The 66,866-nt window shown below is 48.6% G+C and overlaps 2 protein-coding genes and 1 pseudogene across 2 annotated transcripts in view; all 3 read right to left on the bottom strand.

Annotated features, from left to right (window-relative positions):
* Positions 1-10,392: 10,392 nt before the first annotated feature.
* On the bottom strand, positions 10,393-51,749 carry LOC121836818 (protein argonaute-2-like). Its single transcript, XM_042292048.1, has 14 exons — positions 51,570-51,749; positions 45,547-45,871; positions 43,680-43,979; positions 39,843-39,979; positions 39,253-39,475; positions 36,770-36,853; positions 32,830-32,893; positions 31,567-31,638; positions 30,771-30,818; positions 29,165-29,606; positions 27,637-27,887; positions 25,621-26,052; positions 18,118-18,317; positions 10,393-16,759 (listed from the first exon to the last, which is right to left on the bottom strand). Exons 1-14 carry the CDS (start codon positions 51,586-51,588, stop codon positions 16,651-16,653), a joined length of 2,706 nt encoding a protein of 901 aa, XP_042147982.1. The 5' UTR covers positions 51,589-51,749; the 3' UTR covers positions 10,393-16,650.
* LOC121836819 lies at positions 22,728-23,450 on the bottom strand (annotated as a pseudogene).
* Positions 51,750-64,654: 12,905 nt separating the features above from the next.
* LOC121836817 (protein ABHD13-like) overlaps positions 64,655-66,866 on the bottom strand; it is a 26,862-nt gene continuing 24,650 nt past the window's right edge. Inside the window, exon 7 of the mRNA XM_042292047.1 lies at positions 64,655-64,922. Coding sequence (XP_042147981.1) covers positions 64,836-64,922 — 87 coding nt within the window. The 3' untranslated portion in view covers positions 64,655-64,835. The remainder of the gene's footprint in view (positions 64,923-66,866) is intronic.

The raw sequence follows: 66,866 nt of genomic DNA, 5'->3' as shown, positions 1-66,866 counted from the left end.
GGGGGGTGCGCCTATGACAAAATCCTGCATAAGGGGGAGGGGGGAAGAGGAGGGTCCCAGCAAAATGAAAGATTTCGGGGGGGGGGGGGGGGGGAGGGGGGGGCCGGGGCCCCCCCCCCCCTCCCCCCCCTTCCTCACGTTTTTAGGGCGCAGCTCTTAGGCGTCCGTTTCCGGCTTGAGCGGCTTCGCCGTCGGCGTAACCGCGCGGTGCATTATGGGTAATATTTTCCGAAGAAACCCGAGGTCCTCCCGAAGGAACCCGAGGTCTTTCGGGAGGACCTCGGGTCCCTTCGGGAGGACCTCGGGAGGACCTCGGGTTTCTTCGGTAGGACCTCGGGAGGACCTCGGGTTCCTTCGGGAGGACCTCGGGTTCCTTCGGGAGTTTCATGCAACCTGTTGCATGTAGCTGGCATGCAACCTGGGTTGCATGCAACCTGTTGCATGCAGCTGGAATGTAACCTGGGTTGCATGCAACCTGTTGCACGCAATCCAGGTTGCATGAAACCTGGTGACGTTATAGGCATCCACATCGTCATCGTCAATGATGACGTCGTCGGCATCCGCATCGTCATCGTCATCATCACTGATGACGTCATCAGTGACGTCACTTACGTCACTGGCATCCGAATCGTCATCGTCACCATCACTGATGACATCATCAGTGACGTCACTGATGACGTCATCGGATCGTCATCGTCAAGGTCACATGACCCCCCCGAGATCACGTGACCCCTCCGAGGTCACATGACCCCCCTTGAGTACCCTTCCCTCCTCCTCCTCAAGAGCTGCGCTCTAATTCGGCGTTACAGGGAGCTGTAAACGGCTTCCATTTTTTTTTCTAATTTTTTTTTTTTACGAGTGTTTGGAAATGGGCAAGTCAGAATCCGCAAGAACATGGTATTATAATGTTTTAAATTAGAAAACTAAAATTTTTGCCAGGTCTGTGTCGTAGTCAATGACCGTTGGAGGCTTTCTGAGCATCCAGTGGCTGTAGTCGGTCGCATTGTCTCCCAAATATACCATAAAACATTATACAAAAAAGCGAGTTATTTTACTTTGTGAAGGTGGTTAGCCAGTGAAGCTACATGTAGAGCACCACCTCACGATTCACCAAGAGACACAAAAAAAAAAGCACTTCACGAAATCCCCGCAGGGGGCACTATACCTTAGATGCTTGGTGATTGGCGTCACCACGCAACCCAGCCACGTGGGCCGCCATAGCCACATGTGCAGCACCTGCTTCAGTAGGTGCTTGGTGACTGGCGTCACTACGAACCCCGAGCCATGTGGGTTCGCCCATCCCCGCCTGGCTGTGCGGGGCTTAACCCGTATCCGGGGAAAAGGGGATCCTGGCGGTTGGCTGAGCCAGGGATACGCCCGCATCCTTCGGAGCCCCCCGCGCGAGACAGTATATACCACTTCGACCCCTGCTTCCCGTAGACGGGTGTCCTGGCTTGACTCGACCAGGATGATTCAGTCAGTCTGCCATTCTTCTCTTTTTTCTTCTTACTTTACCTTCTTTGGCGGCAAGGGCTAACCCTGAGTGGCGAAGATATACTAACCAAACCAAAGCTCACCTGATTTTTTTTTTTTTTTTTTGCTACCAGGACGAAACATAGCCTGGGATAAAGCGTGGACGCGATAGACATTGCACCATTTTTAGGAGAACTGGTACCCCATCCCGTGCAAAGGTGTCGACAGATAAGCAATAACGGGCGGAGAAGCAACGATTTGGTACGAAAATTTAGGTCACCGAAATTGAGTGGAGCTGATAAAATCAAGCACCCTTGTGCTACGTCGAAGAAACTTTGTGAATCGAAGTTGTTGTGAATCGAAACTTTGTGACCGAAGAAGCGAAGTCACCCTTCGGTGACCTCGCTTTTTCATTGTGCCTATGTGACACTAAACGCGCACATAGAGGTTAGGCAGAATGTCTCTTCATTACTAATGCATATATAGGTTTTTGTAGCGTAAGCTACACTGGCCGAGGTTGAGCAGTTTTGCGTGAGAGCCGTGCTGTGCATGCGCGAGGAGCAGTGACGGAACGGGCAGAACTGGTATGGCGCCTAGGTCAGTCCCCGATGCACGCGCCGCGCGCATGCACCCGCTCGAGACCATGGCTCGCGATGTCCGGTTGTTTTGGGCGGCAGCTTGGTTGCTTGATACATAACACGGCGCACAGCTGGCCAAACCAACAACGGGCATCTGGCACGCCCCAGCAAAGGATTAATTTGGACCACTTGGGGATCTTTTGACGTGCAACCGAAAGCTCGCTTACAGGGCGCCTCCTCCACAATAAGAGGAGCAGAGCTTAACTCATCGGATCCCGAAGCAGTCACGTAATGCGTATACACGAACACAACTCTCCCACGTCACGCCGCGGTGGTGGCGCGCCGGACGCACTTCCGGTCTGGGGCGGTGGGCAGAAGTTGCCGTGCCAGACATGCATTCCTGTGTTCCTTTGGAAGATACGAGAAGAAAAAAACCTGCCTTCTCGTCAAAACGCTGCGATGGGGGCTTTACCAAGAGAGTCTGGAAAGGTTTGAAGATCAGTTTTCATGTGTTTTCGCCCCCTCCGTTCGTCTGAGAACGTGGATAGTAGCCGTGAAAAGGGCAAACCAGACGCTGTCGAACTACGGTTGCGTGTGCGGGCCACACTTTGGGGTCGCCAGATGTATTTGCTTTGTTTCAACATGAACAAGAGAAAGCCCCCAAGTTGTCCACCCACGGGTTCGGTGCGTCTTCAAATTCACACGGCCGCCTGATCGTTCGAACTTTCGTCTGCTCTTTCAAAGTTGTCTGCTTTTTGTCGTCTGCTCGTTCAAACAAAAGCGGCCCGTAAACCAAACTTGGACCCGGTGATTGCAATAAGAAGGAATTGCAGGCCTCAAAACACTTAAGTAGGCTCGGTGTAAACAGTATAGATACAAGATGTTAATTATTGGTACCGGTGGCCATCACCGACTTGTTACGCTTGGTCTGTTCCCGCTTCCGATTTTCAGTATCGACGTCGATCATCGCCGCTACCTTCTACACTTTTGCAGCACGAGCGACGTCGCGACCGAAAATAGCTACAAGAATCTCATCATGGTTTTGGCGTCCATTCTGCAGCGTTCATGCGAATGAATCGCCGCACGTCAAATTATTTACGGAAAGTTTAGCGGCGTAACGAGCCTTGATAATTTCGCTCAGGCGATTAAAGTGGTAAGACATTGCGATGAGGACGTAGAATCGACAACTCCAACGCGAAAAAGAGTATGCAGACTCACACAGACGCCGACAACGTGACATTCGAATGGTTTGTTGACGCGGGACGCGGTGCTTCTTGTCCGTACTCCATTGCGCATGCGTTCGAACTGTCGTCTGCTCTTTCAAACTTAGCTGCTTTTTGTCGTCAGCTCGTTCAAACGACAGCGGCCCATAAACCAAACGTTGACCCGGTAATTGCGATAAGAGCTAGATGCAGGCCTCAAAACACTTTTGAAGGTTGATTGGGGTAAGTCGGCTAAGTGTAAACAGATACAAGAAGTTGTTGATCATTGTTACCAATGGCCATCACCGACTTGTAAAGCCCGATTCTACTTGCGGTTTTCAGTATCGATGTCCACCATCTCAGCTACAGTCCACGCTTTTGCAGTCCGAGCGACGTCGCGACGGAAAATAGCGAGCAGAATCTCATCGTGGGAGTCGGGCTTTAGCGCCCATTCTGCGGCGTCCACGTGAAATGAATCGCCGCACGTCACATTATTCACGCAAAGTTTTGCCTCCATAGTTTTGCTGAAGCCGCTCAAGTAGTCAAACATTGTTAGGAGGACGTAGAATCAACAATTCCAACGCGAAAAAGAGCACGGGGACTCCCACCGACGCCGACAACAACGCAATTCAATGGTTTGTTTATGGGCGACGGCGGGCTTTTTGCCCACCATCATGCGCGGCGCCGGTGGCGTCCGCTAGGGGCGCTCCGGTTTGTTTGTAAAAGCTGGTGGGACAAAGCAAAAGCTGGTGGGACAAAGAAGTGAAGCAAGCGATACAAAAACGTCAGGAAGCCTCTAGAGAACACAGGTATCCCAAGCGTAGTGGGGAGTCCGAAACGGAAGTAAAAAGAAAGTGGGACAATTTTATAACATGTCGCCGAGAGGCATTCAGTTTGATCAATGCGAAAATTCAGAGAAAGGGTGAGGAATGGATGAGTAATGTAAGTAAGAAAGATAGAAACGCTGCCAAGAAGTTTTGGGAGCACTTGAACTCACTCGGTGAAACGACGCAAGCTAGACAGAGGTTCATACTCTCGCATCAGGGAGATTAATTAGAGGGAGATGATGCGATACAATATATAGGAGCAGTGAGGAAGGAGAAATTTCGGGAACGGGTACATGTGGAAGATAGGAGAACCGAAAGAAGTAGCACTTCAGTTTGTGACATCGCGGATTTTGGACAAAGAGAATGGGAAAAGGCGGAACGAAGAGTCCCTAGTGGCACGTCGACAGGCACAGATGGTATCCCTATCAAGCTGGTGAAAAATTTGGGTCCTAAATCTAAGGCAAAACTAAGGGAGATAGTGAGTACCATGATAACAAAAGGAAATATTCCAGATGAATGGAGGCTTAGTAGGATGAGTATGATATATAAGGGAAAGGGAGCTAAGTCTGATATTAGGAATTATCGTCCCATAACCGTGACACCTATTATTTACAGGTTGGTAATGCAGATTATAAAGAACAGACTGGAGGAATGGGTAGATTGCGAGGGCATACTGGGCGAGTTACAGAACGGGTTTCGGAAACAAAGAAGGTTGGAGGACAATTTATTTTCTCTAACACAGTGTATAGAATTAGAAATAGCGCAAAAAGAAAACAGACAGCTCTGGCTGGCATTTCTGGATATCAAGGGTGCCTATGACAATGTGAACCAAAGGAACCTGTGGGACATAATGGAGAGCTTAAACCTAGATGAAGGACTAACAGCACTATTAAGGAACATTTACAAAGATAACAAGGTGATTATAACATGGGAAGGAAAGGCGACAGGGAAAATAGAGATAAGACGAGGCCTTAGGCAGGGGTGCCCGTTATCGCCTTTGCTGTTTATGTTGTATCTGAGAGGATTGGAGGATAGACTAGAGAAGAGTGGGCTTGGGTTCAACCTTTCTTACAGTAAGCTAGGCCAAAAAAATCAGCAATCCTTACCGGGATTGATGTATGCGGATGATATCGTACTAATGGCTAACAACAGGACAGAGTTGCAGGAATTAATGAGCATCTGTGGTAGGGAAGGAGAGCAATTAGGTTTAGAATTCAGTAGCGAAAAATCAGCAGTCATGATTTTTAACGAGGATGAAGTTGAGAGGCTGAAGATACAGAATATTACAGTTGAGAGAGCTAGTAAATACAAGTATCTAGGAGTATGGATATGTGATGGTGCAGAATATCTCAGAGAGCATGAAAAGTATATAATAGGTAAGGGCAACAGAAATGCAGCTGTAATGAAAAATAGAGCACTTTGGAATTACAACAGGTATGAAGTGGTGAGAGAGATTTGGAAAGGGGTCATGGTGCCTGGCTTGACTTTTGGAAACGCAGTGCTATGCATGAAATCCGAAGTGCATGCGAGACTAGAAATAAAACAGCGCGGAGTAGGTAGACTGCTTTGGGGGCACATTGCAAAACGCCAAACCAGGGAGTACAAGGAGACATGGGATGGGCGTCATTTGAGAGCAGGGAAGCGGTGAGCAAGATAGAATTTGAGGATAGGTTGAGGCAAATGGATGGGGAGCAATGGGCACGAAAGGTTTTCAGCTATTTATACATGAGGAGTGTAGACACAAAGTGGAGACAGCGCACTAGGAAACTAAGAGGAAAGCTTTTGGGCTATAGCAAAGATACGGAAGAGCAAGTCTCAGTTAAGAAGAAAGTTAAGGCCACAGAAAGAGATCGATGGCTAGAGGGAATGCAGACAAAGACGGCTCTGGAAAGCTATAGATTAAACAAAAGAGTTATTGCCAAAGAAAGCATTTATGACAATTCTAGGGGAAGCTCATTGCTGTTTGAGGCGAGGACGGGTATTCTGCGAACCAGAACATACAGAGTGAAGTACCAGGAAATGGATACAGTGTGCACTGTTTGTGGAGAGGAGGACGAGACGGCTGAGCACTTGATACTCTACTGTAGAGGGCTTCACCCTATGCCTACCGAAGACAACATAGATTTAATAAAGTCATTGGGTTTTAGAGACAGCGAAGGGAGAGTGGATTTCAAGAGTGTAGAGATTACCAAGCAAAGATTAAGTGAATGGTGGCAGAAATCGAGAGAAAACTAGGTATTTTCCTATTCACTGATGGCAAGGGGGTTTCATAGCCTCACTTTCTTTGCACTCCGGAGTGAATATATATTTCACATTTAAATATTCTAAGCTTAAATGGTAAAACAAAATGGCTAGGTGGCGTAAGCTACCGCCCGATCTAAAGGGCTCAGCCGTATTCATCCATCCATCCATCCAAACATGAGTTGGTGTATACCGTGTGTGTGTCATTGAAGCAGCAGTAAGCATGATAATCCAAGCTAATCCTAGACAACCAGAAAAGCTAAAAATAACCAGCTGAACCTAAGCTTACGCTACGTATATCCTGGCAGAGCGGAGAACACATGTACGACGAAACCGTCCGATCCGACGTGCGGACTGCCGGAATGACCTTGGGGGGAGAGGGTTTTCGTAGCATCGGAGAGCGTAAAAACCCTCGCCTCCGACCGTCGTATTGCGCGGTCGGACGTCGGATCGGACGGTTTCGTCGTACATGTGTTTTAAGGTGCCTAGATGTTTCCGCCGCTGCGGAGCGGAAACATGTAGGCACCCTAGCCGAGCTAAGCCACTGCAATTTTTTTATTTTTTTTGGCGGGAGAGGGTGGGGGGGGGGGGGGGGGGGGGGTTGGTTGGCTTGGGGTAATATTTGATGTGAATGGCTAAGAAAATTAAATTGTTTCCGTCATTGCGCGTCATAAATGTATTTGAAACCAAGGATTATCTCAGGATGATGTGAAAGGGGAACTGAAGCAAAAATATATTATACAAACCACTCAGTTGCGAATTTTTAAGAATATTTTTGAAGGAACGTGAGTTGGGCAGATGACCACTTTAGAAAGCTGTGTGGGGTTTGGATAAGCTGGCGTTCCTTCCACCACAGCTTGTGTCTGAAGGACTAACCTACATCAGGGAAAAGTCTGCCGGTGACATCGGCGACCTGCTCTACTACTTGATTGCACTTATGTCAACGGCCCCTTCCGTGTTCCTTCTGCGGCGGCTCCCAGAGCGAATTCTTCCTTTTGCCTGACTGTGCGCGGACGACGACCGGAGCTCACCCCAGAATGGTGGAACGCGCACGACACCACTCTTCAAGATAAAGACTGGACGAACACTTGCGAAGGATGGAATATCTAGTGCCTCCATGTGCGCTTCGCATAGGGTGGTGCCAACTGCCTGTTTCCCTTTCCCACACCCTCTTCCACCGCCATTTTGTTCCTCTCATTGTTTCCCCGTGCGCCGGAAAGTGGCCTTTGTGTCCATCGGTAATCCCATCCGAGGGGGAAAATGCTAATCCTCCCTCCGTGGGTTCCACAACGCTGCTCCGAACTTCTGAGATAAGGTGCTTGTTTCCGGGAGGGCTATTAGCCCCACGGATTATCGCCGACGAACAAAATGGCTGCTGGTTTGTCGGCGAGTGGTATTACAAAGGGTGGCATCACCCTAGCAAAGCGCACATGAAGGCTCCCTAGGAATATCGGGTTCCAGAAGCTCGTCGGCCATGCTTATACAAGCGTCTGGAGGCTGATTGAATGCTTACAGCACGATCAGGCGCTCGTTGCAATGGCATTGACACAAGCCCGGAGAGGTGAGCCCCCAGTGAAGCGGGTGCGAAAAACCCCTCCGCGTCTACAAAATCGTCCGAAAAATATTTGCAAGGGGTTCCAGGTACACCCAGATCTACCAACCCAGGTGGAGGTAGTAGGGAACTGCATTCGCTTCTTACCAATCAATAAATAAACTTGTTTCCACTCTAATCAAGAAACCATGCACCTGCCAGATTTGATTTATTGTTGCATTTTAGTGTTGCGCATGCACAGGGGCGGATGTAGAGGGGGGGTCCGGATGTCCCGACTCCCCTCTTGATTTTCACATGTGTAAAATTTAGGGCGTAAAACAAGGGAGAGGGGGAAGGGGTTCCTAAACATATGGTACGCTTACCAACACCTGACCCCCCCTCAGGAAATTCCTGCATCCGCCCCTGTGCATGCACAATTTTCTCCTGATGAGCTTTTGTCCGGGTCTGTGAAAAAATGGGCGAGCTTTTGTAAGGAATTTGTGACAGATACTATGGTGGCCATACAGATACCCTCGCCCAGATCCCTACTTGGTTATCGTTTCCCGGCAGCACTGGTAGCGGAACCAGCGGAATTGTGTCAGCCAAGCCACTCTTGTTACGACACATTACGTATCCCCTTGTTGGGCTCGGTGGTAAGCGGTGCACCGCGGATTCAGAACATCCTTGCCTTTTTATGGCTTCTTGCGCTCCTACACTCCAAGAAAAAAGGTCAGAGAAAAGGGCGCGCACGGGGACTCTCGGGCAGCGTCAAACAATGCCCCGGCAATAAAATACGAATACTCCTGTTTTTGTCAGGAACAAATTGAGTCGAACCCTCCATTTCACTTTTCTACCGTCTCTCCACGCGCCGGTAGAATGGTGCCTGGATCGGGTCTTTGACTGGTGTGTTTAACGTCCTATCCCACCCATACATCAAAAGCGGTCCCGATGTTGCAACAAATGACGCGAGTGTCACGCTGTTGCCTGTCGCGATCCTGGCGGTTGGCCGTAGAAATGCTGGCGAAAAGCTCGAGCAAACGCGAGTGTCGCTGTCGTCACGGCATCCCTTTAGGCGTCCCAACTCCGGCTGCTTTAGCTTCCGTGAACTGTCACAGTGGAAAGCGACCTGCAGCAGGACAGGCATCTGCTACATACACCACACCTGGTGGGACGCCGCCAGGGTCGCGACCGGCGACAGCATGACACTTCTATGACGTCATCAGGCGGAAATCGAGGGACCACTTTTTTGGCCGCGGTAAACACACCAGTCGGAGACGCGCTCCAGGCACCATACCGGTAGCCTCCCTTTTTTTTTTTTTTTTTTTTCTTTTCTCTTGCGGCAGCCAGCACGAGACTTCTCGCGTTAACTGCGCGCGCGAAAAATCTTGGAGGCTATGGTTGCAATTTGTTGTTTTATGAAGAGGCCACCGTGCATATTGTTGGCGCTGGCTGAAGGGTTCGCAGCGTAAACTTGGCAGTCCGCCATATTTTCTATATCTCTCACACATTATCCTTTCTTTCTTGGCTCGAAAAGCCTTTCTTATAGGTATTACGCACATTTGACCTCGGAAATACCGCGAAACCTTCGCTCTTGTAAAATGCAGTTCCAGGGTCACCACATAGATGGTGCCAGCCAGGGCCGTACCCAGAAAAAAAATTTGGGGGGGGGGGGGGGGGGTTTCGGGGACAACGGCGGCCATTTTGAAAGTGTTTATTGTCTTATTTTCGCCTATGAATCATGAGCATCGGTGGCATATAATGGAGAGTTACAGCAAACCGGAGAACCGGTCCCGGTTTGGTACCTGGTAGTCGACCGGCTCCACTGCGCGTGCTCAGAGGTGGAGATTAAAATGGGCTGGCTGCCAGTGCACCGACCAGGGCCGTACCCAGAAAAAAATTTTGGGGGGAGGGGGGGGGGGTCAGAACCCCCTAACCACCCCCCCCTGGTTACGGCCCTGGTGCCAGCGTGCCAGTGTCTTTCTCGTCTTAAGAAATTTTAAGAGGTTTTAACAAGTCTCGTCTCTCTCGGTCGTACTCGGTTGCAAGAGTGTGAACGGGCCTTTAGACAGCACTTACACATGACCTCAAATGTGGGAGCCAGGGCGAATTTATGGGCCAGGGTTGGGGGGTCTCCGAGATCCGACGTCACGGGCGATGCGTTGCCCAGATCTATTCTGTTGCCCCAATAATTGCCATTTAATATAAAAGCTAAACATTTCTTCCCCAAAAAAGCTGGTGTATGTAGTTTTTTTTTTCTCCATAAAATATCCGCCCCCAGGACGCTTAGAACGGGAAAGGGGGGGGGGGGGGGGGGGGGGTGTACATGCCACTCACGACACGTTTCCGATTCCAGCTCGGGCAGGTCTTTCTGGTCTTGTTCTAGCGCTCCCTGACCCAAGCCTGCATGTGAAACGTCGGGCAGACCCAGGATCGGGGCAGGTCTAACCATGTGCAGGAGCCATCTTTTTCCGAAGAGCAGCCTCTGCACAATATTCTTCCCTACATTGCACAGACACCAGTCAAAAAGAAACAGCCGTTCGTCTGCTGAAATAATACAATATTTACTCGATAATAAATACGTGACATATGCCGAAATGGATCCTCGATGTTTGCTTTCCGACAACAAAATGGGGTATGCCGTTGGAACATGCTCAAATACACAGCACTACAAATGTGAGCGACACTATAAGACATAAAAAGGTGTGGCATTGATAAAAGTCATGCTGGCTCAATTCTATGAATAAAAACATTGTTTAAAGATCCTGGTCGTCGGGCTTGCCTCTAACGGGCCAATCAAAGTGCTGGACACGTCTGCAGTAGGAGTCAAATTCTCAGCGGCAGCAGTTTCGAAAGAACGGTACCCTCGTAGGCCTTGTGCTTAGTACAAAACCAGTAAAGCAACCAACAATGTTTTGACACGATTGAAATGCACAAAAAAAGCGCAAGTTGAATGTCCCACATGAGCAAGTGGGACCCACATCACAATGTCTCCGACTACGTGCAAACCACACTTCCAGCGGAGAAAAAAAATATCTGAGGTCTCGACACTGGGCAGGAACTCTGAGGAACCCCAGGGAGCAACAGCAAACAAACTGGAAAGCATTTGCTGGCGACAGCAAAACAGAGTACGCAAAACGCCCATGGTAGATCTTCATTGGAATGTTTCAATCCAAATAGCATTGCGCAGCGATTCAACATTGCATCGCTGCAGACCAAATTGGAAGCAGCCTCCTCAGAGTTGGCAAGCTTCCAGAGGACAGCCCTTTAGCCACAGGCTGTTACTCTGAGCAGTCGGAGAGCGGCATGATTGAACAGCACGTACGGTAGGTAGCCTTTCCCTACACTTGAGGTAAACGGCCCAGCCCGACCTGTGCCCGACCCGCTGCACATTGTCAGCCCAGACCCGGGGCTCTAGTCCGGACATTTGGCGAAAATGATGGCGAGGAATCCAGCAGCCGGGATTGGCCGGTGCTGCGCTCGACCTTGGTGCCCTCTAATCGCGGCGGTCGAATTCTTCGCAGACTTTTTTTGCTAGGTGTCCAGAATGGAGCCCCCGTCGTGCGTCGTCGGCCTGGACCGTTTGGGTTTTCAATTGAGGTGGGTGAACGTCGCCGCCACCATACTGCCGCAGTAGGCCACCCCAGCCATTGCACCGCACCACCTCTTAACCCTCGTCAAGCTCGAGGTGCCTTTGGTGGCGCATGCTGTAGTTCCCGACAGGATAGCAACGGCAGAAAGGTCTTTCGGGCATCCTGTCTCCAGCGAGAGCTTCCCACCTTCGCCGACGCTTCGGCGTGTCGCAAGCTACGAGCACGTGCAGGAGGCCCGAAAGAGACGCCCTGCAGTTTTAACCCTGCCGGTGACCACAGGACCGGGAAGTGCTTGGACCGAACGGGATTGCTACGGGAGGCTACGAAACAAGTGGCGTCGATGTGGCGACGCCGGGCTTGAACACACAGATGCTCGATGAGCGGCACTCGAGAAAACACTGGTTAGGGGCCCATAAAGAAACAGTGCGTGGCAGCCACACGTCAATACATAATTCAGAGTGGTTAAATTACGGGGTGGTGTGGCTGACATAATCACAGCTCACTTTGGGTCTCTAAAACATATAAAAACAAAACGAAAAACCTTCCAATCATCTAGGTCCTGAGGTGTAGCCTTCAAATTAACCGGCAACGTTCTCCATAGCACTCCATATACAATTCCCGAGACCGCACTTGCACTTCGAATCAACCAAAACTTCCAAATTACCGAGTCTACACTCCTCCTGCTCTTCAAAGGCCACTCGCCATTCAAAAGCATGTCGCCTTGGCAGATCTTACTTAATTTCAATCGCGACACTGGAATTCCAGACGCTCGTTGCAAAGACTAATTTCCCTTCAAAACCACAAAAATGGCGCCGATCCTAGTTTTCTTTCGTCGCAAGCGAGACACTGGCAACCGAGAACCGCGTCCCATCGCGCGGCATAAAAAGTACCATTCTATAGGCAATTTATAAGCTCTAGGCTAATGAGCACTATCGTTGCTTTAACTCGATTAGAAAATAATAACAATAATGAAGTTATACGCTCTATTCCAGAAATATTTGGCTAAAGCTCCATGAACAGCACTATTGCACTTTCCAAGACACAATGAACTCTTCTCAAGAGAAAGAAAAATCACAATGCTTTGCCGGAGTGGGCACTTCAGGGAGGACGTCCCCCCAACACCAAAGTTAAGTTTCGCTACCGCTGGGATGTACTAGGGCTTCCTTATTCACTTCACATCTTTCATTATATCCAAGATTTATCTCCAAAGACTAACAAAATTTCTCGCACACTTTTGCGACGAGCACTCGGTGCTACACCGATTCAACGCAAGGCCCAGTCAAAAGCTGCAGCAGAAACAAACGAGTAATTTGCACTTCTTGTTTACACAGTCAGAGTGAACCGTGCTCACTCCGGCCGTGTAGGCCAGGATGACTGTTCGATCTCCTCACCAGCATGTGCCAGTTATGTTTGTGCATGCGTTGTAACTGCACTTTTGTAATCTGCTCTCTTCAGTGTTTTTCGATACTGCCGCTTCTGGACTGTAATGGGCAAAGGGCTCTATGGGCAGAAATGCCTTTTCCTTCTAGAGCCCTCGGTTCGAAAAACCAATGAGGCATAAACAAAGAGAACCCGCGTGCTAGGAACAGAAGCAGGCGTCGACTAGGTCTTTTCCCAGGTGGCCTTTTCATTTTTTCAACGAAGTTGAGGACGGCTTCTAGGGTCCCCAGAAAAAAGACAAGAGCCCCCAAAATAAATGCTCTCGATGCGCGTCGGACGACACGGGGGCAACATCGTCCGGATTCAGTGCTAGAGTCACTTCAATGACCCGCCTGCGGTCATATCTGTTTTTAACCTGGATGGCCGAATTTCCCATTTCTCAAACCCTACCAGAATAGCTCCAATGAAATGCGCAGTACAGCAGGGTTCTTTCTGCGATGACGGAACCAGTTCGAGACACCTGGATCAAGGCAGAAGAACCTCTGCAATTGTTTCGCTCACAAACGAGGCTGGTACGTGCGTGCAAAATTACCAAAACCTCGTATCAAATTGAAAATGGGGTCCAAAACTACTTCGTTACACCGAGAAAAAAAAAAGATGATGATATGAGGCGTACGACGCAACAATTTCATTACACCGCAAATTTTTTGTTTTTGTTTTGAGGTATCGCACCACTACGCGGCGGGGCTTCTATGGGCAAATGCACCTTTACCGTCGTCTATGTTTTCATCTCGAAGCTGCACATGATTCCGATGGCGCACTTTTGGCAACGATACACGCTGCTGCGTGACGCTGCCGCCTCCTCTCCGATGCCTGGCAACTCGAACCATCGTATTTCTTCGAGACAACGTCAGAAATCGCGGAGAACGCGTAAAACAGTTGCACAATTCCATTCCCAACTGCACAATCGAAATGCCATCGGCATTAATTGTGACTGCATGTACCAGCTGGTTGCGAAAATGGCCACCACCCGATTCTTTCACTGAATGGCAAAACCACAAAACGGCGCCTCTTTGCGGACCGTCGTTGCAGAGGGTTCGCGATCCCACCGAGGGTAAAAGAGAGACATTCAACCTTTGGTGCTTGAGAACCGATGAAACTATTCCAGTCGCTCGTCCCTCACGTGCGCGACGTATGGCTGAAAGGGGACGAGTTAAACTTGTCCGCTTTTATACCGTAAACACAAAAAGCGAGCCAACGCAAAAATTATCAAAATATTTTCCCCCGAAAATTAAAGCCGACAGCCGGTACCCTCACAACCAGCTCGCAGTCTGCTCCCACGGTTCGAACCATTGCCGGGGGGCGGCGCGATCTACGGGTCAATTTCCGCTCGAGGGTTAAACAACGCTACGATTCCTACAGGGCTTGGCAGTTACACAAAACCGTGCATTTCGGGAAGTAATCTAACCGTAGAGGATTCCCACATCAATCCATTGACACACCCAAGGCACCGTCACATTGAGGAAACCGTTCAACAACTTTGTCCGTAAAAACGAGGGAAAGACATTTTTGGCGACTGTGCCACGTTGCGGCAACGGCAGCAAGCACCTTTGCAGACGGTCGGAGAACGCCCCCATCATACTGCGCCACAAACACGAAAGACCCACCGCAACACTTCATTTTCCTTTTGAATAATAGTAATGGCGACTTACTTCAATTCGTCTGCAGCGAGGCATCGCTGCACACAAATGGAAAGGATTGCAAATTCTCACAGCACGACATCTGCCAGCGAGTTAATGGAAAAGGCATAAACGCGGAGCATTTTCTATTAATTTCATCAGAATGCTCTGCATTAGCCGACGACACGGCGGGGTCTAAGGAGGAAATGGCCGGCATTTTCACGATTCTTCGCCAACATACAAAGTGGTTCTGTGCTATAAATCCCATTTCTAGCACACAAAAGGTCAGTGCCAAAAGCAAAGTCAGCGTAGCCAACCGGCAATGCCGATGTCGCTTACAAATTGCAAACGACAGTTCCTGGTCGGGATAAAAAAATATTTTTCAACGCCGTCTCACGCTTCATATTATTCTGCGCTGCTTTCTTTTCCTAGATGAATTCTAATAATTTTCAATGCATGCGTACACACATCATCTTATGATGCTAGCAATAAAGTGCCCACCAGACAATGTGGAAATCGTGCAAGTAATAAAAGCATTTGTCAAGTTACCTTGGCCGCACATTTGGCTCAATTTTACTGGTGTGTTCACGGTTAAATTCTTAGAACAAAAAAAAAAGACACATTACCAAACGGACTCTCTCGGAGTTTTGCGCTGTTGCATTGCCAGTACAGAATTTGCTCATTGACCAAACTCTGCAACACGTGCCGTCCAACACAACACATTCTCGTTTCCCCTGCCAAGAGTCGCACCAGAGTGACACTGCTGCCTGCGGCGTGCTGCCGTGACCGCAAAGTGACAAGGTCGTCGGGCAACAGAGAGGACGACCGACTCGACCGATCGTTAATGAACACATTGCATCGACGTTGCCGCACTTCCTCAATGCGGCAGGGCCTTTAGCAACAGTGATAAAACCTTCGTCGATAACATCTCGTTAAATAAAATCGGCACGCCACGGCCGAGGGGGATGCCGTCGACGCACCTTCCGATGAAGCGACCAAATTGGGGACGTCAGGGCGACCGGCCGGGTCATGGCGACGGGGACGGCAAAGAATCGCCGGGCACTGCAACCGGTACGTTACACTCTTCCCGACCGACCGCCATTCGTTCCCGAGCGTTTCATGGCGGTCCCGAGCAGAGGACTGACACATAAAAGGAAAGGCGGGGACAAGGCATTCCGACGGAGCTTGCATTGGGGGTTCGACGACGCGGACGGGAGCGGACGAGATACAGCACCTACTTTTTGGCCAAAGGTTCGGTGCTACACGCGCTGCCGTTTCTACGCGACGCGCACCCCCAGTCGCCGCGATCATTCCGGCGGGATCCGGGGAAACAACCTCGGTCAGCGGCAAGAACGCCTCCGAGGGGGCGGGCTCTAAGGGCGCTCGCACGGACTCGCTCTCGGACACCCCCCGCTTTCTCTCGAGCGACGTGCAACTTTCGCTCACTTCCTCCGTCGCACGCATTAAGAAAACTCTGACGCCCAACGAACGGGAATTTCCGGGGAGGAAAGCGACGCCTAGGGCATGCGCTCGGTCGTCTAGCGCTCCGAATAAATTATCCGTTCTAGACGTCCTCCTTCGAAACGTGGGGGGCAGTGAGGGGAAGAGGGGGAGGGGTCGTGTGACCGTGGTGCGAATCGGAGGCGTGGCTTAAAACAATGGCGGGCTTTGCGAGGTGTTGGGAGCCACCGGCCCTGGGTGCATTCAGACGACAAGAAGACGAACGTGGCAATGAAGCTCGGAGCCGACAAGCGGACGGGGGACACTAGAAGGACCAAATGGCGACGCACCAACAGTGGCGACATACAGTAAAAGCTGCGTGCAAGGGTGGGCGGAAGGCGGGCAGAGGGGAGGGAGGGGTCGGTTCCCGACGGCCGGCCCCTCCAAACAACATAGACGCTGCGTTCTATTCATAAAACTGGCAAAACGGCCTTTGACTAAAATGGACTCTCCCGACGGCTGCGTGTGGCCCTCTTCGAACCCGGGCATGGCAGGCAAGCCGGAAGCACCCGCAAGAAGGTGCTCGGGCGGCGTGGGAGCTGCGCCGCCGCGGCCGAAACCGGCGACCAAAGCGCACACGCTGCAGCTGCCCCTTGGCCAGCCCGGTCCGCTTTCCCCGGGCCGGCCCGGAGCTTTCCCGGGGCCGAGCTCAGGCGAAGTACATGACCTTCAGGGTCTCTGGGTGGATGGTGACGGCGCGCGCCAGCGCCACGACTGTGCGGTCGTCGCCGTTGCTCGACTGGTGGCTGCCTTCTCCACTGAAAAGAGAGACAACCACGTCAGGCGCTCCCTTTCTTGCAATGTCTGCACTCCGATACGCAAAAGGGCAAATGCTACAACCCCCGTAAGCTCTGGAGCAAGATGCATAAAAGCTCTCTGCGGGAGTTCGGTGCGAATTGCTCCGACGCACTTTAGTTGCCTCGGCAGAACTGCAATTTTACCATTTTCCAAGTCATGCTGAAACAAAATATGGTTGCTTGGTAAGAGGCACGCAACCTTCAAATAACTTGTTCTTTTTACTTTTTTTTTCTCCCCTGTGGCGCGTTACATTATTTTTCTTACGAGGCCCATTTCAAATGTCGTTAGGCCTACGTTAGTAAGTGGACCCACCAGATGTCAAGCACAGTTTCTTTTAACTGAGACTGCACGACTCGATGCAATACGTGGCAGCAATCACAGGTCGCACTGATGCAGAATCGATATATGCGGAGCAAACCTACAATCACTGGCTATCTTGACATTGACATACACACCGAGACAGCCACACAGAAACAAGATGTGCCCGTTTTCTTTTCCTTTACCATTCGTAGAGCAATTTTACGACGGTCGTTTGACCATGACTGTCAAATGACCCTTCCAGTCGCTATATATGCAGGCAAAGCATTTCCCTAAGCTGCAGTCTTAGGCTCGCATATTCGACAGAATTACGCCCAACTTATTCAACTCTTCGCCTTTGCGCTCGGCCTGTGTGGCCACAGCTACTGCCGTCTACTTTCCATTGTTGAGGGGTATTGCAACCGGCTCGATGCCCGTCCAATAAGCTTCTCTACGGCATAAAGTTTCACGGTTAGGTGTATTCCATAAAATTTATTTTCATAATCGCCTCTTGCTCGATCAAATGATAACTCTCTCCATTTACTTCTTACCACATGTCGATCATCAGTCCCAAGCTCATTAACAATGACATTTCCCTCGTCCTTCCTTCCTTGTACAGTATTAAAACGGAACCAACTCTCCGGTTTGACTGCTACCATCACTGACCTTAACTTGTTCCGAAATACTGTCACTAACCCATCTTATGAAATGATTCAATTTCTTTTTGACTGTTTGTTTGTTGTCATAATATAGCTTGTTAGTTATAGTTTTCCTCCTTTTTTTTCAACTGCTCTCCCCCTTCATAATGCCTTCGGGCACTGAAGATACACGCAATAAATAAACATTAATAAATTAGTTGCCGAGATCGCCAGGCCCGTCTCGGACGCGCGATCAGATCAGCGTCCCCGGGAGATTGCCATCGCCAAAACAACCGCTGTCGGATCGGACATGAGATTCGCTCTGGCGTCTCCTCGGCGGCCGACAGCAAGACGCCTGGAAGGTGATCCCGGGGGGTCCTCACCTGTCGTGCTCCTTCTCGACGAGGTGGTAGCGTGCCCGGAAGGCCACCAGGTGGGCGTAGTAGGCCGGGGCCGGGATGGACACTGACCGGGTGCAGCGCACATACGTGTGGCACAGCTGGTACGTCAGGCACTGCAGCTCATCCGCAGAGAACTGGTTGTCGTCCCACAGCACGTGGTAGTGCGACGGGCGGCTCGTGCCCTGCACGGGAGAGCGTGCCGCCGTCAGCCTTTCCCGCAGGGCTTGAGTCACGAGGATTATGGGCGTGTATTTGAGTCGCCATTGTTCGTTTGTACCGAACATAGATCATTCCAGTTGGCTGAGAACGAAGAGGGAAATGAAGCCATGTTTGCACAGTTTCAACGGTACAGCCCACCGGAACTGCCCAATCGTTGAGAATGGCCAGTTTGTCGTCTGCTGTTGGGCAGGAGATCGAACTATAGGGGGCGCTCTGACCCGTTCGTTTCCCCATACCTCGGTGTTTACTCAACACAAGGCCTGTGCACACAGGGTGTCTACCAAGTTGACGTTTACAAATTACCCGAGTTTTCCAGGTTTTCCCCGAATACTTTTGTGAAATTCCCCGAGTGACACAGAACTTTATTTTAGGTCAAGATGGGCTGACACCATGTCGCCAGATGCTGTCACTCTCTAAAAAGCATATTATAAAATAAAAAAAAAACATAATACAGTTGTGGAAATGGAGCGTGCTGGTTAAGTTACGGTGTTTGTGGAGAATAACATAGAGGACGAAACATAGAGAGAATAACATAGAGGACGTGTCGTCCTGTTTTCGTCCTCTATGTTATTCTCCACAAACACCCTATAATACAGTTTTAATGGTAACAAGTAACTTTTATAAGATTCAAAAACAAACAGAACGGAGTGGTTAGCAAAATTCATAGCGGATAAAATATAAAAAAAAAGGTAAACCGAGGTTTACGTTACGTTTACGCCCCTTAATGCTTCCTTAACTTTTTGCATTGACCTTCATGATGTATTAAACCATATTGTTGTAAGGTATCCGCATTCACCAATTTTTTTATTGGGAGAGTTTAATTATCTCAAAATAATTTGGACTGCTAATGGCCTGCTTATCTCTAATTTATAGAGTGAAGGAGCATTGTTTGTAAACGTTTGCACAGATTTTAATTTCTCCCTGCTTATAACTCAGCCCACTTGAACTGCAGCATCATGCGCCAGTATACTTGATCTGGTCCTGACGATTTCTCCGGATGTAGTTCACTGGTTAACATTATTACCTGGATTAAGTTATCACTACCTCGTTCATTTCACACTCAAAAAAGCTGTTAATCGTTCAATCAAAAACCCTAAATATATTAGGACCTGCAACAAGGCCAACTTTGATTGCATCAATAGAGAGCTCGAAATATTTGTGGATAGTACATGCCAGGACTTCTTGAAATGAACCACAGAAAATAGCTGGTCCCAGTTTAAGGACAAGGTGGACCATTTAGTTAATAAATACATACCCTTAACGCATCGTTCCGTGCAAGCATTGTCCTGCTGGGTTCACCATATCGTTAAAGTGCCTCTTAAATAAGAAAAAACGGCTATTCCAGAGTGCCAAACTAAGTGATTAGCAAGAACACTGGACTGCTCATCACAACATCAACTTCTTGTTTAATGATGCAATCAAAAGGCAAAGCACATTTTTTTTTTTTTCTTTCATGACACACTTTCTTCCTTACTGACAGAAAATGCCAAAATATTCTGGAATGTAATTGGTTGCTCAAAGCAGAACTCAGTATCTCCAAATGATTGAACTGGTATAGCCCTTCCTTTTGCTGAATGTTGTTCACTATTGAATCAAGTGCTCTCCAAGTCGTTCTTGCAAGTTTCCTCTGTTTGTCTTTCTGACACTGGCGTTACAAATTTCCCGCCTATGGATCCTGTTTCTATTGGCTGGGTTGGTGTAACGCACCTATTCATAAATTCAAAGCTTTCTTCCTCATCTCGTCAGGAACGGATGATATTAACTCCAAATTTTTGAAAAATATTGAAGTGTACTAATTTATTATTGTCTAATCTTTTTATTCCCAGTCACTAGGATCTTGTTTGGTACCGAGTGATCGGAACATGGGCAAGGCGGTTCCTTTATTTAAGTCTGGTGGTGTGCACTCACCACTTTAACTACCGGCCCATCTCATTAACTAGCATTCCCTGCAAAATTTTCAAACATATATTTTATTTCAACATGGTTAAATTCCTTAAAGGGAAGCTGAAACACTTCTTGAAAAAAACGAGTTAGAGGTGAATTCTGGCGTATTTTTATCCCGTGAATCTGAATATCACTTTTGTTTTCCCTGAAGATGCAACTAAAAGCGAGAAAAAGCGAAAAAACATTCGACCAGTCGTGACGTCATACTAGGATCTTCGGGCCGCCAAGCGCGTGTCGCTCGTGTGTTCAGCGCGTGCAACGCAAGCTTGCCAGGTATATTTTCCCGCACTGACACCAGTCGTGACGTCTCTTTCCGACCTTTCTGAAAATAGCAAGAGTGCGCGTGCATAGCTTTGATAGGCGCTGAAAATGCGCGAGAGCAGATATTCCGAAGGCTCCTAGTGTGACGTCACGCCCCGGGAAGGAGGGGCTTCGGCGGTACTTTAAAAATTAATTTCTGAAGCCCCCGTGCACCAAATTGAAAAATAATCTTGATATTCCTCATCCTGGGGATAGAATGAAGGCCATTGAAATGTTTTTTCTCAAATAGAGAACCGCTTCAGTTTCCCTTTAATACTAATTCATTCTTTATGTCATGCCAGCACAGATTCCACAAGTCATTCTCATGTGAGACCCAACTAATATCATTTACAAAATAACTTTTCACTGCTTTAGACAATGGATTTTACGTTGACTGCATATTCCTAGATTTGTCTAAAGCTCTCCATCTTCTTTCTCACCAACTAGTTTTTTTTTTAAGTGAAGCACACCAAACATTGATAGGCACATTATTGGTTGGATCGAACACTTTTTATTAGAGGTGTGCGAATATCAAAATATTTCGAAGCGAATCGAATCGAATAGTAAAGGTTACGAATCGAATCGAATCGAATATTTTCGAATACAAATATTTTTTATTTGATGTGAATCAACCAAGGATACTCTATCAAAAACGAACTGGGAATTCTTTTTCAGCAAACGTAATTACAAAAAGGTTAACTTTATTATGGCAATAAAAAAAATGTCACACATGTGACTGATAAAAAGACAGATAAAGTAATACTAGTAAAACACGATTTAGAGTATGAAGTTACAGAATGTTGCCATGAAGAAATGTAAGTTGTTCCACATGTTCTGGGAGCAGTGATGCTCTTTTGCTGGTCACAATTCCCCCAGACACTGAAAACAGGCGCTCGCTAGACACACTTGTGGCTGGTATGGCTAGGTACCTTCTTGCAAGTCGAGCCAACAGGGGGTATCTTGTGGCACCCTTCTCACACCACCACTTGCAAGGATCCTCTTCCCGAGCCAGGACGTCTTCATGCAAGTAGCTTGCAACCTCTTCTTCAGCTTGTGTCATTGAATGCTGCTTTTGTTTAATGAGGCTGTCGAAGTTTTGCCACAGCGCTAACCTGGACGGAACTTCAGGGGCCGCTGTCTCTGAGGGCGCCCCTGCGCTTCTTTGTGTCTCAGGGATTTTTTGCGCTTCCTCAACTCCCAGGTTCTTCAACCAGTTCCCCATCGACCTGTCCTCTTCGTAGACCACTGCCTTGAACCTTGGGTCTAGGAGCATTGCCAAGCTGGCTACTTGGTCAAATTTGTAGTCAGGAAATCTTGTCTTGAGGCACTTGGCCAGGTTAGATGAGAACGAGGAAGTTATGGTCTGCTGGCTGATGGAGCTGTTCAGGCATGCAAGGATGCAATACAAGATGGGTATTTGGGCTGACAAGGTTGGGTAGCTGTCAGCTCCAGCACTGGTCGTTGCTTCTTCTAGTGGCTTCAGAGTAGCAACGTAATCACTCATTTCCTTCCATTCTGTTCCGGTAAAGCCTTCAATTGACCCCGCTTCAGATGCAAGGTCAACGGTTACTGCTTCTCTTAACTCTAAAAGCCTGGACAGCATTGCACATTCACTATTCCACCTTGTTTCAATATCCTGAACAACATGCAGGGGGGATCTGCCTATTTTCTTTTGGTAGCAGTTGAGCCTTTCCTGAGCTTTTGGGCTGCTATGTTTATAGTGCCCAACAATGCCTCTTGCTTTTTTACAAAGTACAGAAAGTCCTGGAGTCATCTCTTTCGCGTCGCTGATGACTAGTTGTAAGGTATGAGCAAAACAAGTTCTTTCACATCAAGGAAGTGCATGAGTGGCTGCTCTGATGTTGCGAGCGTTGTCAGTCACCACGTAAAAAGGGCAAACGTCCTTTGGAATGTCCCAGTCTGTGACAAGCTTATCAAGAATTGAGGCAATTCTAGCTGATGTGTGCTTGCCTGGGAAGTGACAGGTGCTCAAGTTGTAGCGAGTGAGCTTGAACTGCGAGTCCAGGAAGTGGCAGGTCAGGCTGATGTAGCTTTCGTTCGCTCTGGACGTCCACATGTCAGAGGTGAAGGAGAGAGACTCCATGCCACTCTCGAACGCATTCTGTAGTTCAAGTCGAACCTTCTTTCTAGTGTCGTCGTACAACTTCGGCACTAACGTGCGCGACAGCGTTGTTCTCGATGGTGGCAGGTAACCTGGGACTGCCTCCTTCAATAAATCCCGGAATCCCCGGTCTTGCACAATCGTGTACGGTTGCAGGTCGAGCGCAACCATCTTGGCAATCTTCAGGTCCAAAGCCTCCCGTTTCGCTTGCGGCAGTGCCGTTTTTCTCAACACATCAGCAATGCTTGGCTGATTAGCAGGCTTGACTTTAGCAGCTGCTTGAAACTCCGCATACTGATTGGCGTGCCGTTTCAAATGGTTCACGAGAGTAGTGGTCGTGCCTGATGGGGTTCGCAGTGAGCTTTCGCAAAGGTTGCAGACAGCTTCACCCTGGCAAACTTTTCGGAAATGGGTCCATACGGGACTTCTTGTGCTGGCAGGAGGTTGTGTACTCCGCCGTGGTTGTTGAGTTCCTGACGATTCCTGTCGTGGCTCCATCAAGCTCAAGCACCAGCAGACACAGACGAGCGCAACCACGTGAACGTAAAGCATGGCACACGACACGAGGGATGAAAACGTGCGCCTCGCGGCCACCACAGCCTCCTGCAGAACTAACCTTGCGCAATATATTTTCGTGTGCAATAGTTGTGCCGAGAGAGGGCGCCACGAAGAAGCTATAAAGCTAAAGACGCAATACGGCTATTTTTCGGCCGAGGCAGCTGAGGGAGCAAGTCTCACTTTGAGCGGTGAAAACGGGTAGAAATAAAATGAATACTGGAAAACTGATTAATCAGAAAATCAAGCGGAAAATAACTCGAGTGGCATGATCCATCATGGCAACGACGGTAACAACTGTACAAATTATCCCCGAAAGTAAGCCGTAATCCATATCCAAATTCATAGCACTTTGGCCCCTTGGCCCTGTAGGCCAGTGGGCCAGTCTCTATGGGCTCTGTCGTTCAGTTGTGAGTGCTCATGAGTGAGTGGCTGTAGTCCGTGGCGTTAGAGCTCACGACGATGTACGTGCCCTTCCAAATCGTAGCCCTTTATCAAATTTATCGCAGCGATGGCTCCGTACATGTTTGCGCCCCTACCACTGGGCCATCTCCGCAATCCAGATATCGCGGCAAGCGAAGGTCAGATCGCGCTACCGCGTACATAGAATTTCCACTTCCATTGCTTCGTACAAGAAATAACACCAAAAAAAGGCACTTAGGTTGGCTTTTGGGGTTTGCCAAGTTCGAAACTATACTGCGCAGCCCAAAAACAAACTGGGAACGTGACCGCGATTTGGGACTTACCAGCGAGTTTCGAGTTATTCGCAGTTTTCGAATATTCGAAGAACTCGAATACTTCGAACAGTAAAAGTGCGAAGCGAATCGAATCGAATAGCGGGCACTATTCGTGAAGTATTCGAAGTTTCGAATATTCGCACACCCCTACTTTTTATCTAACAGAACCCAGTTCGTAACCGCTAACTATTTTGACTCCTCCCCCTGCGCGGTCGGCTCTGGTGTGCCGCAAGGCTTTGTTCTCGGCACCCTGCTTTTTCTTATCTACATAAATAATTCAAATCTACCAACTCATCCATCAAATTATTTGCTGACGACTGTGTAGCTTTTTGTGTTGTATCCTCTAGTGCCGATACCTTCATACTTCAGTCTGACTTTAACAAAATTTCTACTCGGTGCGACACACGAAAAATGTGTCTTCATACTAATAAATGCAAAGTGACGCAAATCCCTCGCCATACTAATAGTGAAAATTATTTATACCACTGTAGGGTCTGTGCTGGAACAAGTGACGTCTTACAAGTACCTAGGTGTCCATATCACAGCTAACCTCTCCACGCATGCACAGCACGGAGCACGGCTCATTATGCTAGCCACGCGAAACTGCTCAACCTCGGCCAGTGTAGCTCACGCTACAAAAATTTTAGAGCTGTATTTACAGCGCAAAACGAATTTGTAGTTGGCGCCCGTGGGAGCCGCCGCTGGTCACACGGTAGGTCTGTGCACCGCCGTTCTGCATCGCTGCCGCCGCAAAATCACGCCGCTGCCGCAAGCTGAGCATTGTGCGATGCCGTTTCAACGCGTTTCTCCACGGTGCCGTCGCCGCACAAGTTTGTCCGTCTGCTTGCGCTTTTTCAGGAGTTTCCTTTGGGCTCTAAAAGTTACTTATTAAGATTTTTGTTATACTTCAGACAAAGATGAATAAGTTACTTTTAGAGGCCATAGGAAGCTTCCGAAAGAGCGTAGGCACCACGTGATAAATAAGGGCCACTTGTCCGCGGCGCCCGCGGGCGCCAACTACAAATTCGTATAGCCCCGTAAATATAGCTCTAGAAATCTTTTTCCTTCGTTGCAAAATTGTTTTATGATATCCCCTTTCCATCTAAGCTGTTTAAAAAAAAATGTTTTCTTCCTTTGCATATGTCCTTTAAAGCTTTTATTCTACAAAACTCTTGCCCATTCCAAATTGGAGTATGCTTCTGCGTATGGGATGTAAGCCTAGACTTTCTTACAAATAACCTAGAATCAATACTAAATCGGAGTGCACGCTTTATTTTGTCTATCTACCATCATGGATCAGGTGTTTCATTAATGAAAGCTACTTTAGACCTTTCTCATCTCGCTCTACAGAGAAACATGCTAACTAGCCATTTTCATAAGATTTATCATCAAAATCATTCACTGAAAAGCGAGCTGCTTTTAGAACCGGCATAGTTGTCATCCCGTGCGGGCCAGTCATAAAGTAGGTGTCCCTCACTGTCGCACTTACATGTACTTTTTCTTCATTTATTCCTAAAACAAGCAACGAATGGAACCGCCTGCCCACCTCGATCGCCACCTTAACAGATCCACTCAATTTCAAATCTGCCATTAAAACTTTAACCCCACCTGGATGCCCGCGTGGGAGCAGAGGTAGAAGTCGAACTCGGTCGGGTGGGTGATGCCCAGGTCAACCGTGGTGCCCGCGGGGATGTTGCCGCTCTTGCCAATCTGCTCTTTCTTGTCCGAGCAGAAGAGGCGCGTGTGGTGCCGCTTCTGCACCACCACGAAGGTGATGCCCGGCTTGTAGTCCGCCTCTAGCTTCATGCAGGCCTCCCGCACCGCCAGCAGCTCGTGGTGCAGCACCTGCTGGAACTGGCCCTCCGACACGCCGTCCCGGTAGAAGATGATGCGGTTCGGCTTGAAGCGTGTCGACTTGTAGAACTGGATCAGGAGCTCCTTCACCATCGAGGCCAGGTCCTGGATGATCTCCTGCCGGTGCTGCTGCACCCGCACCGTGGCCGCGTACCGGCTCGGGTGGGCGTCCATGCTGCCCACCACCTGCGCCGACAGACCTTTTGGAAAACGGCGCCCCCGTCGCCTCCGCCGCACGCCGCGGCAATTTTGTTGTACGCCACGTGAACGGAAGAAGTTATGTATCAGTTCGGCGTTTTGGAAATTTTGAAACACGAAGAAGGCGGGACCAGAGTTGCTGTGGTCGCCGACAAAACGAGAAAGGCGGGGCACATCTTTCGAGTGCCCGGCCTCCAGCCTGCGCTTCGTGCCTACCACCGTTCTTTGGCTGTGCACACGCGCTCAAGGCTCGAGGCGACTCCGAACCATTGCCAAAGGTAGGACTCATGTCACAAGTGTTCTTTTCGTTGTCCTCCATATGTAGCTGTTGTTCCCATCATGTTAAAGGTAGAAAGCACGCGCTGGAGGTGGGACAACCAAAGGCCCTCCCTGCCGTTCTCAACTTGTCGGCAACCATAAAAGAGCTACGATCAGACTGTGGGCTTTCACACCGGGTAGCTAGGAACGTAGGGGTTCCCCGAGCTTCCAAATTTCTTGTCAGGCGTCTCTGCCCCAAGCGAAGCATCCATCCAGTTTAAAAGCTACTTCGGCCGACGTGAGCCACCCGTCGACGGGCACCTATGAGCCAAACGCTTCCTATACTCAACAACAACTTTTCTTGGCAACGCAGTGAAGAGGAGGACAGCCTGCGCACAGCTTTATTCGGCGCTCAAAATGGGGGAGGGAACGCATGCCTGTACCCTCCACTGCATTTCCAAGAAAAGTTGTCACAGAGTATAGTGTGTGCATCATTGTTTGCAATGTTCCCATAGGCTTCTGCGGTACTTCATTGCGTTAGTGCCGAGGCCGGGACGGATTCCTCGACCGTCGATCGAGACCAGAGCAAGGAAACTTGAATAGCGATGGGAGTGCATTCAATACATGAGGGAAAATGAAAAAAAAAAAAAAGACGTTTACAATTCTCTATAATGCCGAATAAGAGTGCAGCTCTTGAGGAAGAGGAGGGGAGAGTATGGGGAGGAGGGTATGGCCCTCCTCCTTCATACCTTCTCCTCCTCCCTCTCCCCCTCCCTCGTGAAGCCACACGTGAAGGTCGCACGAAAGAAAGTCATGCGAAGGTTGTGACCTTCAAATGACCTTCAAGTGACCTTTGTGACGCCACTCGTGACCCTAGTGACGCAATTATGGGAAACGTCCCATAATGCAACGTGCGGTTACGCCAACGGTGACGCCGATCAAGCTGGAAACGGGCACCTAAGAGCCGCGTTCTAAAATTGAAAGTATGTCGTGGGCGGTTCGTTCACTAAGCGAGTAATACGGTTCATGCTTGCCAAACCAATCAACCGCCTGCCTTTCAACACCTGACCTTGCTCTGCAAGTGGGAATGGGTGGGAGCACGATTACATTGCAAAAGATTGACATACGACAGATTCAATGAACGCGCACAAAGCTTACATTGCCCTAGCAGCTTAGCGCTGAACGGGGCATGATCAGAAAACGAGTGTGAATCGAGGGTTTTGTTTTGTTCGCAGTTCAGGGTGTGCAACCTCGAGGCAATATGTTCTCGTGCCTGGGACCTGCGAGGGTCGACAGTGGGGTGCCTTAACCTACCGCGGCGATGGAAGGCTTCTTGTTGTCGCCGGCCGGCGGGTGTGTGACGTCCGCACCCAGGAAGATGACCGGCTCGTTGAAGACTTTGGGCCTGATGCTAGGCACCAGGATGCTGTTGATACCGCCCAGCTTCACATTGATCTTGAGGCACAGGTTCGAGAGGGTCTGGGGAGACGTCTTGTTCACGTTCTTGGCCTGCACGCACTGCGTCGCCATCCCCAGCACCGTGTCCCCCACACGCTTCACCTCCGCTGCAAGGGACCCACAACATGCCATACGGTCAGCTCCAAGCGCTCACCACAAGCCCAAGGTCAAGCGTCAAAGAGATTGCAGACGGATGACTGCTAGATTACAATCAATTTCACAAAGATACAGTGACGTCTCGTCAATGTGGACACCTTGTTCTTTAAAAAGAGTGAGTTGTCGATAACCCAGTTCTTCCCCAAATATGTTGTCTAGATAGAGGGGCATCCATATTAGCGGTGTTCGTATTAATGAGACACAACCATACTATCCACATTATTCACTGCTGCGACTTTCAAGCTTGCACTTTCCTTTGTTCTAAAAGTATCGCAGAAGGAACACAAAACAAGGACAAATTTGTAGCATCCGAGTCGTCCAACTATGTGCATATCTGCCAACCCTGCAATGTTGAAATTCAGCCGAATAATAGGGGACAGGTCGACTGCAGCTGCAAAAGCATGCTGTTTAAAGCACTGCAGCACTAAGCTTTGCGCGTCCGTAGCCATTTCGCCGATGATGCTTCACATTGCCCCATTTCGAAAATGTCTTCCTAAATAAGGCTCCATTGTGGTGGGACATAGAGGAAAAGAAGCCCTATGTCACTTAAGACTGCCCCCCCACCTAACATGGATGTCCACGATCAGATCAATACCGCCTAGAAGACGAGGCCTGAGCATTACGACATTCTAAGTGGCTCTTCAACCTGCCCCAAGAGGCAAACACACTAAAGCTCAAAGAGAGGATGCCGCAAAGTGCAAGATGTGTGTCTCTGCACCACTTTGCGTCTTTCACTCTGCTGCTGACCCGTTTTCACAACGATAGTGGTTATCGGCAAGGTTTCACAACAGCAAGGTTTTGTAGCAGCAAGTTTTCGCACCGGCAAGGTTTTGTGTTTGTGACTGGAAAATTTCTTCGCTAAATTTGGTGGGATAACTGCTCCGCTAACTGTCATGGTGGTATGTGATGTTGTGACACTGCAACGTAATGCGACAACATGTCACATTGCACTATGATGAAAGGTGACATCATAATGCAACATTGTGATGTCATGGCACGTGACGCCACTATGTTACATGACGCCATGACATCACGGCACCATAATGTGACCATGTGATGTCGCGGCATGTGACGGCACAATGTCACGTGATGTAGTGCTGTCACATAGCATTGGATGTCACAGTAAGTGACACTATTATGTCACGCGATGACATTGTGGCATCTCGGGACGTCCCGGCAGGTGCTGCCCCAGTAGAAAGAGGAGGAAGAGCTCATGAGAAGCGAGTACCGTAGACGGGGGTCTTGCCCGGCAGCACGACCACGACCAGCTGCAGGCCCTGGAAGGTGGACTTGAGGTAGCGGAACATGGGCTCCACCTGGTCCGGGCCCGTGGCATACTTGCAGAAGCAGGGCTGCCCAATGATGGGCATGCCCGCGTCATTGCTGATCTTCTGCAGCTGCTGGGTGAAGTTGCGCAGGGCGTCCTCTCGGCACGTGCGCTGGGGCGCAAAGCAGGCGATGGCCCAGATGCGGATCTCGACCCCCGTGTGGAACTGCTTGCCCCGCATGTCCCACACCCCTTGGTTCGGGATGGCCTGCTGCTTGGTCCGCCCTCCATACTGTAGCTTTGGAGGAGGCAGAATGCGACCTCGTACCTCCATCATAGTATTACTGATGGAGAGACCAAACTCCTGCACGTAGGGGTCCGTGTTGAAGTCCGCCTTGCGAACCTGCATGAAGGTTGGGGAACGGGCCCCCCCCCAGACACAAATTAGCCCTGCGAGCCCGCCTCCCCAGCAGAATGCAGAGCGGAGTAGCCTTAATAAATAAACGACCACTACCGTTGGCTCAATTCCTGGATACTGTAACTCACTCATACCAATGTGACAGTTGGGACAGACTCAGCTCAAACAGCATCAATTGATAGGGCGAATTTATTTATGCGCAGCGACAGCAACCATTTTGAGACAAGGTAGAAGAGGGTATACATTTAAAATAATTCAAAATAAATGGTTCTGTGCTTTTAGTAAATACCAACCCTGAAAATGAACGCAATGGGCGGTTTTATAGAAATCGAAGGGAAAACTGATAAACCTTGACTTGCAGCTGTCCTGGAATGTAAAATACACTAAAAAAATTGTGTCTGGAGCTTTATTTTGTGTTGGCCTACAATGCAGCCAACATTGACTGTCCTCGAGGTTTTTATTTGTGCCAGAACCATGCACCTATTTTGTAAATTTTTTTTTTTTTTTTTATTGCAGGGATTTTTTTAGGTATTCAGGTCGTGTGTTGTTTCCTAGAGATTAGAGAATTCCTCGCCTGAGGCCCATTCTCTTTAACAAAAGCCCCAATTTTTCATCAGACAACAAAAATTGATACTGAAAAACTGAATCTGTGAGCGAAAATAATCCCCAAAGAAACAGCGCCAAATTCGGAGAAGAATGAACGACTAAAATGCTGAACCCTAATCAAAAAGGAGGAAATACACAATAACTAGGAAAGAGAGCTTGGAAAAGCAAGTCTAGTGCCGACGCAAATTTTTCATGGGCGAGTCATTCTCAAATGTTAGTGGGGAAAAAATGCTTTTATTTGTTAGTGAAATGCGCAACAAAGTTGTAACAAACTAGGACTGTAGCGACGTACAGTAATTGTGCTGCCATGTGCATGACATGTTCCACAACGGGTATTAATTGCATAAACCCGTCGCACAAAAACCATGCGTGCCACGCTGTACAACAGCTTCGGATGCATAATTCTGCAAGACGTCAGAGTGTCGGCTTCAGACAGATTACACAAACGGGCGATTCTTTTTTTGTCCATTCGGCAGAGGCAAAGTGCACGGCCTGTTACTGGCAGGCCCAGGCAAGCTTAGAAAAAAACGAGGGGGCACTCACCAGATTGTTGATCTCCCGCTCTCGATCCGGCGCAGATCGGGCCGTTGCCTGAAACAAAGGCAGTCCCGTCAGGTCCCTCCTCCGACCCCCTCGACAGGACCACCAATGAGGGAGAGGGCGGTGCCATGCCTGCTTCGCTCCGATTTCCCAAATGTCCCTAGGCAGGCTGTCCCACCTTGACCCCTTAGAGATTGACTGACCTCGGACAAAGTGCGCATTTTAAAGAAGCGATACAGCCTCGAAATTCCCATTTTTTCCGAAAAAATATATAGACATTTTTTTGAAGTTTATTTTTGGTTCATTAACTTTTGGAGCATAGTGTCAAGAAGTTTCATTTAGAAATATGCAGGGCTTATTTCACAAAAAGAGATTTTAATTACGGCCGCGACCACATGTGATGTCTTGCTAAGCGAGACCACCGCAAAATGCGGCGTTTTTTTAACTAAGCCTACTCCGCGCTCGTTCGATGCAGGCGAAACGTTTTACCTTCGCTGGAAGCTCCATTTCTAGTAGTTTTTGCGTGAAAAGCCATCTGCGTTAGATGGTCCCTGCGGCCTGGGAGAGCCCAAGCATCGAAGCAGTAAAAAAGAAAAAAATGATGTGGAACATCATATGTGTCATGTGTCCAAATTCTTTCAGAATAATGTTATTTCGAAGTCTTAAGACAAAATGAAACGGAGATGGGGCAGGATTGATGTCTCAAATACACACACATATCCATAGTTTTCTTAAGGAAAACCGTTTCCCGGCGCAAGTTACACCGACAGATTGTGGCGGCACCTGCCGTGGCACCCACCTTGATCATGGTGGACGTCTGCATGTCCGTGAGCTTCTTGATGCACCGCTGCCCAGCCACAATGTTGCACACCTGCACAGACACGAAGGGTAAGGGTTACGCCTCTCTCCAGAGCTCATGCTGCCCTTGAAAACAAGGTTGTTTATCAAGGCGGGTCTAGATGAATGTGATGCCAGCGTGATGCTCCTCTTTGTGCCGATAATAAGAGCACCACAGTACAAGAGCTCGCTCGCATGGGCCGCGAGCGTAATAGGCTCTTAACCTGTGACAAAGACTGTGCTTAATGTGACAGAGCACAAAGAAAGCAACTGCAGATTTTTGCCCATTTACTTCTAAAATTAAAAGAATGCCCGAACTAGCAATAGGGTGGAAAATAACATTCTTATACCACGAAATGGCACTGCATAACGAAAACTTGCTGTGCCTATGATTTGCGGTATCGAACGGTTTGTTACTCGTGCTTGCACAATTATCGCAATTTTTTTTAAATAAAAATTTATTGAGACATTTAAAAGACCATTCACCCCACATTTTCTACCGTTCATCTCGCCACCACGGGTGGGCATGCATTTGAGACTTCACGGTGCAATTGTTCACTCCTATGCCTCTATCACTAAGGAATAAAATGCACTTTATTAAAGGGACACTGAATTAAAAAGACTGTAGAGCCCTTCAATTTCAAGTGAAGATGGAGGACCGGCGAAGCTGTTATCTTTACGACATCTAGGACGATGCCTAGAGGACGACGTCTAGGCCGATGCCTAGGACGGCCTCTAGGACCGTCCTCAAGGTGGTCCTAGACGTCATCCTCTAGGACGACCTCAAGGACGACTTCTAAGACAACGTCTGGGACGACCTCAAGGATGACTTCTAGGATGCCGACGTTTAGAGGACAACCTCAAAGATGATGTTGTTATCATCTCTAGGCATCTTCCTCGAGGTCGACCTAGAAGTAGTTCTTGAGGTCGTCCTCGAGATTGTCTTAGGAGTCATTTTCTAGGCATTGTCCTCGAGTTCGTCCTAGAAGTTGTTTTTGGGGTCGTCCTAGACGTCGCCCTTAGGTCGTCCTAAACCTCTTCCCCAAGGTTGTCGTAGAAGTCATAAAGATAACAGCTTTGCTGGTCCTCCATCTTCATGTGAAGTGGAAGGACTCTACAATTTTTTTGCTTTGGAGCGTTTTCGGCTAAATCGGAACTTGTAAAAAGTTCTAAAGCGGCCAGTGTTTCTTTAATGCATATTGCAGAGCTGAAAAGGGGCACCCACCTCGAGGGGCAGGTAGGTGTGCTTGTGCTCCTGCCCCACTTGCAGGCAGGGAAGATGCGGGTACCTGCACAGAAATCGACACCCCATCAGAACCAAACGGGGATGCAACACCATTGGTCGCCACATGGCGGTGCTCGCATTGCGCCCAACCCGGTCACTGCGTACTGCTGAATTCTCGACATTACGAGCCAAAACTGTCACGAATTCTACGCCTCTCGTGCTGCGTGCTTGCATTGGAAGTTCCAGTTAATACAGTAAAACCTCGTTATAACAAAATGGGATATAACAAACAAATGGATATAACAAAGCAATCATAATTCCCCTTGCTTGAATAGTTGGAACAAATGGACATTGGCTATAACAAACTAATGGTTATAACAAAGTAATTACGACCGCTCCTTCAACTTCTTTATAACGAGGTTTTACTATACTGCTACATAATTTGAAGACATCTTCATTCTCGGAAAGCAGCATGTTTGCTGGCATTTGCAGTCTGTTAAGAGCCCTCCTACTTGGTGTTTGAGACGAAAAAAACTGCAGTGTTCGTTTGTGCCATTCATATGTGCAACAAGCTCGAGTCGATACCTACATACGCCAGTGTGGCGTCGTGCCCATCATTTTAGAGCGGCCAAAAGATTTGGGTTTTAATGCGTTTCTGTTGTCCGAAAGAAGCTGGCTAGTTTGTATTGCAAAGGTTCTGCTCCCATGCTCGCTTGTTCGGCGCTTCTCAGGGAGAACAGTGCTAACCGTTTGCCTTCTCTCTGTTCCAGTGTGTATGTTATGGGCTCATTGTTACCAGCTCATAGGCCTCTAAGTGAAATACTGGTTATTGGAGCCCTTCGTAGTTGTCACTAAAGGCAGCGGACCGAAGAGGGTACTGTACATAAATTTAGCACCGAGAAGAGCAGCACAATTACGACGCATTTTATTTGCAATGATTATAGTGAAAGAAAAGGTTTTGGCTATGGCACTTGGTGTTCCCCCCGTTGTTCGGCCATGGAGCCTGCATACCAAGTCAGTTCTGCATGTCGTCAACCTTGTATGTTCTTTTTACGTCACAAATAAATGGGACTAGTAACAGGACGCTGTTTATGGCATTAGACATTACCAATCCGGGCATTCACATTCAACACACGAAATGCCAGCTTCATTCTCTCTCGTGCTCCGAGGCAGCACAAAGTGGAAGGCAGATATGCACTTTGGACGGAGATTCGGTCCGTCAAGAGCACAATCAATGTTAGGCATGGACGCTCGTAGCTAGGGCCGTGCAAATAGCGGTTCGAATCGAGTAGCACTGTGTCACTCATAAGTCTCACAGCGAGGGAAAGCCACGACAAACGATTTTAACACGGAATGTGTTTTATGCGGCGTTTTCTATGAGCAAATTGCCATGAACAAGTGTCAGACCGACTGACACGCTGTGAGAGTTAGAGACGTTAAAATTATATATAAAGTTGGAGCCCCCCAGGCAGGGCTTGAAACTGGGTCAGATGCTATAGCCACTGAGCAACTAGTGCAGCAGGCACGGAAGGGTCAAGGTTTTAATTTGAACACAAAAGTGCTGGCGACAGCGGCAGGCTTTGAATGAAAAGAACAAGTAAAATAAATATTAAATAAAAAACAAATATGGTATTTTCTGGCATATAAGTTGCGGTTTTTCTCAAACATCTTTCTTGGTGCGTCCTATACAACAATGCAACTTGTATGAGTCTTTTTTTTTTTTTCTTACATTCACGGCGGAATGTTGTTTTTTATGCGACGCGCGCCATCTTTAAGGGAAACTACGGAGTTCCTTGAAAAACATGAGTTAGAAGTGAATTCTAGTGTATTTTTACCCCGTGAACCCGAATACCCGAACCATTTGCTGTGCAAGTATTGTCAAACGCGAGAAAATGCGAAAGACAGTCGCTGTCCGTGACGTCATCGACGGATCTTTTGGCTGCCCAAGGCTAGGGAAGCAGGGCTTCAGCCCCATTTTGAAATTGGTCTTATCGCTCTCCGGCGCGTCGCATTGAAACATTATTTTGATATCTGTTATTCTAAAGGCCAAATGAATGCAATTATAGCGTTCTTTCTCGAATGAAGAAGTGCCCCATCTTCCCGTTAGTAGAGCACCGTAACTATGTAGCCACGGCTGGCGTTGCCCCTTCAGGAGGCACTGCTGTCGCCGCAGTTTTCGTAACTGACCCAGAAAGCAAGACATTTTACGGTATCCTCGAATAGGCTCAATCTGGATGGGCAAGAGAGTGAGAACGAAGCTTTTTGCAGCATGTGATCAACGTTACCTGAATCAACCATGGTTCAATACTCTTTTGCTTCAGTCCAGTAACTTTGAAAGGTAAGTGGACTGCTCTACACGCATTGCAGAAAATGTTGTCGTGTTGTTTAGTTTTTGTTAGATGAGCAGTTTTTGTCTGCCATGCTCCAACCGTGTTGCTACATGTAAAAGGAAGGATTGCGGCCAGCCAATCTTATAGCGGCACCAAAAGAAGTTTGTCAAGATTTATCTGTCTGCCTGTGCGTTGATGCTCGTGTTGCGTCCGTGACTTCTCCTAGGCTAGGCCTAGTGGTCCAAAGCTTAATTCACGAGTGTCTCGAACGTCAAACTTTCGTTCGCTCAGCATGTGTACACTCGGATAAAGCCGACTACCTCTAATTTTGCACGTTTTACGCCCCTTGGCTGCAAAACACCCGAAAGTTCCGCAGACAGTGCTGTGCTTTGGGCATTTCACGCAAGTCGAAACATCAAAGTTGCTGCGCATCAAACAATAGGAGTGAATTAACTACCGATTGTGCAAAACTCCGATTTCGCTATACCGATGCGCGTAAAAAAGAAATAAATGCATCGCGTGAACCGTGCAAAGAGGTGCAACTTATGGTCCAAAAAGTATGGCAATTAAAAATAAAATAAACAAAAATGAAATAAAACCAATAAATAAGAAATAAAAGTAAAATAAAAAAATAATAAAGTAAACATAAATTAAAAAAAAAATATAGATAATAAAAACATAAACACTCAAGAGCAGTACAGTTACCGACGGAATTATCGGACTCCGAAATTACGGACTTGCTTGTTATTCCGGACATCGACGGGGAACCGTTACTTCCCCGATTGAAGTAGTACATATTAACAACTAGTTTTGCGGACAGTTTGCGGCCCGAAAGTTCAATTTTCCGGACTAAAATGCGAGCGGCGGCCGCCAAAAAGGCTGCCATTTTGAATTTTTCGCTGGCTTGACCGTGGGCTTGGCTTGATTTTGTAAGTGGATTTGAATAGGCCGAATCAGCCGCTAGGTGTCCTAGAGTACGTTTTTGTTTTGTTTTTTTGTTTTGCTTCGCATCATCATCATCGTTTTCGTTTCTTTGTTCGGTCGATTTCCTCGAACTGTGCGCGGAGCTTACGGACGAGGAAATCGTGCGCCAAGTCCTCGGACAACCTGAAGAAGACTCGGATTCTGACGACGACGATCACCACGCGCAGCCGTCGACAGCGGACATAACGAGCGCGTTAACCTTGCTGTCCAATGTGTACAGTGTTACACATTGGACAGCAAGTGTTACAGTGTTACACACGCTGGCGCAGATGCAAGCGGACGTGACCTCCCGCAGGCGGAAGATGAAACAAGGTACCCTTGATGACTCTTTCAAGTCCGCCTAGGCTCAATAAAGCCAAATTTTGTGATCCGAGGATTTTTCGGACTGCTTTATTTATCGGACGTTTTTTCGGTTCTCACGAAGTCCGCAAAATCGGTCGGCGACTGTAGTATGAGGCATCCATTGTGCAAGCTCGCGGCTGAAAGCAGATGCCCAAATAAAGTCAGAAGCAATGACAGTGCTACGCAAGCAGGATGCAGGGGGCTGCCTCAACAAAGAGGCCCCCTGTGCCATCCGAGAGCCAGTGCAGGCCAGAACGTGCCAGGACGTGCGGGGAAGCACTCACCGCAGCTTCATCTTGTACTTGTCGAGGAAGTACTTGGCCACCGTGCACTCCACCGTCTGACCATTCTCCAGCTGTAGTGGAAAACTGCGAGAAACACCACGTGCCAGGCTTACTTGTGCACCCTTCAGACCAACTTTTGCTCGGTGACCGCCGCATTCAGACTAGCAACTACAGACTCTTCTCGGCGTACTGCCAGCTCTTGTCCACCAGCCACGTGCCACAGCGGCTGATGGCCCTAAAACCGACGGCAACCCGCCGCAAGGGGTTCGTCCCTTGGATGGCCTAAGTCACTGCAGCCGAGCGCAGAGGAAGCGTGGAACGGGTGTAACCCTCCTCTGCACTTCCTCTGGTCAATGGGAGGCTCACAAAAGGGTTCCTATTCCTGACGTCACTGTAACACCGAACTCGAAATAACAGTCGCTTCTGAACCGGCGCTCGCGATAAGGTGAAAATCACTCGAAGCTCCACATGTGTCTCGCAACGTAAATAGCGCATGAATAAACTCGTTGTCTTTTTCCGGGGAAAGTGCACCCTGTAGTGTTGGTCTACGGCATGATTTGTGTCTAATTGAGTTATTCTATTCTAAGTTTTATCTATACAAATAAAACTCTTACGGTGCAGCTCTTAGGCACCCTTTTCCGTGTTGAGCGGTGTCGGCGTCAATGTAACCACGCACGTTGCATTATGGGACGTCACAGTTTCCCCACTAAATTTAGCGGGGAAACTGAATTGGTGTTGAGGTCATGTGACGACAGTTTTACAGCTAAATTTAGTGGGCAAACTGAGTGCGCAGAGTTGCATTATAGGACGTCGCAGACCTACATACCAATTCCGTTTCCCCGCTAAATTTAGCGGGGAATTGAATTGGTGTTGAGATCACGTGGCAATTTTCCAGCTAAATTTGGTAGGGAAGCTGTGGGAGGAGGGTAGGGTATGGTGGAGGAGAAGAGGGTAAGGAGGAGGAGGGGAGGGTATGGAGGAAGAGTAGGAAGGGGGGTACAAAGGAGGAAGAGGACACGGAAGAGGAGGAGGATGCAGTACCAGTATGTGAGGAGAGTGATTTACATTTGTACATAGATATATATTTCTTTCTCAAATTGTATAGCATGGTACATCGCAAAATCAAAATACCTCAAGAACTGCGCTCTAATTTCTGACTTGCAGATATTTGTGAACGTCTCATTTTTTAATAAATAAATAAAAACAAAACACTAAGCTTCACGGAAAGAAACCATGATCTACAGCCTTATTTTGTGTTGAGCCGGAACACGGGTGACCCAGCACACAGCCCTTGTCAAACTGTTTGCAAGGCTGCTACTTGCTTCGAGAACCGCAGCCCTCATCTCGTTTTCTTCTATTATCGGTACATGGACGTTTTCCGAGCATTCGTATCACGAACATGTTTGCTGGAGATTGGGGATACCCATGCCCGTACCCTGAGACCCGGATAAATGCTAATCCTTTGCCTAACAACAAAAACTGGAAGAAAAAAAAAACTACCAAAAAATCTTGTAAGGGCGCCCTCCCCCGAGAGATCGCCAATCTTGTTTTTCTGGCTAAATATCTGTAACATAAAAATTCCAAAACATTGCCCACCCCGATTCCCGTTCGACATCAAGCGAGGTCCGACGGGAATCATGCATCAACGGCGCGATCGGCATCACCGGTGTGTCCGAGAAGCGAGTTCATGGCAGGTTCCCGCGTTTTTGTCTGCGATCCGCGCGCAATGTCGGCTGGCGTAACACGCAAGTTGTTCCCGCGTGAATATTGCATCGTGAGATGCAAATCTGCTACATTCGCGATTTGTGGTATTTGTTCCCGAGTTAGTAGCGGATTCCAGTGTTTGTGTCCGCGATCTGCGCGTGATATTTATTTTTAACTGTAACACGTGCGAGTCGTTCCCGCGTGTATATTGCATCGTGAAATGCGATTCTGTTGCGTCCGCGATCTGCGAGCACGATATCAGTTTCCGTGACAAGAAAGATTGCAGCGGGTTCCCACGTCTTTATTGCACCATGAAACTTGAATCTGCTGCGTCCGCAATCTGCGGTATCCGTTCCCCTGAGATGCGAGTGCTCGGCAGGTTTCTGCGAGTTTTTCGCATCGTGAAACGCGAATCTGCTGTGTCGGCCTCTTGCGGCACCCTTTCCCGTGACACAGGAGTTTGTAGCGAATTCCCGCGTGTTTATCACATCGTGAAACGTGAATTTGCCGTGTCCGCAATCTGCGGTATCAGTTCCCACATCGTGTGGTTTGTACCGGGTGCCTCGGCGCTTATCATCAATTTTTTTATAAAGATTTGCTCTGGCATCCCCAGAGATAGCCCACCCCACGTTTTTCACCACTTATCTCTTCATTTTGGGTGGGCGTCCTTACGGGATTTTACGGTAATCTAAAAAAAGTTATAAAGATACGAGACTCTAATCCTAGCGCACCAAAACATACGGCACCCCACCAAGGAAAGAGTTCTCAAGGGTACTTACGACTGGAGCTGTGCGGGCCTACGGGTGACATTGCAGACGCGGTACTTGCGGCGCATGGTGCCGCAGTGGGTGATCTCGATCTTGAGGCCCTTGATCTCCTTGGTGAACTTGACCCGCTGGGAGTCCGTCAGGGGCTTGCGCTGCTCGTTGATGTCACGCAGCTCCAGCACCTCACACATGAACTCCGTCACGGGCTGCGCCTTGTAGAAGGCCGTGGCCGACACTGCAGCCGAGCAAATGCGTCTTCACTCACTTCGTTCTCCGGCCTTCAAAAGGAGCAACGGCAGATTGGAAAGTTCGGCCGGTTGCAACCTGAGAGATGGTCGTTGTTATGTAGCTTTCTATTACAAAATAGCTCACCTTCGTGCCAAAATAAGAGCTTGTGCTTGCCATTCTATTACTTCAAAAACATCCTATACTTGGCATGGTACCAATATCTCGCCAAATCGAAACTGCAAGTGGTGTTTGTGCATTCAAGATTACGGCCGAAGGCCAGTTGTGTGTTCTCAGACAAAATAACCCCCGACGGTCAAATTTACGTTGTTTTGGGCTCACTGGGAAAAGTCCTATACTCGAGAAAGAAGGCCCACCGTCAATGTTGAGCATCATCTTCCACTGGCTGGGGCGCACGCTCTGGTGGAAACCGAACCAGACCTCCCGTCCGCCTCCCAGCGGGTGGAAGTAGCCGTCCGGCGACGAAAAGAAGGAGCGGCCCACGGGGGTGTACCTGAGGTCGAAGGGGGGAGGGGGGGGGGGGGTCATTCTATGCCTCCTCCGAAGGTATCCAGGTGCGTTGGGTGCATCAACACCTTCTTGATGGCGAGGCCAGCGCTGGACCTTCTACTCTGCCAACCCGAGGCCAGCGCAGGACAGATTGGAAAAAAGTGCCGAGTCAGGGTTCAGCCGGTACTCGTGCCACCGCCGAATGAACAGGAGTCACGTCCGAGCTCTAACACAGCAAGGCTGTCCGATTTCTGCCTCTGGTAGACGAAGGAAGTCCAGGGGCCCTAATCTGGACACTTGGCAAAAAAGTCGGCGAGAAATCTGGCGGCCGTGATTGGCCAATGCCGCGCTTGACCTTGGCACCGGCCAATCATAACTGCAGGACTTTTTGCCGACTTTTTCGCCAAGTGTCCAGATTAGGGGAGTAGTAAGTTGGGCGAGTTGGTAAACGTTGAACATGGTTAAAATCGCGCACAAAGAGACGAGGACAAACGAGGAAGGAACACAGAACACAGACAGGCGCGCACTCACAACTCTAGTATATTAAGTGAAGAAGAGAAAGATGAAGCACTATTTTTTACAGGGACAACGTCACCAGGGGGAAACAGATCATCCGCAGTCAAATGATCGCAAGAAGGCAACTTCTTTTTCACTCAAAGCAACCGACGGCTGGCTAACGCAGCGATCGCTCAGGCTCAAGATGGTGAACGCCTCGAGCACCTCGCGCGTTTGTTTTTCTTTGAAGCGGCCAATGATTGATGTTTTTTCTAAAGATGGTGTGCACATACAGGTTTTACAGTGCACCGAAAGGTGACCTCCTACATTAGATGTTAAGGAAAGTTTATGCTCTCGTAGCCGGTCATTCAGACACCGTCCCGTCTGACCAACATAGCATCTTCCACATGAAAGAGGGATGCTATAAACAACGCCCGATGAACAGGGAACAAATGGCCGCACATGTTTCTTGTGGCACGTGTTTTTGGATAATTTTTCCGCCTTTTCACGAACCTTAGAACAAATTTGTCGCATTTTCTTAGGGGCTGATAGTACAACGGGCACACCATACCTGCTGGCCACTTGTTTTAGGTTATGCGAAATTTTGTGCAGGTATGGCATAACCACCACCCGGTTTTTTTCTACGGGGCGCCTAGTTTTTTTCCCCCCCTTTTACATTCTTTACCAGCGTTCCTATCACTTCGATTAAGACCTGATTCGGGAACCCTGAAGATTTTAGTCTATCGATCTGGCCCAAGAAACTCCGATGAATGGCATGGAAACATGACTTTTTTAGGGCTGAGGTGAGGCAAGAGATTGCAATGCCTCTCTTCACCACCTTGGAGTGCGAGGATGTGTAGTGAACAATACCTTTTTTGGAACGTGGTGAGAATGCCCAGCACAAGTGATCGGCGTTCAATGAGAGGAAAAAAGAAACAACGTAGTCTGTTTTCAGAAATGAGCAAGACAATGGGTGACGTCACCGAGTTTTTGTGGCAGAGAGTTCGGCAAAACCTGCCCAAAAAGCAAAAAGCTGCCACAGCGTCTGGGCGATTCACCAACCTTGGAGATATTGAGGTTCCCCCGAAACTTCAAAAAACCCTTGGTCTTGGCCCCAAGTTTAGCATTCAACCGGACCTACGTCCTCCAGAGCTGCTAACCATGGCAAGAAAAGTGGCGTACAGGACGAATGAAGAAATTAGACCACGTTGTGTCTCCGAATGTGTTGACACTCTTACCGCCTCGAGACGGGTCCAGTCCCCGGATCCTAGACCGCTGGTTAATTTTTTGGTGGACAATCAACAGCGTGTTTTGGAATCCGATAAAGAAGGTTTTTTTGTAATAATGCCTGTAGGCATCTATAATGAAAAAGCCTGTACAGCCGTGCAAAAGAACTTCCGACCGCTTGTAATAGACACGAAGAAGGTTAGGAAACAAGCTTTAGAACTTTGCGAGAGTTTGTCGTTGACTCAGTTGGCTGCCAACATAAAAAAAGCCGAAGGACTGCACCTGGAGGTGTTTTTCAGTGCAAAGACGCACAAGGAAGCCTGTCCTTTTCGAGCTATAGTCACTGAGAGGGGTACGTGGCAACGGCAAATGTCGGCCTTTCTCCAAAAACATCTCTCCGCTTTGCGGATTGAGGATCCCTTCTTGGTTAAGAATTCTGAAACTGTTGTTCAAACTTTAAAGACAAATGCATTTTCCAATCACAGTGCATTTAGCATAGATGTACAAGACCTTTTCTATTCCCTTCCTCATGACCCTTTACTTAGCTCAGTTAGGGCCTGCATTGAATCCCAAGACGAAATCGCTTTCCGGAACTCAAGTGGAGTGACTACAGACAGTTTTCTTGAACTACTGCAGTTTTATTTAAATTCCACATTCGTTGGATGGCAAAACGGGGTATTTTTACAAAAATCGGGGGTGTGTATTGGGTCTTGTGTCGCGCCGGTCTTAAGCGATATTTTTCTTGCGAGAATCGACCGTGCCATTGCTTTAGCTATTAAGTCCACGCCTGTCACCAACGTGTTCAGATATGTAGATGATTTTCTTTTACTGTACAAAAAGACTGCGGACCAAGATTTAGTTACTACGATTATGGACATTTTTCATACGTGCGGTTTTGGGCTCACCTTTACTTTTGAGAAACCTAACGAAGGGGCGTTGCAATTCTTAGACCTTTTCCTCTCATTGAACGCCGATCACTTGTGCTGGGCATTCTCACCACGTTCCAAAAAAGGTATTGTTCACTACACATCCTCGCACTCCAAGGTGGTGAAGAGAGGCATTGCTATCTCTTGCCTCACCTCAGCCCTAAAAAAGTCATGTTTCCATGCCATTCATCGGAGTTTCTTGGGCCAGATCGATAGACTAAAATCTTCAGGGTTCCCGAATCAGGTCTTAATCGAAGTGATAGGAACGCTGGTAAAGAATGTAAAAGGGGGGGAAAAAACTAGGCGCCCCGTAGAAAAAAACCGGGTGGTGGTTATGCCATACCTGCACAAAATTTCGCATAACCTAAAACAAGTGGCCAGCAGGTATGGTGTGCCCGTTGTACTATCAGCCCCTAAGAAAATGCGACAAATTTGTTCTAAGGTTCGTGAAAAGGCGGAAAAATTATCCAAAAACACGTGCCACAAGAAACATGTGCGGCCATTTGTTCCCTGTTCATCGGGCGTTGTTTATAGCATCCCTCTTTCATGTGGAAGATGCTATGTTGGTCAGACGGGACGGTGTCTGAATGACCGGCTACGAGAGCATAAACTTTCCTTAACATCTAATGTAGGAGGTCACCTTTCGGTGCACTGTAAAACCTGTATGTGCACACCATCTTTAGAAAAAACATCAATCATTGGCCGCTTCAAAGAAAAACAAACGCGCGAGGTGCTCGAGGCGTTCACCATCTTGAGCCTGAGCGATCGCTGCGTTAGCCAGCCGTCGGTTGCTTTGAGTGAAAAAGAAGTTGCCTTCTTGCGATCATTTGACTGCGGATGATCTGTTTCCCCCTGGTGACGTTGTCCCTGTAAAAAATAGTGCTTCATCTTTCTCTTCTTCACTTAATATACTAGAGTTGTGAGTGCGCGCCTGTCTGTGTTCTGTGTTCCTTCCTCGTTTGTCCTCGTCTCTTTGTGCGCGATTTTAACCATGTTCCAGATTAGGGCCCCAACACCGCAGCCTCGCCGCTCAGGCAAAAAGAGAGGGGGACTCACGTCATGGAGGGCAAGTGGCGCATGACCACATCCAGGGCTTGTACTGCGTCCATGGGGATGTGCCTGGAGCGCCCCTCGAGCACCTCCTCCAGGGCGTACAGGCTCACTTGGGCCACCCATTTGATGGCCACCCGAAACACCCGGTCCTTGCCTTCCCCCGGTAGGGTCACCTCCAGCTCCGCCTTGTCCTTCCCGATCGGGATGTCGTCCCGGGTGTACATGTTCTTGCGGCCGTCGAACACGGGCTTCTGCTGCCCGAAGATCTTCGAGTACGACTGCACCATCGTCTCTATGATCTCCCTGCGATTTGGGGGAAAGCCTGCCGTGAGGAACGTGCACCGGCTACGTTTCCCCTACCGCCGACAGAGCCTGTATGGAGCAGACGAAGCCTGCAAAGGACACCCCCGAGAGAACCCTCTCTGATGTTCAAAGGGGGCGTTGTCTTTCTACTGATAATCTGTGCCAGTCTTGGTGTCACCACTTTGCTGGTGACACCAAGCTGTCAAAGCTCACTAGATGCCCAACGCCTGGGCATCTGGTAAGCTTTGACCGTGCACGCACCGCCAAAGCACAGTGAAAGGCAATGAGCAAGTGCCCGAGGCTGGGTATCTTGCGCTTCTTGTATTGTCCGTGGCTAGAGAAGGTGTTACAGAAACAGACCTGCCAACCCTACAATGCTGAAAATACTACAGGGGATGCCAAAAAACACTACAATTGTGTGAAGAAATACGAAAACTGTTTTATTCTTCAAAAACTTGGTCCAGGTAAGAAAAATGCCTCAACTAGGGCACAAACACATCATACATTGCACAAAATGTCTTATTCTTTAGAAGTAGAAGGTTGCACCAACACTGAGAAAGTTGCAGCTTTTGCTTTTCTTAGGAAGTTGTTGTCGAACACATGTTTATGACACTTTCCAGACTGGCTGCATCTCACAACTAACAACTGTTCAAGAGTCTTTTTCGACATAGAGGAGCGGAACTGCGTGCGTGCCTTCTTCACTTTGCTGAAAACTCTTTAGCCTGTGCCTGGTTTAACGAAGACGTTAAAGAGCGAAGTTCTTGCTCTTTAACGTCTCCACAACGATCGCTGTGAACGGCACGTTGTGTTCGATCAAAAATGCCGTAAAAAGGCATTCTGCTCGGGTAGTGTCGTAGTCCGTTGATCGACTAAAGTACCCTCCAAGCTTCTCGTTGGTTTCAACTACTTTTGCAGAGTCCTTCTGCTTTTATTGTATTCAGATGACACAGAATGTCCCGGCTACCTGCGTGCGAAGTGTTGACATCGCAGCGACACAGACTACCAACTTCGTACCTTTCGCCCTTACGCGACGTCTTCATAAATGGAAAGTCGGGTGAATAGCTGGGAATAAACACTTGCAAGTATTTTTTTCCCGACATCTTGTACCAAAGATGGTTTTAAGGGATCATGAGCAAAAGTTCCAGTAACACAACGCACAACGTTCGCTGCAACCAACGTCGCCACAACAAAGGAGATTTCCTAAACAGTTATGGATTAAGATGGATGGATGGACGTTAGCGGCTATACCACCCCCAACGTTACAACACTGACCTCAATGACAATTGCCTCACAATGAGGAGCGGTAGCTTGCGCCTCCTAGCATACAAGTCGATGTACCAGTGTTGCCAACCCCAACTTGTAAACAGGCGAGATGCAGCTTAAACAAAAACTTTGTTTTTCCTTTTTTTACACGGGGTGCGGAAAATCATACAAATATTGTTGTTAATACGCTAACTGTAAGAAAACGCTGGAAAGCGGACACTTTACGACAAAATCGTAAAACTTGGCAGGTATGCAAGAACCCTCGGACAACGCCTGCTGTCGGTGGAGGACAGAGGGTGCCCACCTGTTGACCTTGCGTGGGCACTTGTCGGGGGTGATGGTCACGTCGTAGTGGTGCAGGTAGCCCCTGGGCATCGAGATCTGGAAGTGATTGGCCCGCAGCAGGATGGGCCGCCCCTCTGTGCCCACGTTGGGCCTCCGGGGGCACACGAACTGGGGCAGAGGAGGCAGCTCCGCCCCCAGCGGGGCCGCAGCCGCGGGAGGCAGCAGGGGCGCCACTGGAGGGGCCGGGCCCAGGGGTGCCACGGGAGGGGGCGGGGCTGGACTCGGCCGAGGGGGTGGGGCCCCTCCCCCTGGCCCCCCTCCTCCTCCGCCGGGGGGCCCAGGAGCTGCGTGGGAGAACGTCCCCGAGGTCAGAGAGGCTCTCGCCGAGAGCACCCAAGAGGACTACGCCAATGCCACCCATAGTCGCTTAACACACACAGAAAAAAGCATAAGTTTAGATTCGTGCCTCGCCGTTTGCTCTTCTGGATTTTTATTTGTTAATGTTGAGCGATAGGAGGGTTGGGACTTACCTCACCCTACCATTTCCTTTTCTAACGCCGTCACTTGAGTCTGTTACAGGTTTGGAATAGCGCAACAAGCCCCTCCCACAAAGATGTCTGCTTGCCACAATTGCTGGGTTCTTCTTCTTCAGTTTGCCCTGCTAATGTGGAACGATTGAATGGCTTTGTGGGAGTAGCTTGTCCCGCTATTGTAAACCTACAACAGACTACAGCGGATTTAAGTTATGAACCCACAGCGGACTACAGAGGATAAAAAAATTAAAGGAGCTGTGCAACAGTTTTAGGGCTTTGCTTAAATAATTTGGGAGTTGGTGTCTCATCCTTTCTGAAGTAAAGAACAAAAAAACGCTTTTGCCTACCTGTCCTAATTTTTATTTTAAAAATGGACAAAGATTGAGGTTTTCGACACCTCTCAACTCCTTCACCAATTTCCGAGTCATGTGCGCTGCGACGTCAATGAGGGTGGCGCGGGGTTCCGGTGAAGCTCTCTCTCTCTAGAGCCATCAGTGAGCAGCGAGAACTCATCCGCTCGCGACCGCGTGACCACATGCTGACGGGCGTAGTGCGAACAATATGGTGAAAGGAGGAAAGTCTCATCCGGGTTTGGCCATACCCGTCCGGCCCTGTCCCCCCTCCCTCTCTGGCTTGCTTCTGGCATCTGTTCGCGGTAGCAAATAGAGTTGACGGTTTTGTGGACCTACGATAGATGGTGCCACTAAAACTCCGTATAATAAAAGTCTTGTCGATGATACCAGGTTTTTGATGCATTTATATATATGCCGGAACGACAAGATTTATAGAAAAGTTACCTTTTATCGAGCAGGTATTCGCACAACTTGCTATCTTTTTACAAGATTCCCCATTGACGTCATGCCGCGTGTTTCTCATGGCCGCCGCTCGCAGCCGCAGGTCGGGAAATATTCCAAGTTTTGCCTCGCTATTACACGGCGGAATCGCAACATTTCGATGAAAGGAGGTGTGTTTTCTATCATTTGTGACAAGGTGAACAATATCCAAAGCACAAGATGCAAATTCTTTCAACGTTAAAATCATTGCACAGCTCCTTTAAGTGCACAGCACAATGACAAAAGAGGAAAACTTGTTTCCATATGAATACAAACTGGGTACCGGGCATTTCATTAATGAACCATTTCATTAAACGCCGATTTATCGAACACCTCTTCATCGAGTCGCTTCATGCTGTTTCATCAAATTTTGGAGCATTACAGTGATTTTTAGACAATTAGCTCTCGCTTCTGAGCGGTATTCATGCTGCTGTCGAATCACCAGGAATAGAATTAAAACCCTGGTCACTTTTTCACCAACATTTTGGTTACTGAATCATAAAACAACAAAAACTTGAGTGGGTATGCGACACCGTTTTCTGGTAAATAAGCGGCCGTCCTCCAACAAACACATTCTTCTAGAGCCAATAAATGAGCTATGCTTAGGGTATCAGCACTCTGTTCCCCGATATTGTATTAGGCACCACCATCTTGGCACTTGTGCAGAGCAGACGCAACTGCCGATCGTCATGATTCCAAAGTGCAACTTCCTCGGCATTAAGGTCCGTCCACACGCTTGCAACCGAGTATAACCGAGAGAGACAAATTGGGGGTTTTACGTGCCAAACCTACGACGGGCATCTGGCACCGAGAGAGACAAGACCTGTTGAAAACGCTTAAAATATCTTAGGACGAGAGAACACACTGGCACTATGGCGCCATCTACGCGGTAACCCTGGAACTGCATTTCACAAGAGCGAAGGTTTTGCGGGATTTCCGAGGTCAAATGTGCATAATACCTATAAGAAAGCCTCGTTTATAAAGTTGACAAAAGTTTTTCGAGCCAAGAAAGAACGGATAATATATGCGAGAGAAATAGAAAATATGCCGGACCGTCAAGTTTACACTTACAACGAGAGGACACCAGTGTGTCCTCTCGTAAGAGATATTAAAAGGTTCCAAGGCACTCGGCTCTAAAACGCCATACACACATATGCAACCGGGTAAGACCGAGAGAGACCAGACCGGTTTTTAAGCCTCTTGCCACGTCTTAGGACTGGATGCGCTGCGCAGAGCTGGTCCTAAGACGTCGAAAGAGGCTTAAAAACCGGTCTGGTCTCTCTCGGTCTTACTTGGTGGCACATGTGTGAATGGCGCTTAAGAGGTCGCAAGTGTGTGAACAGGCCTTTAGATTCGGTGTTAGGAAGGTCATGTAATATTGCTTTGCTCTGTCATGAACTGCTTAAAGGGCCCATGAAACGAATTTTGGGCTGGTATAAGTCACTTTAGATTGGGATTTCACTAATAGCACATCGTTCAGTGGGCCAGAAGAAAAAAGGTAGAAAGTCAAAAGCCCGACTTTCAGTGCGAAAATCTGAAAACACAGCGGACTATTTCGTACCTCCTCCCCTTCGTAAGCTCTCTGCCTTTTCACTGTGATACATCCGCGGCTCCCAAAGCACGTCACACGATACTGGACCTCCCTTATTCCCTTCACCCCTAAGCTGATATTGTGGTGGAAGCTACGCGCTTGCCGGACCAATCAGCCGCCTCCCTTTCATCACCTGACCTCATTCCCTGCGCATGGGTATGCGCGAGAAATCGTGATCACGTGGCAAAAGTGTGGCTGGCCCAACGAGCACGTAGCTTTCACAGCACTGTCAGCTTCAGGGTGAACGGGGTGAGGAAAGAAACTTTTGTCTGAATTCTGAGCGACGGCCTAATCTTCTAGGGGGAAAATGGCTGTGTCCGGGTATACAAACGAGATTCCGAGCAAGAGGGGAGTCCCCTCTTTTCGTCTTCTTGAACTGTTTGGTAGAATGTGCGATTTATGAGTAGAGGAGGAAAGCTGAACAGGAAAAAGTTGGAAAAGCGTTTCATGACCCCTTTAAACATGTGTGGAGGTTGAAAAAGTGGTTCCTGCGATTTCAGATAAACCTTCAGATAACTGGCAACCATGATTTTAAGCCCAAAGATGGGTGTCGTTATTCTGCAGCATATAGATTATTTAGTGCAACTACTTTGCTCCCTCCCCATTCCCCCATTTTTGTTCATGCACCAAAAGGCACTCCCTGAGAAGGGCTAAAATATTCTTCACTGCACCTTCTTCTATTTTGAATTTACCTGTTTACTATTGTTTTAATTATAACCTAGGAGAATAGCTTCCCTTCTAAGAATAGACTGAAAAGCTGGTAGGCCCGTGGTTCTGTCGATTACAATAAACAATCAGGAGCCATCTATTTTTCTGTTTCATGCGACATGGAGACGGGTCATAGCTTCGAGGGCGGCTTCATCTTGAAGCAGAATACATCTTTTCAACTGCACCCAATGATCGCAAGTTTAAGAAAATGAAGTCAGTGTTCCCATTTTTTTTATAAGCCACATTAACGGAAGTCATTATTTACTAGAAAAAAGAGAAATAGAAGAAAAAGAGGAAAGCAGGCTTCTTATTACTCATTGCGTACTCCACTAGAAAATAAATTTTATGAATTATAGCGATTATTATAACATTGCTATCTTCCCAATGCTTAAAAAATAAAAAAAATCCAAGATACAGAAAGTTTACTGCTTAAGTAGGTGGTGTTTGGTGCAATGGCGTTCGATGAAACGGTGTTCGATGAAATACTCAGATTTAACAAAAACCAGACATGCCCCACATGTCTGCTCCAGTGAAGGAAACTCCCGCTGAAGAAGCCTGTGTGTGAGAATCCTTCCTTGTGTCTGTTGTTTTTGCATCATACACTATGCTTTCTAACGATCAAGGATGACTGGCAGTTAAGGCTCTGTTATACTCTGACGTTGAGCGCAGCGAACTTAGCATAGCGCAGAACATGGACCTTTGATTGGTCGGAGAGCAGGAACTCGATATCTGCGACCAATCAATATCTGTGTGGGCTGCGCCACGCCGCGTTTGCTACACTCGACGTTAGAGTAGAACAGAGCCTTTCATCCCAAGAAGAAACCACACCAAAATCATTCAGCAAAACAGAATTGTGGAGTGAATCATAAAGTGGAGTTCAAATTGATGAAGATTACCCCCTCTTTTTAACAAAAAAATTACCGCATCTCCATGTGGTGAATGATCTTGATTGGGGCAAAGCTCTCTGGTGGTGCTGATGATACTGATTTTGTTCATAGGTAGTGCTGATGGTGCTGATTTTTTAGTTTGCTTGGCGTTTTTGACGCTTTGCCGCAGCTTCTCGCGCCCTGGTCTCCGGAGCAGCTTCCTGTCTACGTAGACGCTGAGCCGCAGCATGCCGAGCTTTTCATTCGTTTTCATCCATGCCAGAAAGAGAATGTGTGGTATGGAACGTGGTTATATACGCATTTGAGCATTTGACCGCAGCGCCCTCTCGTCTCTAAATGCTGAGCCAATGCATGCAAAGTTTAACGCAATTATATACGCATTTGACCGCAGCACCCTCTTCTGTATAGACGTTGAGCGGCTACATGCAATGTTTCATCCATGACATCCCCAGCTCTTGAGTTACTACCACATTTCAGAGCCCCCTACTCGTCCAGCAGTCGTGGCCGAGTGGTTAAGGCGATGGACCAGAAATCTATTGAGGTCTCCCCGCACAGGTTCGAATCCTGTTGACTGTGTAAACATTTTTTTCTTTTTTTAAGAAGGCAGATGGGATGGCAATCGATGTAAGCACGGACGCCGGACAAGGCTAGACCCTAAGGAGCTTCGTCCCTAAGAAGGAAACAATCAGAGACCAACGGCCCGCGTGGCCTTCGCTGGGTGTCTCTCGTATCCTGACGGCGGGTGACCCAGACCAAAAATGCCCAGACCCCGTGGACCACAGCGGCGCCGACCCCAAACAAGCACTCCCCCGACAACGGCTCAAGCCACAGCCCGTACCCGTACGATCGCGGAGAAGGACGCCCTGTGGTCAAGTCCTTGCGATTAACTGAATGGCGAGGCTGCGATTCTGGGCGGATCGCAGACCAATGGCCCGTGAAGCCGGGACAAAGCCCCGAGCCGAGGGACTCGAGCCCCGCTGGTCAGTGAGGAACACAAGGAAGACCGTCGCCTTCGGAAGGGATCTGTCCGCACGTCGGCGCCCACCACTTCGGCTAACCCACGCTTTACCATTTCGTAGTGGCGCGTACCGTAGGATTCGGCCGGGGGCGCGCGAACCCACCGCGATGATCTCATTTTTCTCATTGTACGGAGTCGGGCCACAACGCAGCCTGGCGGACACACGCTTCGCACGCGCACAATGGCACAATGAATGGGTCTCCGGGCCCTCGGGCACGCGCCACCCTGGGGTCCCCATCGCGGCAGCCCGAAGCAACGCCCGAGGAGTTTACCAGCCGCACTCAGCTGGCTCGATCATGGGATGAGTCGCTCTTCGTGAGAAGGACCCAGCTTGGGGCGATCCCCGTGCCACTAGGCCTAACGCCGTAGGATCTGCGATCTTTGACTTCGGCGAGCGTACCCGTGGTGTCGAGGACCAGCCTGGCTGATCCTTGAGCCCTTAGGAACCGAAAAGGAAACCGGGGGTACTCACGCTGGCCGACTGGGTACATCGCTCCGGTAGCCCTGTCTTCAGCACTTTGAGTTGTTGCAAAGCGCGGACGGGCAAGAGACGACACTGGGGGAGGGGGAAGGCCAGTGCGGAAAATGGATCGATGCCCTCTGCAACGTCACAAAATAGCCATAAACTATTTCACCCAAAACTAGCACCTCTACCCGGTCATTCCTATTTAACCGTTTGCAGCGTAGTAATTTATGAGACGCAACAATAAAGCACATAATAAATATTTTACTGTCTCCGACGTAGTCGACGTAGTATCTGTATCCGTGCGCTAGAGTGCGCGTACGGTAAGTAGTGCCATCTATGCGCCGTGTTTAACACTGACACCCGTATGGGCGCGAGCAGTGCGTGGTTTCGGTTTTCGTATTGCCGTTCACGTGGTTTTTTTTTACCGTGAAACTTCATCGCAAATACGGAAAGACCTACTCATGTAACCTAATCTAATTCAGTGCTATCCGTCATTGTTTTAGGGGTCCCCGGCACGGTGAATGGCCTCTTACGTAATAGCTTGCGCAACGATTCCAACCCAAACATAAACAAACATGGCCGACCGCCCGTAAATGTTGTGTGCTGTGTCCTTCCGTGGACAAAAATTGCGCATAGTATTTCGAATGTCTCACATTCCATGGATCAGTGCATGTTGCTAAACTCGCCTTTCCTCGTTTAATTTGGGTTCCTTGCCGAAAGCTGCGTGTGAAAAGTTCGACGAACCTTCTATTGAGGTTCGACTCGTGTGCGCACGCGCGACAGGCTGGCCAGTTTGGCTTCGGATTGGGTGATAATTAGGGGTGTCGCGAACTTTTGTCGAACCGGATTTTTTGGTCAAACTTTCGGGGTTCGACTCGGTCGAACCGGTTCGACGAACCTTCGAACTGTTTACCAGATTCGACCGGTTCGACTTTGTGGACAGTGTGGCCAGACCTTGATACAAGCATGTCTAGGTTTGGAGAATTTTTTTTCATGCAAAGGGTTGTTTTATTTTATTATCAGTTGCAGTTAAAACCAATTCTAATCAATGATGAAGTTAATAACTTTATTGTTTTGTACTGTATTAACTAAAATAACCAATCAGCGCTGCCCTTAATTCATGCCTTAGCCATCACCATCCAATCCGAAGCCAACTGGCCAGCCTGTCGCGCATGCGCACACGAGTCGAACCTCAATAAAAGGTTCGTCGAACATTCCACTAAAGGTTTGAAAAATTCGAACCTGGTCGAACTCGAACCTCGGCCGGTTCGCGACACCCCTAGTGATAATGGCTAAGAGATGAATTAAGTGCAGCGCTGATTGGCTATTTCAGTTAATACAGTACCAAAATTTAAGTTATTAACTTCTTCATTGCTTAGAATTAGTTTATTTTAATTGCAGCTGTTCACAATATAAAATAACCCTTTGCATAAAAAAAAATTTTTTTCCAAACCTAGACATACTTGTATTAAGGTCTGGCCACACTGTCCACAAAGTCGAACGGGTCGAATCTGATGAAAGTTCGAAGGTTTGTCGAACCGGTTCGACCCAGTCGAACCCCGAAAGTTCGACAGAAAAATCTGGTTCGACAAAAGTTTGCGACATTCCTAGTGGTAACCCGTTCATACGAGAGACACCCAAAAAAAAAATTTACAGCGTTTTTTTGTTTTTTTTTTCAACGCAAAAATAAATTACACATCGCCAAACGCTCATTCTCCGCTCGAAGGTCCGAACCAGATGCCAGAACTTCAGCGCAAACCGATATTTTATTCAAAAGTTAGAAATAAGTTTCTGAAAATGTCAATGGGAAAATGGTGGCCGACGGAGCTCTCAAATACATGATGGACTATGGCGCCAGAAACCGAAAGCGGGCGAAAATGGGCCCATTTTCCCATTGAAATTTTTAGGAAACCACTTATAACTTTTGAATGAAATGTCGGTTCGTGCCAACGTTACTGAAGGACCTTTTCCGAGAAGCGTTCTGCGCACGCGCGAGCGCCCGATGCCAAGCGGCGGAAGTCGGAACGAAAAATCGAGGAAATTCGGAAGGAGGCTGTATATCAGCGAGTAGAACGCGTAACTGCAGCATATATATAATTGTGTTACACAAAAAAAGAATGCCGACGGAAAGGAAAACACAACGTTTTGGTGGACGCCAAGGATGCTCCTCTTTAAAGTCGCGTTGGGCAGGCGCCGCTGCTCAGAGAGCGAAGAAACTGGTAGCATAGCTCCCATTATCGATTGGTAGCGCAGGTAGGTCATGTCCTCGATTTTTAATTCGTGCAGCCGCCGCCTGGTGCCGTCGGTATGTGGAAAAAGTCCATTCGCCTCCGAGCACCGAGCTAATGACGAAGACAACGCCACCATTTCTCCCGCAGCGGTTACTGGAGGAACTGCACGTGACTTCTATTTTGGCTTTAAGAACAGATACAGCGGAAGAGGTTACAGAGGTGCCACCCCCGTCACCCCGGCGGACGCGCCGCGTCGAATTACCGAAGTTGAAATGCACCTAGGTCGGGACGCGCTACCTGAAAGCCCCACTGAGGCATGGTTGTATAAAATCAATATTAATTGTGCCGCAAAACCCTGCAACCTAAAGATTTTAAAAACCTAACGCGCCCCTCTTTTCGTACTAAACTCCAATAAATTTCATACAAAAAGAGTCTTTTCCGTTTGTTTTTACGCAAAAACAGGCTTTCAAAAAGCTCAAGGTGACCACAGTACAGACAAACGATAAAGAGTGGCGCTGTTGTCGCATTTAGCTCAGTCTCGGTGGACGCCAGCGGCCCAGGTTTCGACGGCAAGTTTCCCAACTGAGTGTTTTAGTAACGTTGGTTCGTGCTGAAACATTGGCATCAGGCTCGGACGTCTAGCGCTCCCTTTCGCGGAGAATAAGCTTTCGGACATGCATAGTTTATTTTTCCGGTGAAAAAAAGCCTGTAAATATGTTTTTTTGAAACACCCTGTAGAGGCACACAAATTAATGGAGGGCGTGCGCACCCGTCATCTGCGGCGCGTCATCGCCGTGAGTGTGCAGGCTCAAAATTAGGGGTGTCGCGAACCGGTCAAGGTTCGGGTTCAACCAGGTTCGACTTTTTCGACTTTCTTGGGAAAAATTCGAAAAGGTTTGATTCAGGTACGACTGCTATGCGCATGCGCGACAGGCTGGCCAGTTGGTTTCGGACTGAATGGTGATGGCTAAGGGATGAAAAGGGCAGCACTGATTGGTTGTTTCAGTCAATACAGTACAAGCATTTAACTTGTTAACTTCTTCAGTGATTAGAATTAGTTTCTTGTAATTGCAACTGTTCATAAATTTAAAATAACCCTTTGCATAAAATAAAAATTCTCCAAACCTAGACATGCTTGTATCAAGGTCTGGCCACCCTGCCCACAAAGTCGAACCGGTTGAATTTGGTTAAAAGTTCAAAGGGATCATTGATCGGTTCAAACAAGTCAAACCTCAAAAGTTCGACCTAAAAGTCCGGTCCGACAAAAGTTGGCGACACCCCTACTCAAAATTGTGTTTCTTGTATGTTTAGACAGCCTTGAAGTTGGTACACCGCAACGGGTGACCTAGGTGTCTTAGCTGTAGATGAGAAATTTAGCCAATCCAGTACAACCGCTAACCTGTTGTCTTTAACGTGCACGCAATGGTGATTTTATATATAATAGCTTCGCTTGATTTACCTGCACCGGTGCAGAAAAGTGTGGGGCGGTGTACTTACGGTAGTATTTTAATATACATACCGGAAGTACAATGTCCAATGTACACTTTTGTGCACCGGTGCAGGAGTTGAAAGTAAATTGAACGAAGCTATACGCCTCGCAAGTGGGCTCATTTTCGTCTTCTGCGCATGAGAAAGGAAGTAGCGGTGACGTCAGAACTTTGAGCCCTGATTGGCTGATCGCGACCCCTTATCTCAGCGTCGTCTGCTCCTTTGCAACGTCGTCTGCTCGCAACATCGTCTGCGACTGTCTTACCTTTCCTGCGCCTTTCGGAAGTGCAGGTCTTTACGAGCGAGTTCGACTTCGCCTTTCAGAGAGGGCAGACGAAATAACTCGAGCGGTACGTTGTTTTTGTCTAATACTAGCAGACGCGCATCAAGGAGGGACGTCAAAGGACTCACTGGCGAGGGGTCCCGAGGAGCCGAGGTTTGTTTGCGAAGAACCGAGAGTAAGGGTGGTTAGTGTCCGCAAGTTCCCTCCCAAATACGTTTTCCCTCCTTTCGTGTGCGACGAGACCCCTCATTCTCTAACGGCGTCGGCGGGTTGGCGTAGTTAACGTCGTCTGCTTTACGTCTGCTAATCAAAGCGATGGCTGCTTTACCTTTCTTGCGTCTGTCGGAGATTCACAGCTTTTTGACCGGCGAGAGTTACCGTTGCCTCGGGAAACAAGGAGATAACAGGAGGAAGAAATTGACCCCTTAATCTAAAATCTAGGTCAGCGATCAAAGTATAATACGGGAAGGGTTCACAAGGGTCGCGCGGGCGTATTCCATTCAGCACGCCAGCCGGTCGTGGGCAGACGGTCGCCGAGTCGCGGAGTGCCTGCGAGGCCTAACTGCGCAGAACGCTTGGTCGCGTTCGGTGGAATCGTGGCCGTTGGAGCTTTTCCCGGGTGTTTGTGAATCCAGCGTTCTTGTTCGTCGTGGTCTGTTTCAAGTACTTTTTTATTTTTTTTTTTCTTGCTGCTTGAAGTCGGGATGCGTGAGAAGCGCACGTAGAAAAATAAACGTCCGTGGGTCGTCACGACCGCGACGCTGTCGGCCATGCTGATTTGATCGTAAGAATTGCGTAAGACAGCTTCGGAGCTGTCGTAGAATTTCATCGTAACCTGCGCAAAACTTACGAAAATTTCGTTTCGTGAATACGATTTTGTTCTTAAGTTTTGTCTTACGCACATTTTTGGCGTAAGATCGTTTCGTGAATCTGCAGCCTCTGCACTTCCGAAGGTCGCAGGAAAGGTGAGACAGACGCAGACGACGTTGCAAAGGAGCAGACGACGCTCAGATAGGGGGTCGCGATCAGCCAATCAGGGCTCGGCGTTCTGACGTCACCGCTACCCCCTGCGCAAGAAGCAGACGAACTTGCCCTCCGCATTGATTATATATTATAATATAAAAAGCAACTTCGAGGCACTGTTATTCGTTAGAAAGATCTCACAAAAACGTCATACATGTTTCTTTAATAAATTAACATTTTTAATCGCCATAGATACAAACATAGCCACTCCGTGACGTGGCACATCGTCTGCTCTCATCATCCTACCTGCTCCGTCACAGGAGAGCGCCTGCGAGGTGGCGGCACCAAAACATCTTGTCGCCAATAATGGAAAGGCTAGCTGCCTTTGTCTCTGCCCAGCAGTGTTGCGGAATGGGCACCCCCATTCCATTTCAATTCCATTCCGGGGAATTAGAGTTTTCGATAATCCATTTCCTTTCAATTTCTAGGAATGGAGACACAGCCCATTCCCACTCCTGAAATGGCTAAATCATTCCATTCCATTCCTTTAATTCCTAAACGTTAAAATTGGCACTTGACAGCTACATTTTGTTGCCGGCATAAGCAGCATAAAGCTGACATTATCAAATGCAGAGACAATTGCAAAAAAAAAAAGAAAAAAAAAGCCTAATTCCTCAGAAAAGCACTGATTTTTACTAAGCGGACCGCTGGTGGCAGAAAGTGTTTATTTGCAATGTACTGCAAGCATCGAGAAAGCCCCTTGAAATGTCTATGCTTGTTTAAGACACCAACAACACCGGTCTCGCGACCACGTGGCTCGCAACAAACAGCAAAACTTTTTTACTTTTTTAACTTTTTTGCATTTGACTTTTAAGACATACGCGGCCAGCGTGTTTGTTTGATAAGACCATAAAAATATCCAGTTCGTGCGTGGCGCAGGAATAATATTCTTCAAATACAGCAACACGGCTAGTACACTGCTGGAAGCGACTCCATGCACAGTGGAAAGAACATATCCTCTGACAAAATGCAACCTCTGCGGCGCAGCACGAGGGACTGTATAGACCATGTCACGAAACCTGTTTTAAAACGCATAAGTTCACGCTTGCTTTACTAATCTCGATATTTTTTATCATATTCAATTTTTGGCTGGTTCGCCTGCCCTTTTCCACCCTTCGCATACTCATTCTCGTGTTTCCTCTTCAGACGGCGAATAAAGTTCGATGATATACACTCCGTGCGGGAACTATAGGGGGCGCTTTGAAAAACGCGCGCAGCGCCGCTAGCGGAGGAGCTGGCGTTCGACCGTGAGGCGCGTTCAGCAGCCTGGGGCGCCCTTTCGCATGCGAAGCTGTGGCGGCGGGAGCGCGCACGGACGAAACTTTTGCTTTTTGAGCCGATACGTTGAGGATGACGTTGCATGAGTGCTGGGGCAGAAGGGCATTTAGCTGTTCTCCACTTCTTATATATTGAGTTTGAGTCATTATTAGGGGTAATTTCTCTAGTTGCGGCCAAAAAAGGAGTTGGAGCGATTTGCCGGAAAACAAGACGGCCGCCATGATAATTGCTCTGAGTGGGAAATTTATTTCGCTCGTCGCAGTAAACGTAGGACTGCTGGAACGATGATATTGGAGGCGAGTGAGATGTTCTCTAAGTTTGTGCACGAAGTGTGCCAAGTGTCATTTAGACAGCAGGTGTGAAAGCTATGTTTCTAATGAATAAAGAAATAAAGCTGTACGGTATATCCAATATTGGACCCAAAATGTTGTGTTATAGCGGCCTGTGCAAAGTGCAGATTTGGGCACACAGGTGCCTGGACTTGACAGTAACATGACACAGCACTTATTATGAAAAAAAAAAAAAAAAAGGTGCCATAGGGAAACCAGGTGAAAATTTGGTTTGAGCGGCGTAACTCAAAGGGAACCGGTTTTGACAATGAAAAGGCTGTCAAGAGAATACCACTGGTCGGGGGACGTAGAGACTTTAGAGGAAGGAAGGGACTAGTGGACTGTACTTCCAATTGAAACAACTTTACGATAGGTGGTTCCAAAGCCGAGAAAACAAAGTTGACGGCCAACACACGGTTTGGCCGCCAAGTGCTTTTGCGGTCAGCTGTTGTATAATAACCTGTTGTGAGAGGTGCTGATTTTCGTCGCACAGGTACTTTGACATGACCGTAACTTGGCACAACACTTATTATAACAAAAATAGTTGGCATACCGAAACCAGGTGGAAATTTAGTTTGGGCGCCGTAACTAAATGGGAACTGGCTTTGACCGTCAAAGGCTGCCAGATATTACCACTCATCGTGGGAGGTGCACACCTTACAGGCAGGAAGGGACCAGTGGACGGGTACTTCCAGTTCGAACCACTTCGCGATAGGTGGCTCTAAAGCCGAGAAAAAAAATTGTTGTCTAGAGAACTCGGGGTGTCAGCGTTTCCACATCCAGAAGGAGGCTGATCAAGCAAGAAAGCACACCACATAAACTTTCATACTCAAACGCCGATTCTCCAGTGATTCCGAGTTTCATTGTTGTTTTCTTTAGATTTATATTTGTCACTTTTTTTACCGTTCGAATCTGTCTTCATGAAGTACAGATTGCGTGCCATACTTGTCCGGAAATATCATCGACACGTACGATGGGGACGAAACTTCTTTGGAGGGCATTCGTCCAACGAAATTGGCACAGCATACCCGCGAGTGTGAGAGGGCATTTCAGTTCGTCCCATCGGCGCTGACACATGTAGGCGTTACTGGTACGAAAACAAACGCAGAGCGCAAAGCGGCAGTGTAAAATATGTCAGCCGTGCCGACACACTGGCAGACATGATCGGGACACCAAATTTTTCGCGCCGTACGGCACGGCTCCATCGTTGTCGCTGCCCCACAAAACATCGGCGAGGTGAAAAACTGTGAAGCTTTGTCTCCACGAGATACGACGCATAACTATTGAAGCACTTAATGACGCAGCAGAGGCAGCACTTCATGCTGTGAACCCCAGCGCAACCGCACCGCTCAGACTTCAATGCGTACCAACGTACGTGGCGTGGTTTCGGTTTTGTTTTCTCTGGAGTTCTCATTGCCCACCTTCGGTACCGGCCGCGCGGCGGCGCGCCAGTCGCGTCGCACGGAGTGTATACGCCAACTGCACCGTGTATAGTTTCCTTGCACAACTTTCAGCGTGCAGCTTGTTTATTTTCTTTGCGACTAATGTAGAAAAATGTCTTCTACGATGCCATGACTCAATCTGTATTTATCTTGTCTTCTCGTCCGAATGGACCTTTTCCAAATACCGACGGCACCAGGCGGTGGCTCCATGAACCAAAAATCGAGGAACTGACCTACCTGCGCTACCAATAGATAATGGGAGCTACGCTACCAGTTGCTTCACTCTCTGAGCTGCGTCGCGTGCCCAACGCAACTTTAAAGAGGGAAATCCGTAGCGTCCACCCAAACGTCGTGTTTTTCTTTCCGTCCACTTCCTTTTTTTGTGTAACACAATTATATATATGCTGCAATTACGTGTTCTACTCGTCGATCCACAGCCTCATTCCGAATTTCCTCGATTTTTCGTTCCGACTTCCACCGCTTGGCATCGGGCGCTTGCGCGTGTGCAGAACGCTTCTCGGAAAAGGTCCATTGTGATGTCCCTCTTCGCGCTGATCGAGTGGCGGGTTCAGGCAGCAGACGGTACCAACCGATTTATTCTTCTACCTCGGTATCAGTTGTTCGCGTAGTGGCGACGGGTCGGGAAGTCAGCGTTGACGAAGCTCTTCACATCAAGATACAATTAACGGGGTAATACCGCACCGTTCGAATTGACATTCCCCGTGTTCCCTCAACAACACCGTCCAACTGACTACTCACCGCCCCGAACAGGGTCCAGGACAAGGAGCACGAATGCAGACCGGACAGCCGAGACGTGCGGAAGCCAAAACCTCAGTGGCAGCTAGTACACAGCTCTCCTTCTCAGTTACCCTCACAGAACGGTCGCGCCTCGTCTGGCGCGGGACAATCTTTCTGCAGGTCTAGTCAGTTCGGTCACACCAAGAGCGGTGACGATAGTCTACTTCACCTTATGATGGACTTTGACAGACAGCACGAGAGCCATCGAAACCAATCCAGTGCTTTCTGAGTGCTGCGTCACCCTGCAGTCCCGCTCATGGTACTGGATTGCCTAGGGTGACTCGTAGCGTCCACAGCGGTCCATCGCAAGGTGAAACAAAGTATCCAGAGACTAAAGTCAAGGGAAATGAGCGGGAATCCGCTAGCTTGCTTGTAACCCCAACCCACTAAAACATAAAACACAGAAAACAAGCATTGGAACAAAGACCAAGTAATATACAAATGCAGTACAAAAAAACAAGCCTCGGAGCAAAGCGCAAGAGGAAAAGAGGGAAGTGAATCTCGCTTTGGTTTTAATGCCGAAGCAAACCCACATTTCGCACTTCAAAGGAGTGCGCACGAATGAACGTGGAAGGCAGCAGGGTTGGCTGCCTGCTAAACAACATGCCTCGAACTATAAGAAAACAATACCTGATCATCTTTCGACGGCGCCCAAGTCAACGAGTTGTCAGAGCTCTGCGAGTTATGAGTTGCTTCCGCTCCCAGATCTCAGTCTGTGCGCGCGCGTGCATTCTACAAACCGTCGCAACAATAACAAAAAAAAGCATGACAAGAAGTACGACGAGGAGTTGTGCATGGCGGTTTCTTTCTTTGCCGCTCCCTTTTCTTTTGCTTGGTGCTTGGTTTCTTGTCTCGCTCTCGTGTAACGCCATCGAAGCCCGACGCCCGCGCGTCCGTGAAAGGCGCCACATTACCCCCCTTTCCCCCTTTGCTCTTTGCTTTGACGCTTGTTTTTTTTGTATTGCATTTTGTTGGCGTATAAGTCTGTTGGGCTCCTCGCGGGCTAGCAGTTTCCCGCTCATTTTATTTCTGAGCAACTGACTCACTGACTGGCTCGGTTTAGCTGACCGTAAACACTAAAAAAGTAAAAAAAGAACCGTGCCTCATTCCATTCCCATTCCATTCCGGGCAAAAGGCACCTAATTCCATTCCCATTCCATTCCCTTCAACGTTGCCGCCATTCCATTCCCATTCCACTCCGGGGTCGTGAAAATGCGGAATGATTCCGGAATCATTCCAACTCTGGAGTGGCAACTCCGCAACACTGCTGCCCAGTGCCTCCCTCCAACTAGAGTGAACGAGACCATCGTCTGCATCTCATGCAGGGGCAGTAGGGTCACCGAACGCCGGCGTCACCTGCCACGCCTAGCAGTGGCTGTTTTATATGTTCTATGCGGCTTTCAGAAATCCCCACGACCATTGTTTAAATCAGGATTTCACCGCATTGTATTTGGCATTCGAGAGAGTTTGGAAGCTCCCATATCATGATGTCCACGAGAAACTTTTGGAGGCTGAGAAGCCTCCCCCATGTTGTGTTTGGATAAACTGAAGGCCTGAGGACCAGTTTTGGTGGTCCTTATATAGACCACCAAGTTGAGCTGGAGGCCTGAAGCTGTCACATTTGGCAAGAGGTAGACAAGTCTGCAAAGGCTCTGTTCACATTGTTGCAGCCGGTTATATTTCCAGATTTCCGCCCATATCGGGTGCTTGGGGACCTCATCCAGCTGGAAATTTTGGAGGGCTGTCCTTCACACCCTCTGGTCATCAACCAAATTTGGGCGTATACGATTGATGTTCTCCCCACAGAACCATCCAAAATCTGGCTCCCCAGTTGTTTTGTTCTATGGTCTGCTGTAGGGGTGCGTGCAAATAGCTTGAATCAAGTGGCCATGCGTCATTAATATCTTCCACACTGCGACGGAAACCCAGGGCATACCGACTCTCTTTGCGGTGTTGAAGCTAGGGGTGATACAGCACTATTTGATTCAATCTAGTATTGGCACACCCCTAGTCTTCTGTCAAGGGCAAGATGAAGTAGCTGTTTGAAGAATTCCTGATGCATCTGGAAAGCAAGGAGAGGTCTTTCCACAAGAGCCAAGCGTCGGCAGAGAAAAGGGAAAGGGTGTGCGAACAGAAGGTACCATGCCAAGGTTCCTAGGTTTCAAGAATGTGACTGTGCAAGAGAAAGAGCTCCCAGGTGGCAGAAAAGGAGCTCAGCAATACATGGGCCCAATAAAAGCCATTAAAAAAAAAAAAAAAAAAGTTGGTTTGTGTGTGTGTTTATACAGCCTAGAACTTGGTCTGCCTCAAGGGGCGACGAGTCTCCCAGCTGTAGATGAGAAATTTAGCCAGTGCAGCACAACCGCTAGCCTGGGGTCTTTAACGTGCACCACGCAGTAGTGATACACGACTGCACGCCGGTACGATGCTCATCCAGATCGAAACAGGCAGGGGTGGGGATTGAACCATAAAGGCCATTATGAAGCAAGGAGCAAGCACATTCCCTGTAGGATATTCACTCCTAGAGCATAAGAACGGAGAGAGGTCCGTTAGCAAGTCATGTACCAACTGGCCCACCCATCCATTTTATTGTACTTGTGCCCCAAGTAGGAAACCGGGTGGTTTCCTTGCGACGTCGGGGCAGCGACAGAAACCAGACAGATCTGCCACCCTAGGATTCGTTGCCAGGAGCAACAGTAGCCTAACCAGCAACCGCAGTGTCGGGTGTGGCATTGTGTACTAGTATACCAGAACAGGATGATTCTACCCCCCCGTACTGCTGACTGGCTTGGCAGGTGCTGCAGCAAGACACTGTTGCCAGACAGCCACCAACACGAGCACGTAAACGGCCAGAATAAATCGGTGATTGTACGACTTAGTCTCTTCAGTGGCGAAATTGCCGGTTTTCAAATACAACATTTTTCGTTAGCGTAACAATGTTTTTTTGGTGTACGAAGGCACAGGTATATCGGGCACAGAATGCTTCAGGATTACGACTGTTTATGGAAGCAACAAACAGGTCTAATACGGTATTCTGCTATATATATACGGCTCGCCTGCGACGTCAGTCCGCCCCTCTTTTTGGTGGCCAGAAGCGCTTTGTTAATGCAGCAGAAGCGACTCCTCCCGCGCCCTTTCCCCCAGGTCTGTCCTCTTACTGGTGGCCAGAAGTGTCTCGCTAACGCACCGGAAGCCGCCCTCTTACGCGCCCTGTCCCCCATTACGTCCGACCAAGTGACATCAGCCTATCTGGTTTTGTACAAGAATGCAGTGTCAGGAAAATTATAAAGAGCCACCAGCATTTGCAAACTCATCCTCAACAACTATTCATAGTTTAAAAAAAGACGATCCACAATAAGCACAGAAGAGACTTTAAGGAGAGCTCGATCTAGGTCACTGGAATAGACCATTTGCTATATTACCCAAGCATCAAGGAGAATGCAGGGATTGGTGTTCCACGTGCCACACGCACACGCCTTCCCCGTACAAAAGATTCGAAATAAATAACCAAAATAAAACGGTGACGAAAGCGAGTGCAAAATACAATTTGTTTTAGGTTTTTGCTTTAGAAAATTTATTACCGCTGAGGCCAGCAGATTGGAACACCAATCCCTGCATTCTTCTTGATGCTTGGGTAATATAGCAATAGGTCTATTCACAACTGCACGGTGCCAGCAGGATTGGGCTTCACTGCCCCAGCTATGGCAGCATACATGTTTCACCAGATATACCTTCGGTACCATAATTCAGAAAAGGGGGGATTCAAGCAGCATTGGAAAGGGTTGTTCCAGTTTAGAAGTCGTGTCCCTGTTATATGCAAGCCCAACCTGCCCAAGAGGTTTACCTTCAGAATGACAAGCTGCGTCAACTTAATCTATCTGCCCCTCAAAGCCATTCTGTTCTGCGAGGATAGACATTGCCTAGACATGAAAAGACTCCTGAAGTTTGTTTTTTCTTCAATGCACTTCCGGGTCAAGGCGACGAAAGGCATATTTGCCTTTCAATTATTTATTAGCGCTCGTTTCTTTTGTGTAGGAATGCCGGAAGAGCTGGCCTAGCAATGAAGGCTGCATGTTTTGTGGAAATCTTCAGCTTCAACCAGTTATAAATCTCATTTCTGAACCGTAGTGCAACGTACAGATTTATGCAGGGAGCTTTTCTGTTAATGAACAATTTCTAGAGGTCTACCATGCCTTGGGGAGCCACACTGCAACAAACACAATGGAGTGCACTTCTTTATTACGTTTCGGCGTAAACTATGTACAAACGACCTCCTGACTGGAGAGGCACGTTCTCAAAGCTGTCACAACTGGAGTCCCAAAGCGTAGCCCCCAACTGAAGAAGAAACGGAACGGTCCTGTTGCACGCCGGTGGCGGCACCCGGGCCTAGCCGGGAGGGCTCAGATGACGTCGGCTGGAATGTGGATGCACGTCTGGTCGCTGGGCCACTCCGGTGCATCCTTCTGCTCCTTCTGCCTCGCCACGAGCTGCAAGACGGAGCAAACGACGAGCCTCGGCTTGTTTTCGAGACTGCCATCGCACTATGGCTGTCTCGGTTAACCCGAAGAGTTAACATGATTATCTAGAGGAAAAGGTCTCATGCTTCTCAACCGCTCTGGAACGGCGGGACAGAGACGAGGACATTGGTGGTCTCGAAGGGACCATATTGCTGGCGGCGCTTTGATGTACAATGAGAAGCAGAAAAAAATTGCTAGTAAAGTCTGTACCTAGCACTTTTTCTAGCCTTCTTTAGCACAAAAACAACAATGTTACGCACTGCATAAAAACAAAAAAAATTGCTAGGCGATTGTGTTGCATACGTGAAAAGTTTTCGCATCAAAAACGGTTATATCATTGTTTAGCAGCACGTCTAGCCTGTTCAGCCAGACGCCTACATTCATGGCGCTCCTCGTCGGATAACGTGTGGCATGCACGCATGTGAAATGATAAACCTGGTGATTTTCCAGAACCTACTAACCCACTCCTCTCCCACCTTGCCTACCTCTTCCCCTCCCTCCACCCCTGGTCACACGGCCTTCCCTTTAACCAACTGGTGCCAACCACCCTCCCTCCTCCCCTCCCCTTCGTCGACCAATCGGTGCCGAGCCTCGCGGCCATGCATTTATGCAGGCTTCACTTTTGGCCTTCATGAAACGCCAAATGCCTAGCCAAAGAACATTTCACACTATAAAGAAGTCGACGAGCACTCAAAGAAATTCGACGCATCGCAGCAAAAAAATGAACACGCCTAATTTTTCGTCTCCTTTTTTTCCGCCACTTTTCCTTCTCTTTCCGTCGCTTTCTTTCTCATTCTTTCTCACGAGACCATTGATGTCAGCGCTTACGATTTGCCGCGTTGTGCTCCCGTCTTTATCCGACAGGCTAGCCCGAGTACGGTGCCTGGGACATGCCTCCGACTGGAGTGCTCGGCGTCCTATTCCGCCCGCACGTTGGAAGTGGTCCACAAGTGGCAACGTATTGCGTTGCGGGAGACGGCCTTCTCACGCTATCGGACGTCGCGACCCCGGCAGTGGGTCGCGGCAGTTCTGACAAAAAAAGGCGAGCGTCGCGGTCGTTGCGGCGTCCCAACTCCCCGCTGTCGAAGCTTCCGTGGACCATCAAGCCGGAGAGCGACCCGAAGCAGGACGGGCGTCCGCCGCATCCACTTCCGCCGACGTAGCGCCGCCGGAATAGCGATGGGGAACAACTTGACAGAAGTGCAAAGTCATTGGGCGAAAATAAAGGAAACACAATCGACGACATGGTACCCGCACCGGTCGAAGACAAGTTCCAGTCACCGTGACGCTCGTTTGAAAAGTGGAAATTGTGTAAACCCTGAAGCTCACAAAAAATCAATTCCCGCTTTTGCGAGCTATTCTCGAAGCTCGTCGTCAATCAACAGGCTCTTGTTTCGGGATATTGCGGAACAATTAGAATTGGGGTATCATTGCAGACGCCGCGGTTCGTTCGGCACGCTACGTGTCGAGAGACGCACACGCCGGTTGGTCGCGAATGTTGGGAGTTGGCGAAGCACCCCTTCGGCGTGCCGCGCAATCCGCCGACGAGACGGCTCGTCACGAATTCGGCGAAGGATCTTAAATTTAAACAAGCGCAGCCGTCGCTCCCTTTTGGCCGTCTGCCACAAATCGTGCTCGCACCGGCAGATTTTTGCTCGGCGTTCCCGCCTGCGTCCGCAGACAATCTCGCCAGAGTCGTCGAAAGGATGCGAACAGCAGGGAGGGGCTTCGGTTCTCCCGCCTCCAGAGCAAGCTCCCTACCTTCGACAATGCTTTGGAATCTCGTTAGCCTCGAGCGTGCACGACGTCTGACGGCACGACACTTGGGCTTTTGTGACATCCTTTGTTGCCACTTTGGGACCACTTTTGAAGTGTGGGCGGAATAGGAAATGCGCCGGTTAGAGTTGTGCCCCA

This window comes from Ixodes scapularis, unplaced genomic scaffold (assembly GCF_016920785.2).
Source record: "Ixodes scapularis isolate PalLabHiFi unplaced genomic scaffold, ASM1692078v2 PGA_scaffold2__306_contigs__length_199485367, whole genome shotgun sequence".
NCBI classification, from domain to species: domain Eukaryota; kingdom Metazoa; phylum Arthropoda; class Arachnida; order Ixodida; family Ixodidae; genus Ixodes; species Ixodes scapularis.
The sequence above is the reverse complement of the archived record's forward strand: the minus strand, read 5'-3'. Positions and strand labels throughout refer to the sequence as shown.

Bases quoted from the DNA above. Each gene is read 5' to 3' on its own strand.
- LOC121836818 (XM_042292048.1), bottom strand. The intron at 29,607-30,770 runs GTGAGTGCCCCC...ACCTTCATGCAG, and splicing joins AGCGGGAGATCAACAATCTG to GTTCGCAAGGCGGACTTCAA. The intron at 27,888-29,164 runs GTACTCGCTTCT...GGTCCCTTGCAG, and splicing joins GGGCAAGACCCCCGTCTACG to CGGAGGTGAAGCGTGTGGGG.